Source organism: Siniperca chuatsi, linkage group LG2 (assembly GCF_020085105.1).
Source record: "Siniperca chuatsi isolate FFG_IHB_CAS linkage group LG2, ASM2008510v1, whole genome shotgun sequence".
Classification (NCBI taxonomy): Eukaryota; Metazoa; Chordata; class Actinopteri; order Centrarchiformes; family Sinipercidae; genus Siniperca; species Siniperca chuatsi.
Window position 1 is genome coordinate 35,099,127 of NC_058043.1, and position 72,089 is coordinate 35,171,215.

At 43.1% G+C, this 72,089-nt stretch overlaps 2 protein-coding genes across 4 annotated transcripts; one reads left to right on the forward strand and one right to left on the reverse strand.

The window, feature by feature from the left end:
- Positions 1 to 2,503: 2,503 nt before the first annotated feature.
- Positions 2,504 to 25,077, forward strand: etnk2 (ethanolamine kinase 2). 2 transcript variants are annotated; one of them, XM_044167220.1, is made up of 9 exons: positions 2,505 to 2,941; positions 8,166 to 8,303; positions 8,439 to 8,560; positions 12,090 to 12,230; positions 16,005 to 16,147; positions 17,086 to 17,169; positions 17,256 to 17,416; positions 17,540 to 17,613; positions 19,290 to 25,077. In XM_044167220.1, exons 1-9 carry the CDS (start codon positions 2,795 to 2,797, stop codon positions 19,360 to 19,362), a joined length of 1,083 nt encoding a protein of 360 aa, XP_044023155.1. In that variant the 5' UTR covers positions 2,505 to 2,794; the 3' UTR covers positions 19,363 to 25,077. The 2 variants fall into 2 exon arrangements, with proteins under 2 accessions (XP_044023145.1, XP_044023155.1); XM_044167210.1 differs by lacking the exon at positions 17,540 to 17,613 and having other exon boundaries at positions 2,504 to 2,941.
- Positions 25,078 to 28,656: 3,579 nt separating this feature from the next.
- Positions 28,657 to 57,490, reverse strand: LOC122863091 (transcription factor SOX-13-like). 2 transcript variants are annotated; one of them, XM_044169228.1, is made up of 14 exons: positions 57,376 to 57,490; positions 49,728 to 49,944; positions 49,461 to 49,563; positions 48,065 to 48,151; positions 46,501 to 46,673; positions 45,411 to 45,479; positions 45,144 to 45,259; positions 41,449 to 41,524; positions 40,661 to 40,826; positions 39,416 to 39,540; positions 36,982 to 37,087; positions 36,414 to 36,584; positions 34,237 to 34,453; positions 28,657 to 32,192 (listed from the first exon to the last, which is right to left on the reverse strand). In XM_044169228.1, the coding sequence occupies exons 1-14, from the start codon at positions 57,447 to 57,449 to the stop codon at positions 31,907 to 31,909; spliced, it is 1,986 nt and encodes a 661-aa protein (XP_044025163.1). In that variant the 5' UTR covers positions 57,450 to 57,490; the 3' UTR covers positions 28,657 to 31,906. The 2 variants fall into 2 exon arrangements, with proteins under 2 accessions (XP_044025163.1, XP_044025157.1); XM_044169222.1 differs by having other exon boundaries at positions 45,144 to 45,262.
- Positions 57,491 to 72,089: the final 14,599 nt, after the last annotated feature.

The following is a 72,089-nucleotide window of genomic DNA, read 5'->3' on the forward strand; positions in this document are numbered from 1 at the left end:
GAACCTGGACCATCTGTGATACATCCCTTTGACATGAAAGAGTTTGGAAACTGTTCTGAAATAAAAATGAGTCAGAGTGAAAAGCAAAAGACAGGCTGATAGAATCTGACAGCTCCAGTGTTCCTTCATGCTTCCACTCATCCTAACTAGGAGTAATCAGGGCAACCTGTCCCCCTGTCCCCATCACTTGGCAAAGGCATTTCTATTACTATACTGCCACCTTTTGGCCGAGAGTTGGTACTGCCACAGTGGCATACTGCCATTTGTGTGCTCACCTGTGCCTTTATCTTGTCTGCTTCACAAAATGCAGTTTTTAAATTAAGTCTTCATTTAGTTCTTCTTCAGCCGTTCAGAGGTGGACTTGCTGGTGAGTTTTGGATCGTTGTCCTGCTGCAGAACCCAAGTTCGCTTCAGCTTGAGGTCACGAACAGATGGCCGGACGTTCTCCTTCAGGAGTTTTTGGTAGACAGCAGAATTCAACTGCAATTTGTGTTTACTTGTGTTATCTTTGACTAATATTTAAATCAGGAAGGGGGCAAACACTTTTTCACAATTTTGAGATAGCCTATTGTAGAAGTTGCATTTGTTTATGCATTTGCTGGCTGTATTCTTTTGCTGATAAAGATTTCCATGCATACATTACCCAGTTAAACTATAAGCATTTGGACCAGCTACAATTTTTTATCTCTCTTGTTCAAAATGACTACATTTGCCTGAGGTTGGGTTTTTTACACATATACTATATCAATCCACATAAAGCACATTTAAATACTGGCCGAGGGTACTCTGTTGCATACTTTCTCAACCACTGGCTGAGGCCCATGAGTGGGTCTTTGCCAAGTTAATAGCATAAAATAAGCGTACTGTATTGCTTTTCAGCTATTAGGAGCCCAAATCCTTTGGCCAGTCCGGCAAACAATTATGTTATGTCGTTGCCGATCAATGATCGGCGTCGTTATATAGAAAATAATAAAGAAATAGGGGTTGATGAGTGTCCTTTCAGTGAAACGAACCAAGTGGACTAACCTGACATACCGTACTGAATCTCCAGGTAATGTATTTCTGACGTCTGTCACTTTCTATGTCGTTAAGACACTTTATTTTTTGCTATTTTGTCTGTCCAATGTGAAGTTACTGTAAACTAATTACATCACTGTGGTGAAACAACCGCTGTCTGTAGTGATGTGTCGGTCGCGAACGAGCTGGCTCCTTTAAGTGAACGATGGGAGCCGGCTCTGCTGGGACATTTCACTGCTTCTGTCACGTCCCTGCCCCTCTGACCAGGTCCACATCAAAAGCTTCAACCCCGCTTCAATTGCCGCTTGCGGATATATTTTTTGTTTCATATTATATCATACAAATTAAATTGAAGTATACTGTATGTGTCTGTGTAGAGGTGTGTAATTGTTTATTAACCATGTGATTTCATTAGCAGGGAGTTATTTTTGTTATGCAACTAGGATAGTTATTCTTCACACATCCCACTTTTTAACCATCAATATGACAGAATATTTCAGTTTTTTGCAGATGAAGAGTCTTGCGTGTTTATTTCTTGCAACAAGTGAGAAAGTAACTGACCAGCAGAGGTGGCACCAAACGAAGAGCCGGCTCTCTGAAAGGAACGGAGCCAGGAGATCCGGCTCCCTTCAGCGCGCCGTGATTCCCATCACTGCACACTGCCTCAACATTTATCTATCGTGTAGCTCTCCTAATGTTAAATTTTCTTTGCTCTGTTTTAAAAAAAAAAGTTTTTTATCTTGTTTGTATGTTGTATTTGTCTCTTGTGCTGCTGTATCACCTAATCTCCCCTTCAATCAGTTTGATCTTATCTAATCGTATCTGTAGTACACTTTGCTGCTTTCACGTCTAAACCTGAAGAAAACTACTTTGTTTTTGTAAAAAAAAATATGAAAACTTAGTAATCATTAGAGTAGTTTATGATAAATTAACATTTTGACGCTTGTAACCAAAAACCAAACCAGTGTGCGATAGGTTTGGTTGTGGTTTTCTTGCATAATGCTGTTTGGTGCATCCACAATGCACACACTGAAAAACAAATACACAGATATTCTATTACCTCTCCATCTCACACACTGACATAAACACACAACACACACACACACTCACAGTCCCACGTTACTGCCTCTCCATTACGCCAGGCCTTAGGCCTACAATCAGCTATAACAGGCTTACTTAAAAACAGGAAGATGTGCAAAGTAGAATAACAGACCAAGGTGTGCCAGTCCATAGTGTTATTAACCACTGACTACATGAACTATGTCTTTGTCATATGACAGCTGCTCATTCCGAAAGGTAGCCTCTCAGAAACACGTACAAGTACAGTTAGAGTCTAGTCGGCCAGACCTGCATTTCTCCATGGAGCCAGCAGCACGCAACACTTGGTATTCGGCTGAACCCGGGCTCCACTCGGACCACTCGGACACACTCGGACACACTCGGAAACAATGGGCGTGCTCGGCTGTGCTACGTCTCAACCGGCGGCACAATCGGATGATCCCGGGCGGGCGGAGCCAAGTAGGAGGAAATGGTACCGTGCGCTGACTGCTCTCAAGAAAACCGGCGACGAGCATCTGTGCCCGGCAGTTTGACATCTTCTCTGCTCCTAACGCATCACTACTGCAACTGCAAGCTAGCAAGAACAATCTCGCAAGCTAAACTTCAGTCATTCTCACAAACACATCCATTTATAAGCCAAGCAACGCCTGCATGCTGTAATTTGTACACATATCTGTGAAGGGCTCGGAGATTAACGGTACAAACACACGACTGCAGGATGGAGACGCAGATACATGTGCCCGTCGGGTCGCCGGTAATCAGAAAAATTCCCATTTTCGTGGACGAACACAACGTGACGGAGGGGGCGATGAAGCTCATTACAGAGCTGAGACCGGCGTGGGACACGAGCCATGTCAAGACCAAGGTAACGTTAGCCGCTAAGCTAGCTGTACAGAGTATGCTAGGCTAGGCTAGGCTAAGATTGGCAGCTGTGTAGCATCCCCGAGCACTAACGTGAGCAGCCAGCCAGGAGGAGAGGCTACCCGCTGGCCAGCTCCGTGTCCTGTAACGTGTCCTGTACACTCCGACCTGCTCGGGAACGGAGACGTCGGCTAATGTTTCATATTGTGTGGCCGTCCTGAGTTGAGCTAGTTAAGACGTCCTCAGACCCGAGCTCTGTTAACTAAGCTAGCAAACTAAAGTCAGCAACGCTAAGTTAGTTACCCCCAAAAGCCTGGACTCACACCTCCCATCTGTGTGTCACTGTACACAACACGTAGCGCCAAATGTGGCATGAAAGCCAAGGCGCCGTCATCTTGGTGTCAGCGGCCAGCTGGAGGTGACGTGATGGTCTGTGTGCTTGAGAAATATGGAGAGAGAGTGCAGACACACCTTGTGCTGACTGTTTTATAGCTGGTTGAATTGGTTACTGATATCCAGCCTTGCTTCTTTATTATGTCTCTCTGCTCTCGTCAGGTGGTTTTAAAACAGTGTGACTATATTTTTATTTATATATATATATAACTAATTCCCCAAAGTAAATGATGTGGTGAATGGTGTACTTTAGCATTTTACAAGGCAAAATGATATACAGAGATGGCATCAATACACATAAAGTCAACAGAGAGACTCAAACAGAAGGCAAACATACAGGTCAAATAACAAATGCACAGATCTGTGCCTGTTCTACAAATACAGGTGACGGTGTGTCTGCTAAAGTTTAAAACCTTCTAACTTATTATTATATTATCCATGAATTCTCAATGACAGGAGCAGAAAGGAGAGCGTCTAGAGGAAAATAATTGAACCTGGAGTTTCTGGTAAGTTCAGCAATCAGCCTTTCTGAGCTGTTGTCACAGCAAAATGCCTCAAAAGGTCATTTGGGGACTCATGTATTGCTTGCCTGGGGTTCAAAGACACACTGCAAAATGAGTCCTGCTGAACACAGCTCTGTGGGACGGAGCTTTGTCTTGGAGTCAGAGAGATCAGTGACAGTCTCAGCTCCCACCGCTCACATAGCAAAATACCATGCCACAGTATACCATTACGCCCCTTATGTCCATGATGAAAGTGTGTCAGACGGAGTTTGTAGTCTAATCTGTATCTGTTTGTGGTCACTGACAGAGAAAGTTTCGCTGCCGATAATAAAATGGGAAATGCACTGTACTTGTATTGCGCCTTTCTAGTCTTCCGACTACTCAGAGCGCGCCACACTACATGTCATTCACCCCATTCACGCACTGATGGCAGGTGCCAACTGCTCGTCAGTTGAAAGAAACTAACTTCGACATGTGTCATGTCATTTTCTAGTTTGCCAGGATCTGCTGCTGTTGTGATGTTAGCTGTAGCAGCAGCAGAGTTGTGAGCGTCGCTGTCTGGAGCTGCTGTGCTGGCTCTGGGAAACCGTCTCGTCCTCTCTGGCTGTTAGCTTCGCAGCAGCAGCTGTAGGGACAGGTTGCTAACACACGTCCTGCATCTCTGACGCGTTAAAATCCGAAAGGACGCCGTAAACTCACCCTATTTTTCCCCTGATAATGCTAAATTGTGAACAACAAATCTGTGTTGAAATCATAGAAATAAACAAAAGAAACCTCACTGAGAAAAAAACTGTGTCTTACCATCTGCGCATATATTATTATAATAATAATAATAATAATGAACTTTATTTATAGAGCACTTATCAAAACAAAGTACAAAGTGCTTCTCAGAGAGAGAAATAAAATACCACAGTGAATGATAAAATACTTTTTTTTAAAGCAATAAAATAAACAGCCAGTTCAGGTAAAATCAGGATCTGCTTTCAGATAAAAATGTGTTTTGAGACGAGACTTAAGCGAAGACTCTGACTCAGACGGCCTGATGTCTTCGGGCAGGTTGATCCAGAGCTTTGGGGCCCTGATGGCCAAAGCTCTGTCCCCCTTAGTTTCCATCCTGGACTCAGGATCAGACAGGAGACCCCTGCCCGAAGATTTCAGACTACGTGAAGGTTCATAAGGGATTACAAGGTCTAAAATATAGTCTGGGGCCATGAAGAGCCTTAAAAGTAATCAACAAGATCTTAAAATCAGTCCTGAAACCAACAGGGAGCCGATGTAAAGAGGCTGAACCAGGTGTGATGTGGTCGCACCTCTCGGTCCTGGTTTACAGCCGAGCAGCTGAGTCCTGTACAGTCTGCAGTCTGTCAGAGTTTTTAGATTAAGATGAGTGAACAGGCTGTTACATTAATCTATATATATATATATATATATATATATATATATCACTGAATTAGAAACTAACAGATGGAGTCTTTGTGCAATATGCTTTCACCACACCATCACTACAAACACCATACACGTGTGTTGTTGATAGGGCTGCATGATATGGTAAAAAAAAATCATATTGCGATTATTTTGACAGAAATTACGATTGTGATATGATTCACGATAAGTGGCAGTGATAATTTGTGCATCCCAATTTTCATTTTCACTGAAAGTGAAACTATTAAAATTAATGATGATGTGACATTTGTTGGTCTGCACCAAACAAACATGTTTTCTACCACCTGGACAGTACTTCATTGTAAAGCTGTTTTGTCACACATTTTACCGTCATCAAAAAATCGCAGCTTCTGCGATTTGGATAATGCACATGGCCATATTGCAATTTTTAACATATTTCGATTAATTGTGCAGCCCTAGTTGTTGAGCAGTCCATTTTAGATACTCGGCTTGTCAGGGAAAGGAAAATGCATAATTGAGTCCATGTAAAAGGATCAAGTGACTGATGTGTCAACGTCTTTGGATTAGCTCTGACAGTGGACACGATAAGGCCATTTACTGCTATTACTCTCCAGTGGCACAGTTTGAACACGGCTAAGGCAACCATGTGTTTACGTCCTGCTGGTTAATCCCCCCGGATCCGATACCCCACCCATTCACACACCTGCAGCTGAGAACGTGACACTGTTTACCACCACCCAAACAGGCTTTTTGTCCCACCGGGTGCTTAGGTCTGACAGACTTCAGAGGCAGTGGTACAGTTGCATGCCTGGCAATGTACTCGTGAACCAGGTCACAGCAGAAAGCGCAGGAGAGTGTGAGATGAATGTAAACAAAGTGTCATTTGGTTGAGTTGGGGAGGATGTTCTCGAGCAGCGGGACCACTGTTTTGATGGGAGCGGGAAGCGCTAAGTGTGGTGAAGAGCAGCAGGGCAGCACTGTTGACAGAAACACATGATTCGCCCCGCCAGCTGGACAGGAAGACTTTTACTGTAAATACACACTGTCCATTTCCAAACATCCCACACACATGCTGAGTTCCTGAAAACAGCAGTGTGTGCCAACAGCAACAGAGTCTCCTGTTACAACTTTCTCATGCTGAAGACAGAATGATACGACTCTGCCAAAGGGAGGCCGCCTCATATCGCCATCAGTCAGGCCACAGAACATACTCATTCAAGTAAAAAAATAAAACGTCAGGCAGTATATGGCTGAATGTTTACCTCTGTCTGGGTCCAAGCTTATCGCTGTCTGTCGATGTATTGATCGCCGGTGTTAGCAGTGTATTGTGTTGTGGGTAGAAGGGATCAGTCATGTGGTAGCAAAGGCATGTATGCTTGTGTATGTACGTCATAACAGGGATGCCTGGGCGCCCATCTTTGTGGTCAGCCACGTGTGGAATGCCAGATATGTGTGAGTGAGCGTCTGGGCCGGGGGAGATGCAGGCAGTGTGTATGTTGTTATTGTGTCCACTGCAGTGGGATGGACTGGCCCACTGGTTTCCGCTGGAGTGATGTTGTCACTCAGATATTTAAGGCCTAGCTTCAGACACAGAAGGCTTTTTGCTTACTCTTCATTTTAGAAGAGGTGTATGACTTAACTTGTTGACTCACTGATGCAACACCAACACCTCACTGTAGAAGAGTCATCAGGCCTCATGCTAGAGCCACTTGTAGGAACAGTCGTTTTGAAGCAGCAAGCACGAGGGATTTTAGTGAACTTGTCCCATTCACCAGTCGTCTTGTGTTTACAATTTTCTCTCAGTTTGAACAAAGTTCATGAGTGGTTTAGAAGTGCCGTACGAGTCATGTAGATAGTCTGCCAATCTCTACAGGAGGAAAAACAATTGTTTGACTTAATCGTAATGAGGCCCACTGAGGCATGGGCAGACACTTAGAAGAGAAGTTTTGATGTGTTTTATTTTTGTCAGACAGTTCATTTTCATATATGACGACAACAACATCCATGACCAACATCCTGTTTCAGGCTGCTATCATGATGGGACCCATAAGCACAAATGAACGTCACTTTCATCTGTACATTTTCTAATTAAAACCACCCAATTTTGCCTGTACTCGTTTGCCAATTGCCCAGTGTTGACCAATTCTAACCATGTTTGGAGTATGTAGTAATTTTACTCTGGAAACATGACAGTGTACGTAAAAATGCAAGTCACTCGTACTTGAGTGTAGTGTTGGACAAAAAAAATCACTGGACATACATGTTTGAAATAGTTCTTAAGGTGGAGCCTGATGACTTGCGCCATATCCAGGTCGTACAGAACAATACAGTACATCATCTTGTAACTGACGTAAATCTGTGGGCTGAAGGCACACGTGACAGTGATTTAGTTAACGTAATAGTTGCTCTATGATACATGTATCTCATGTAGGTCAGAGCTGCATGGTGTCTGCACTGTTGATCCTGACCTGAAGACAGCTGGTAGCTTTATAAAATTCAATTCAAGAGCAGATTCACATTGAGATTTAAAATAATAGTAATGGTATTGGTAATAATATTAATAATACAAAAACAGTAATAATAATGATTGATTATTATAATAATAATAATAATAAGACTAATAACAACAACTGTAGTAGCAGTTGTTGAGCAGGAACACGGGGGCAGCAGGTGGCCCACAACCACAGATCCAGACTCTGCAGCTCTGGAGGCAGAAATACCTGCTGAAAGCGACAGAAGGAGAGAGGAGAGAAACGAGAAAGCACAGAACTACGGGAGAGAGAAGATGTCGAGTTAGTAACATGACTAGAGAACACTCACATTCAAGATTTTGTTTGGGAACCAATACGGTGCCATACAGTCAGAGGTTGGAGGTATTTGTCTGTATCTCTGTGAGAGGTCATATGATTTCTTTTCTTGCTCTTCCAGCTTTTCACTGAAGGAACCACCAACAAGCTAGTGGGCTGCTACGTGGACGACAGTCCAGAGGACGTGGTCCTGGTCCGAGTATATGGGAACAAGACGGAGCTGATTGTGGACAGAGACAATGAGCTCAAAAGCTTTCAGGTAGTGTAAAAGCTAATGAGTCAAATTGGTCCTGTGAAAATCCTGTGAATTTACCCCAGTAAATCAAGAAGTGCTTCCGAATTGTTTCTCCCGCCTAATTCTTATGTGTTGTGTATTTTTGTGTCCCTCCTATAGGTGCTACATGCTAATGGTTGTGCCCCTCACCTCTACTGCACCTTTCAGAACGGCATCTGCTATGAGTTCGTGCAGGGGGATGCTCTTGGGACGCAGGATGTCAGAGATCCTTCCTTAATCAGGTCGGGACACAGAGTCATGGGGCTACTCAGGATTTTTACTGACTTCTCTCAGAAATGGTAGAATAATTAAATGAAATTAAATAAAGTTTATTTATAAAGCACATTTAAAAACAGCCAGAGTTGACCAAAGTGACTGGCCCACTGGTTTCCGCTGGAGTGATGTTGTCACTCAGATATTTAAGGCCTAGCTTCAGACACAGAAGGCTTTTTGCTTACTCTTCATTTTAGAAGAGGTGTATGACTTAACTTGTTGACTCACTGATGCAACACCAACACCTCACTGTAGAAGAGTCATCAGGCCTCATGCTAGAGCCACTTGTAGGAACAGTCGTTTTGAAGCAGCAAGCACGAGGGATTTTAGTGAACTTGTCAGGTCGGGACACAGAGTCATGGGGCTACTCAGGATTTTTACTGACTTCTCTCAGAAATGGTAGAATAATTAAATGAAATTAAATAAAGTTTATTTATAAAGCACATTTAAAAACAGCCAGAGTTGACCAAAGTGATGTACAATAAAATAACATAACATGGTATCCGCAAAAAAAAGCAGTAGAGATAACATAACAATACTATCCCATACACAACTAAATAAGTAAAGAAAAAGAACATTTAAAACACAGAGGAGTAAAAAGTGAAGCATAAAACCTTAAGGACACTCAAAGGCCTGAGAAAACCAGTGGGTCTTAAGTTTAGCCTTAAAGTGTCTACAGAGGGGGAACACTTATTTGAAAAAGGTAAACTGTTCCAAAGCCCTAGGTGATTAGCTAAACCCCCGATGGAGTTGGAGGGACCAAATAAGACCACTTCTGTCTTACTATCATTTAATTGAAGACAGTTTTTTGCCATCCAATATTTCACATCCTGAAGGCAGTCAAGGAGGGACCTAACTGTTGTTTTCACCAGGTTCTAATGGGAGGTGTAGGGAATTATGGTTTAAATGGCATCAATATTTATATTAAATAATAGAATAATAATAATTATTATTATTACTATTATTAATAATTAATAATAGAATTGAACTTGTGTTCACCTCGGGGCACCACTCTTAAAGAAGGGAAAATTGATAGCCAGTTAATTAATGTAGTTTCATAAAATATACTAAACTATCAATTTGATACTCTGATTAATATTAAATTAATAACTGCAACCAAAATGACCATCAATAGCTACTAGCATGTATATCCACAAGCATTTACTCAAGAGATAATTATAGTAAAAACACACAATATGAAATCTAACTGTAAATGCACTAAACTAAAGAACAAAAGGGTGTGTGAGAGTGCCTGAAAGATCTGCTTCTGTATGTTGAGCGTGCACAAAAGAAAGCACATGCAGCGGGAGCTTTAAAGTTCCTCTCCATCGTGTGTTGTTGTGTTTAAGGCCAAATTAAGGTGTATGTGTGTGAGCCGTGTCAGATAATGGTGCCAAGTTAAGAGTTAGTCAAGGAAGAAGTTGCTTTGGTGCTGCGTTGTTAGCTGGCAGTTCAGTTGTGGATGGACCAGGCGGGAAAAAGTTGGGGTTCCGATTGCAGTCCGATTTCCTGGGTGTATACGTGTATGTATAAATGTTAATAACTGTAGGATATATATATATATATATATATATATATATATATATATATATATCGACCGATTTAGCTACTACGTCCGCGAACTTAACATGTATTTTTAAGCTAGTAGCGCTGTGTCACCGACTCAGCGGATGGAGGATGCCAGAGTGGAACATCAAGGCTGAACAGTATCCATGTGATCCAAACATTTCCAATAACTCCAAAGCATCAAAAGTCAAAATTGATTAAAAAACAATAGATGTAATAATTTCCAAAATTCACAACATGTTATCTAACGAAATATTCTGCTTCAGTCCATGTTTGTTGGTGTTTAACCTTTCAAGAACAACATTTTCACAGCAGGTGTGCTGTCATGCTGATTTGAACACATTCTAAATGTCTAGTTGACTGACCAGTCAGACTGCTTGGTCGGAACTACTTGTTGTATAATGATAAATAAATTACCTTGTACCTTGACATCACGGGTCATAGGTCAGACTAACCAATGGTAGCTAAAAGCTGGGTCCATGGGCGGAGTTCGAACACAGTTGGAAGTCTGGAGGATTGTGGGAGACAGTTTAATAAAAAGTTCAGTGTAAGTCACACAAATGAATAAATCCATCTGTGGAGTCCCAGTGATACCAACAGAGGTATAGCTTAGTGTCGTCAGCGTAGCAATGGTATTAGATATTGTATTTGTGGAAGATCGAGTCTAAAGGGAGCATGTATAAGGCAAATAATATGGGCCCTAAAATGGAGGCTTGCGGTACTCCACAGGTGATGAGAGCAGATGAGGAGAAGAGGTTTCCAGTTTTGACAGAAAAAGATCTGTCTGTTAGGTAGGAGGCGAACCACTGGAAGGCGCTACCCTGGATACCGACCTGGCACTCAAGACAGTTCAGGAGAATAGAATGGTAAACTGTATTGAAGGCGGAGTATGTATTGAAATATGGCACATTTATCAGAGTCAAGAGACAACAGTAGATCGTTGGAGACTTTAAAGGGACATTTCACCCCAAAATCAAAACTACATATTTTCCCTCTTACCTGTAGCGCTATTTATCCATCTAGATTGTTTCCGAATTTTCAGTGTTCAAGTTTTGGAGAGATCAGCCGTAGAGATGTCTGCATTTTTTGAATATAGTGGGACTATATGGCACTCTGCTTGTGGGGCTCAAAGTGCCCCAAAATTTTTTTTTGAAAAACTTAACAGCAACGTCTCTTTCCAGAAATCATGACCCGGTTACTCAAGATAATCCACAGACCTTGTTGTGAGTAGTTTCATGAAGGAACTATTTTCTTTATGCACGAGACACAGGCTCAAACTTAAGACAGTAGAGCAAGGAGGGAAGACAGAGTAGGGAGGAGGTGAAAACGTGTAACAATTAATTTACTCAAAATAAATATCAAAAACGTCTCATTAATATTTCAAAATTTCATTTAAAAACAAATTTAACAAGAAACAAAGTATGTACTGCAGGGCATTATTCTGCAAATATATATATATATATATATATATATATATGAAAGAATACATTAACACAATACCCTTTCTAGTTATTTCTTATGTCACCATTTAAATTCTATTTAATTCTCCACCGTATACTCACAAACTACTTTAACTTTGGGTCACCAAATATACCTAGATGGCCGTTAATATACCTGGGCGGCCTGCCCAAGTAAAGTGTATGTGTGGGAAACACTGCTTTAGGTGATTGTGGATTAGGTTTTTTAGCTGCAGCTTGTTCTCCGGGGGAATCCATACTTCATTGTGACATGCTGACGCACGTTATGCAAATCGTTGTATTTCCGTAATCACTTACATCAGTGAATCGCCCCAGCCCTAATCTTAATCCTGCAGCAGGCCTGTCTGTCGCTGGAGACTAATACAGTATAGTCAATGATGTACCGATTTCATGTTTATATTTAGTCATGATGATAACTTTATTTTTCATTTTGTGTGTCCATGTGTCCTCTCAGACTGATAGCCAAGGAGATGGCTCGTATCCATGCCATCCATGCACACAATGGCTGCATCCCCAAACCCAACCTCTGGATCAAGATGAGAAAGTACTTCTCCCTCGTGGCCACAGAGTTCACCGACCAAGCGTCCAACATCAGGTGAAATCTGGCTTCTCAGTTGCTTCTCAGTATTTCTCGGTTGGTGCTCCTGCTCATGGCTCAGCACACACACAATGATAATGATGCAAATAGCTCATGAAGCGCAGCCTGATTTGCCTGTGACATTAGTTATGAGGACAGAGTCAATTTCCCCCGAGCCTGATATCATCTGAGAGCACTGAGTGAAGTAGTTTTATCAAACATTTTTGCACCATGATGTAACAAGTTAACCAGTTTAATTTTCTAGGTACCAGAGGTAGTTTATCTAAAACATGATGTGCACACAGAATAGATGTCCGGCTTACTGTGGAGTCAAGATTATTTCAAGAAGTGAGAGGATCCTGCATAGTTTAATATTACTAGCAGGTGGCCTCCCTTTTGCCAGAACAGACCACAAACTTTACAAACACCTGTACTCTTTAGTGATGGCGCGTTTTTAGCCACACTAGCATGGCTCTAGAGGTAACTATTAGATGGATTGCCATTATATTTTGTACAGACATTCATGGTCCCCAGATGGTGAATCCTACTGACTTTGGCGATCCTCTGACTTGTCATTTAGCGCCATCATCAAGTCAACTTTTTAATTTGTCCAATGTTTTGGTTTATAATACCTGCAATACCTGATCAAATACCAGCAATACTAGTAACATTCCCATCTGCTGTACATTGTGTTTAGTGCTGATTAGCAAATATTAGTATGCTAACTTGCTAAACTAAGCCGTAATATTTAAAACACAACTTGCGTCAACACTGGCGTTTCTGTCCACAGTGTCCACAAACACCTGAACAGTAGAAAAAAGGCTAAATCCCTTCTTTTTGCCCTGTTTTCAGTTGGCTGACCACCGTGTCACAATTTCAGAAAAGTTCTTGCACACCATAAAGTCTTAGTCACAGGTGCGTCACAAAACAAGGAATCCCGCACCCTGTCCATCACTTGTACTCACGTTATTAACGCCATTCTGGTAAGGAGTGAGACAGAAATGACCACATCATTATGTTATGGTTGCGATGTCATCTGACAAAATCAGCATAAATCCAGGTTAATGACAACAGCTGTGCTGTATCATTGGCTGTATGTTAAAATGAACCATCACAGAGAAAGTTAGGGACGACAGAGAGTTGTCTTTTTAAACTGTGACTGGCCAGCTACAGACACATCCGGTTACTCTGCCGAGTGTTAAACCTCGGCCCAGTCGCCTCCTGCTCTCTGTCATCACCTGTACTGTGTTTTAATGCAGCCCAGTTCACAAAATAGTTGTTCTCATTGACATATTTTCTGTTACTGTTGTGAGACGAGTATGAAATAGTGATTGAATCGCATGTCATAAACAGAACCTGTTAACCAATTCATTTCAGTTGTATTTATATAGCGCCAATTCATAACATTGCACTTTTCCTATAGAGCAGGTCTAGAGTGTACTCTTTATAATATTATTTACAGAGACCCAACAAATCCCACCATGAGCAAGCATTTGGCGACAGTGGCAAGGAAAAACTTCCTTTAAGAGGCAGAAACCTCGGACAGAACCAGACTCAATGGTGGGCGGCCATCCGCCGCTGCCGCTACCAGCAGTCATTCCCAAGCTGCTGCCCTGCGGTGATACAATCCTTATTTTGTAATCACGACATCATCAAAAGTCAACATAAATCCAGATAAAGGACAACAGCTCTGCTGTGTATTCGACTATATCGACATTTAAAATGATCGATCACAAGGAAATAAGAGGTGACCAAAGGTCGTCTTCTTTACTGGCACACAGCCCCTGACCCTCACTGGGCAGCATATGTCATCGTTTTGCAAAAGCTCCGGTTTCCCCATACACACTGAAACACTAAGACAGCGTTTTAAGATTTACACACTCTGGAAACGGTTTTTGAAAAGCTCCATATTGGGGGAGAAAAACACAGTTTTAGTCAGGAGGGAGGGCTGAAACAGAGAGATAAAGATGAGTTTACAAATTTAACTGTCCTTTTGTGGACGTACCCTTAGATGACCATGATAAACATCAGTTGGCATTGTCATTATGAGCATATTAGCATGCTAATGTTAGCATTTAGCTCAAGTACAGCCTCACAGAGCAGCTAGCATGACTGTAGACTCTTAGTCTGGTTTCTTAGATGTTAAGGTTTTCAGAGGTGGGATGAATATTAGAACTGATTATGTAGTTATGAAATATAACAGGCAAACTGATGCCTTGTTGAAATACTGTGGTTCATTATGGAAGGAAGGAACGTTTAAACAGCCAATGTGATATATAAATCAGACTGCTTCTGACCAAAGATACTGTAAAACCTGAGAGTTTATAACACCTAGAGCTTATCCAAATAACTTCTGACTGGGCTGACACACATAAGGTCGGTGCATTTGGTGTTGAGAAATGCATTTTATGAAATTGCATTTTCATGTCTGCGAAAGAGGAAGGAAAAACAGTTTCCAAGAGTTCAGGTTGAAGATGGTTCGGTTTGCATCTTGGCACTGGACCTGTGGAGCCGACCAAGGTAGACCGTTTCATAACCTGGCCAGCTGCCCAGTCACTGCTGATAACTTTGTTCTGATGGCTATTAGATTAAGTCCAGCATGTGGCTTATATAACTGTAACAATAATAGCCGACTGGATTAGGGAGTCTGAGGCATGCAGTGGGCCAGCAGATGTTTGCTTAGCTCGGTGTATCAGGTCACTTTACTCTCTTCCTTGGTTACACAGACAGCTAGAGTGTCCTGGTCCTGGACAGCAGACACTTGTTGCTCTGTGGTCTGAAGCAGACTGTATAGAAACCCAGATGTGATGTGTAATATTCCGGTGTGATACATAATTATTATTCCTGTAGAGATGACAAAAAATACTGGCCACCACCCATAGATCAGCAGTGTGATATCTTTGCTGTACACCAGGCAGGTGAGACTCAGGCTGCAGGTGAAGGAGAGGCAGCGAGCCAGGTAGAAATCTCCAAGGTGAGGTGTGTGTGTGTGTGTGTGTGTGTGTGTGTGTGTGTGTGTGTGTGTGTGTGTGTGTGAGATACAGCCTCTCTCATCTCCTGCTATCAGGCTGACTGTGGATTAAGCCCCATAAGCCCATTACAGTTAGCACAGGGGTCTTTGCTCAGCACACCAGTCTGGTTGGCTGAGGCACTAACTCAGCGACTTAACCCTTTCTCTACTAGCCAATAATAACACTTTCAGACTGACTCATGCCAATGATCTGAAGTGGTCGATGTGCGTCATATGACCGGGGAATGTTCAGTAGGCCTGTGTCATATGCACAGAAATGGCAAATATTTAAAGAAATGCAGCTGCGGGAGAGAAATGCATGAATGCCATTTTCATACAGTGATGGAATAAATCACAGATGTCTATAATCAGATCTGAAAACTCACGTCAAAGGGAGACATAGGAGTGTAACCATAGTGACTCAGGATGCTCTGCAGCACCACGAGTGTCCACTGAGAACTTGTTTCTCTGTAACTGCTCCCAGGAGCCAGCAGGCCCACTGAGCCTGTGTGCTGTCTGTGCATGTCGGTCTCAGTTGTTTTCACTTCACACATGTTCCCACTTTGTGATGATCCCAAAACAAGGAAAAGCTGTTTGTTTTTGGTCAATAACAAATAGTAAAACTATTTCTGTCACTTTGCTTTGCCATGCTCGTGGGTCCAGTGTTGTGTTTGCAGACACTCAGCATCGCTGTCCCAACAGTCCAAGAGAAGAAACTGGAGTGTGTGTGAAAACGCTGACCTTACCTCATCTCTGTCCCTGTCTCTGTGCTCCCTGTCCAGAATTCAGCAGGAGGTTCCCAGCAAGGCGGTGCTGGAGCAGGAGATTGTGTGGATGAAGGAGCATCTCTCCACACTGGGCTCCCCTGTGGTGCTCTGCCACAATGACCTGCTCTGCAAGAACATCATCCACAACAGCAAAGAGGGTAGGTACCTTTTACCTAAATGGTGCATTGCTAGTTTGATGGTCATCCTCTGCCACGCCCTCAATGATCAGTCTCATTTCGCTGGCTTTGCTCCCCACACTGCTGCCAAGAGTTACATCAGTCGCCCTCCCATCTTCCGTTACTTCAGTTTGGCTGACCTTTCAACCGGATGTCGTGACGTCCTTGGACAGAGGGTGAAGCAAGTCCTGTGGAGCTGATTGGTTAATGACCTAGCTGCATTCAAAAAAAGTTGATATCTTTCCCTCTCGGTGCGCCGCGGATGCGCCTCGACAGGTGTTCGGTTTTGAGCGCCATTGTCGCGTGTCTCCATTGAAAATAATGAATTTGTGCGCACAAAAGACGCGACACCTGAATGGCCCCTAACTCTACCCCTTCCTGCTTTCTCAAGCTGGCTATCAAACAACAACCACCTTCCTCAGCTCTAAGTAGAGCCCATACAGCAGCACTGCATTAAAAGACTCTGGAGGCAGTCCCCCTGCTCCGCCTAACTCATTTGCATATTAAGATCTGACTCCAGGCAGAATCAAGGAAATGACGATGCTTGCTTATTAATACCAGGTGTAAATGGGGTCTTTAGTATGTCAGATCGTCAAACAGTGTCTTAAACCAAATCTGCCCACACCTTTCCAACATTGTGGGAAGTGTCTGACAATTTTTGTAACTTTTCAAATCTGACACGCATGCCCATTTCACACAGCGATTAGCCAGGTGTGCCGAGATGAGAAAGTAGGCAGCTCTAAAGCCATCACTGTGCAAAACAGTGCAGCACCATGAGTTCCTCCAAGTGTGGCTGTTAGGAACAGGTACACACATAACAGCACAAGCTGCACACACCTTGGACTCAGAAGTCTTCTTCTGTGGCTGGAGGAGATAGAAAAACTGTTTGACACTGTATGTGTCCTCTTGTTGTCTCTCAGGTCACGTTCGCTTCATAGACTATGAATACTCCAGCTACAACTACCAGGCCTTCGACATTGGCAACCACTTCAATGAATTTGCAGGTTTGTTGAACCACAGTGTGATTTGTATGTTAGATTTCATGTTCTATCTATACACTTTGTGTTATTATACAACTGTGTGTGTTCAGGAATGGCGGAGCTGGACTATGGGCTGTACCCCAGTCGGGAGATGCAGATGGACTGGCTCAAAGAGTACCTGCATGCATACAAACTCTTCACCAAGAAAACAGAGGAGGTCAGCCCGCGAGAGCTGGAGACACTTTACGTACAGGTCAACAAGTTTGCTCTGGTGAGGAGGAATATGCTGGCAAAAACACACACACACACACACACACACACACACACCCCCACTATATCTCTTACACACTCACACCCACAGTGTCTCACATTACTTCGACTTGTCTCTCTCAAGGCTTCTCACTTCTTTTGGGGCTTCTGGGCGCTCATTCAGGCCAAATACTCTTCCATCGACTTTGACTTCCTCGGGTAAGTCGCTGTGTGTGTGAGTGTGTTAAAGGTTTCGAGCTGTGTGTGGCCACCCCCCGTGCTGGGTATAAGTGATAGATTCTTTTGAGACACCCAGTCTGACCTGTCAGTGTGGAGCATTATGAAAGACTGAGACCAAAAACCCATAAGCCAACGCGTCTCTCGTTTCTTTTGAGTTTCCACACAGCATCCAGTCGCTCCGGCCTCACTGACAGAAAGGCAGCGCTAGAGTGAATCTCTCTCCTTCTTTGCATGTTTGACTGTCAAAAAAAGACCTCTCTGCTACGTGACTGCTGCTGCATAGAAAGCTGATTTATTAAAATTGAGCTGAAAATTATTTTTTGCTAAGAAATGAGCATATATGTCCTTGCTGTTTGTTTTGACTTGTGCACTTATTTGGTTAAAATTGTAATTACCAAAAAGAAGAAATTTTATAGAGCTGAGATCTTACCTTCAATTCCGATTCTTGGTGTCACGATTCGATTCCGAATCGATTCTCAATTCAAAAGTGATTGTTAATTGAGTAAATGGAAAGGGGGCACTACTTTCAGGCTCTTACTCCCCTGAAATGCAACATGAAACCTAACTGGCACTTAAGCTAACTGGTCTTGTTGAAGGTCACTGTCTGACTCACAAGAGGAAACGCGGTCAGTCATGTGACCGCTCTGATTACCCGTGGCTTCCAGCTCCGCAGCTCCCCCTCCGGGTTTAAGCTGTTTTATTGACTTTAGCCTGATTCGAAGCTGCTACGTAGCTGCTGTTCACAGTCCGGAGTTCCAGAAGACGCCGCAGCACCGTCACATAGACAGGGACTTTTTATTTCTTTCCTGTGGCAGCAAACACAACACGCAGCCTTTCACTAACTGTTATACTGCGCCCTGAGCTCAGCTGCACACTTCATGGCTGACTGACCGGAAGGCCGTAACACAGGCGCAGTCAGGCTGTGGGTGAGCTAACCAGAGGTGGAGGAAGTATTCAGGTCCGTTACTTAGGCAAACGTACTAACACCAACCCCACTGTGAAAATGCTCCACTACAGGTAAAAGTTCTGCAAATACTCATTGTGTAGTTCCCTGTTTCCTGTTATATCTGATGTTTCTGGATTCATATTCCTGCTGCATTCATGTGTGTGTTGCATTTTACTGCTGCAGATGTTTCAGGTTGAGCTCATTTTAACTGCTTTATATACTGTTGGGTAGTTTCATCTGCAGCAATGCATCGTGGTCTATAAGACCATCACGTGTTTGCACTATTTGAGAAATTACTGTATGTTATTTTAGAAAATGTGTAAATCGAGATATATATCGTATATCATGGCATAACCTAGAAATGTGGAGATATGTATAAGCCGTATCGCCCGGCCCTACACCTGCCTTTGTACAATGTGGGACAAACACAGCGCTAACTGCATGAGCTGCTGATGACTCAGCGGGTGTTGAAAGAACATAGACGTAAAGGTGCCAACGTTAGCAAGCTACGCTTGCTAGCTTCCACTTTCCGAGTGAAATACAAATTTAACAGCGTGATGGGTCCTCCCAGATGTTGACTGTACAGTACATAACCAAACGGAGGACTACGCCTTGTATCAACATGTGAAGCTATCCGTTTGACATATTTTACCTTCTTACAGTTTCTATTCGCTCCTTCTGTGCCGTCACCGCCTCTTCTTTCTTGCAGGTACGCTGTGCTACGTTTCAACCAGTACTTCAAGACCAAACCTGCAGTGATGGCCCTGCAGATCCCAGAATGAGAGGGCACAGAGGAAGACAGGAGGGAGGGTGTGACAGGTTTTCTGCCGGGACTTCCTGTAGGGTGGGAACTCTCCTCTGTGAGCCAGCTGTTGATGGACCACTGCTTGGTCTGCCTGGCATCCTTTTCTGCAACAAGCGCAATTACTCTTTCATTCCTCCAACTTGGTTCCACGTCTGTCACATCTCTAGCTCAAGACTTACCAAACTTCCATGAGTTCTGTGTGTGAGTGTATGCTTGTGTACGCTTCATTTTGGGGTTGTTTTTATTTATTTATTTTGATAAACCCGACATCTTGCTTTCCCTCTTAGGGCAGCTGAACAAGGCATTGTGAGCACTGCAGTCTGAGTTTAGAGATCAGACTTAAAACCTGCTTTACTGTCTGGCACACTGGCGCCAAAATGCTCCACAATGCTGGTAATGAAGGTCAAAAGAGGGACAAGACTGTGGGTTTGATGCTGACATGGACAGACAGTTTGTCCTGTTCTCTGTGCGCTGTATCTATGGCTCAATGCCTTGGCCCCATCATAGTTAGAAACTGACTCCAGAGGCATTTTGCCTGTGGTGTGTACGCTGAGACCATTCCTCCTCCTGTCTGCAGATACTGTAACACTTTAAGTTCTAATCTGTGCGATCCTTCCTCTGTGTTCTCCGTCTTTGGTGCTACGTGTTGGTAGCTGCAGTATTTCTGCACTGCACTTCCCAGAGATCACCTGTGGGCTGTGTCGTCTCTTTCCTCAGATCTGTTCTGTTGTTGCAGTTTGAGCTTCTGGCAGTCCCTCTTCTAGTTATTCCAGGCAAAATGCTGCTGCGAGAAACGTAAAACAAACTTTTCTGTGTGCTAGTGGACTTTTCCCCCGGAAGGACCTACCAGACACTGAGTGTGTGGAACAGCTTTTCATGGACTGGCTGTAGCTTGAATCACTATTGTGTTATAGCAATCGGTGAGAGTAGCTCTATGTGCATTAATTTATTTCTGTGAAGACATTGTGGATTATTTAACATCTCAGGTGAAACAGCTCTTCAGTTTGGGTTGCTTCAGTAAGTGTTGCTTTGTGTTGACTTGAGTGATACTGCAGGAGGAGAGGAGGTAGATGGTTAAAAAGACGGGACCTGTGTAAATGTCACTCTGAACTCTGTGTGCATTTCGGTCCTCAGACCGTTTTTCCACCTTCTTGACTTTTATGGTTACAGCGAATCGCTCTGTTAAACTTTCCATTTAAACTGTCCAGACCTCTTGGAAAATCACAACCTCCATCACCCCACCGCCAACCCTCCTCCCTCCTTTATGCCCCCCCCCCCGTGTCTGCTCCCTCCTTACCTTACCGTCTTTCATCTCCTCCCACCCCAGTTTTGTTTCATATCTCCCTTCTTCTGCTGAGATTGAGGCAGTAGCACTGTTGCTCAGGCCATCTTAACATCAGAGAGCGCTCTCAGCCCCACAGTGTAATCCACTCCCGTTCACATCCCACATTCGGAGCCAAATTCTGTTACATAATCAGACATTGCATAAGTCGTATCTGGGGCCAAATCAAGTGTAGCTTTCAAAAAGAGGCAGGAATGGGTTATCTCGGGCTGTGCTGCTGTGCTGCTGTCAGGAGATCACTTATTACTTGGATGGGAAGAGGATGGCATCTGACACTCCAGAAACGTAGTCTTTTCCAGAAGGAAACACAGAGTATCTGATGCTAGAACTCCACCGACTTTACACATCAGTGTTTCCAGGTGCTGGGGAGTTCTACTGCATATGTGGAAAAGTTGTATTAAACCTTTTGTGGTCCCCAGTTTGCAATGGAAAGGTTTCTCTTGTAAATATGTAGTTTCCAAGCCCAAGCAAGTGATGTCACTTAAGTCTAGGGCTGCAACTATTGATTATTTTATCGAGTAATCAGCAGATCATTTTTTCAATTCATTGTTTTATCTATGAAATGTCCAAAAAATAGTGAAAGCAAAACATCCCAGAGCCCAAAATGACCTCTTTAAATTTCATTTTTTGTCCGACCAACTGTCCAAAACCCCAAAATATTGAGTTTACAAGTTATATTTATAAGTAAGAAAAGCAGCAAATCCTCACTTTTAACAAGCTGCAATTTAACACAACTCTTGACCTCTACTTGAGTCGTTTTTCTTAAACGGTCCTGTATTTGGCTTTTTGAAAGCGGCAGATACCTTGACACTGACCAGTCTCTTAGGAAAACCTCACCGAGCACTGGCTTCTGTCACAGTGAAGCTGAGCACAGGATTCACTCCGCCTCCCCGCCATCGACGCAGCCACTGATCTGATTAGACTGCGTTCATGAATGAATCTGAGCTTCAGCATGTGTCTTCAGAAGATGTTCATACATGCCGGGCTCCAGAAGGGGATGCGTCCTCTCCCACACCCACACGCGCTTCAGGATATGTAACCCCTCATAGGCCCAGCAGGGGGGGACACTGAGCTCTGACCTTTGTCCTCCACTGCAGGTCTCAAGTTACTGACAGGCTTAATAATTTACCCAGTGAGCAGCAGCCCTTCATCTCGGACAGAGACTAACCGATGTTCGTGGTTTTCAGTCAGGACAGTTAACCTGAGAAATGACACGATGGAATCTGAAATGTGTCAGTGGTTGTTATCCTCAGAAGTGATGATCAGAGCCACAGCCTTAGGGCCGTGTGAGGCTAAATGGCTTTTAGAGTTACTCAGTGAAATATGTACTCATATGACGGCACATATTTGGGAGCAGGAAGCTACCAGAGAAATAGTCTTGAAAAAGCTCAAATCACCCACGTCAGTTGTGCATTTTTAATTTGAGAATAATCGAGAGGCCCTTACTTTAGGGAACTAACAGTGGCGTAATCTGCTTAGTAGATTAGCAGACAAAGACCAAATTAGTGAGCTTGCTGCTTGAATGCACAGTCCTGAAACCCTGGTAGGAATTCAGCCTGGATAAAAGGGGCATTTGCACTCCCTGAGCACTGAATGAATTTCTCCATTCACTTAATAGAGGACACTGACACCGAGAGGACCTCATCTGTTGACACAGTTTGGGATTTTGAAAGAGAAAAGTTTTTCTTTTCTCGCAGGTTTATTTAGTTTCCTCTGAAATTATATCCAACACTCTAGCAGTCACTGATGTCAAAGACTAGAGCTATACATGTAGTGTTGAACTGAAAACACATTCCAAGGTTGTCCTAAAAACTTTGCACTTATTCAGGAGTGTGCTAATATTTTAGCAGCCATTTGGCCCGTTGGTCTCCTTACCCACTGTGTTTTGTGGCATTAAAAAGTTCAGCACCGAATCATCTTCACACACTGCATTCCCAAACCACTGAAGGGCCCGGATCCTTGCCCTTTCTTAGGGAAAGTCGTCCTCCTCTGAGAAACACTCGTAACCATACAGTACGTTAAAGGCACAATCCACGATCACATCAACATCGAACACAAGTTTGGAACCTACTATTACTCTCAAAATGACTGATGGGGCCTTAAAGACCAGGCTGAAAAGCGGTGTTTTTAACTGCCTTATTCGGTTGAAAGTTTCAAGTCCGCTGCATCTGTAACCATAGCCAACAGTGATGTCACGGTGTACCAACGCACACTGGAGAACACGTCTACGTCACTGCAGCAAGGTGAGGAGTTAAACCAATAGAAGTGGACCACAACTAAATCTTAAGGTACTGATTCGAGACAGAACAATTTCAACTCAAGGTTCACTTACTTGCTTTTTCAGGAGCTTTGCACTGCATCGCTCGGTCAACAGATGGAGTTTGCTCAGTTGTCATGGAGATGGATCTGTTGACATCTGTAAAAAGCTAGACACCGGGTTAGTGTCGCTTTGTCAAACTACTCTTTCCGAAGTCTTGAATTATGAATTATTTCTCATGTCGTTAAAGGTCCAGTGTGTAACATTTCGGAGGAGTTACTGGCAGAAATGGAATATAATATTTAAGTATGTAGAGCTGGGCGATATATATCGAATATATTCGAATATTAATTAATGCGTGATATCGGAGATGACATATCGTATTCGAGCTTTCAGTGTTTGCGCTGGTCGCCGCTGAGGAGTAGTTACGTTACTGTAGTCAGCCATAGTGTCCCGATAAGCTCAGGTTGCAGTATATTAGTTACTGAAAGGCTAGTTAGCAGCTAACTTTATTACAACAAGAGGAAACGCGGTCAGTCATGTGACCGCTCTGATTACCCGTGGCTTCCAGCTCCGCAGCTCCCCCTCCGGGTTTAAGCTGTTTTATTGACTTTAGCCTGATTCGAAGCTGCTACGTAGCTGCTGTTCACAGTCCGGAGTTCCAGAAGACGCCGCAGCACCGTCACATAGACAGGGACTTTTTATTTCTTTCCTGTGGCAGCAAACACAACACGCAGCCTTTCACTAACTGTTATACTGCGCCCTGAGCTCAGCTGCACACTTCATGGCTGACTGACCGGAAGGCCGTAACACAGGCGCAGTCAGGCTGTGGGTGAGCTAACCAGAGGTGGAGGAAGTATTCAGGTCCGTTACTTAGGCAAACATACTAACACCAACCCTACACCGTTAAAACGCTCCTGTCAGTGTTTTATTATATCTGATGTTTCTGGATTCATATTCCTGCTGCATTCATGTGTGTGTTGCATTTTACTGCTGCAGATGTTTCAGGCTGAGCTCATTTTAACTGCTTTATATACTGTTGGGTAGTTTCATCTGCAGCAATGCATCATGGTCAGAGAGAGCACTTAGTCCGATACACTGGACCTTTAAATGGTTTTTCTTTTACATCAGTAATGTAAGATGTGTTTTTTTTTCTTAATCTACAAATGCTTAAGTTAATATTCTATTGTTGAAAAATGTACTGATGGGCCTTTATGTATTCATAGGCAAATGATCTTAAGTGAGAAAATGAGACCTGATCTCTCCTGCTCTACGTCTTAGCTGTAACTTATTTTGTTTACCAGAAAGTTAGCTCGAGGTTTGCACTGTTGACTGCACTGACGATGAAGTTTGACATTTTTTGTTTCAGAAGTTGTGGATCTACAGACCATAGAATGAAAACAATGCCAAGTATAAATGCAGAGTATCATTTTCACGCTTTGAATAATAAAACCTTCTTAGCATTACTGGACACAAAGACGACTTTGCTGACAATTTTCTCATGACATTACACACTGGGTAAGGTGAAAATAAGCCAAACAACAAGTGTGTTCCCTGTTTAAAGACCGTTTTTGTAGCGGCCTGGCTGTTCCACACTGGCCGTCAACGATTTCACTCTTTGTTCGCTTTAAAGCAGTTTTAAACGGAGTCAATCTAACATTGTATTTCACACCTTTTTGTTGTTTTCTAATCATACCAAAATGGTTAGCATCAGAGGGTTTGCATTGCAGTTCATTTGAGATTAACTATTTTTGTGTATGAATGTACTAACTTCATTTTAAGAAACACTGTACAGATAAGAGATTTTTTTCCCACTGTATGCGGATAGAAACTTTTTGTCCACGCTTTGAGCGCTGTGTACGGGGACCCAGCGCTTGGCTTGCAGATGTGACTTTGTAAATGTACTCACCCACTGCTAAAGGAGGTGCTGCTTCAATGTGTGCGGCCAGCGGAGATGGAGGATGTAAATACTGTAAGAAATACTGTGAAAAAGCTTACTGTACAGTGATCCTTCACACCTCTGTAGGAGTGGCAAGAAGAATTATTTAACAGTCGTCAGGAAATATTTCCATTAAAATGTATAAAATAATAAATTCTGTGTGCTTGTGATTTGTCTGGTTTCAGAAGTTTGGGAAATACATGAAACTACCAATATATGACTTTCCTTCTTTTGACACTCCAGTTCCCTCCTGTTGGTGTGTGCCAGCTGACCCGGTGCCTTGGCCCCAACAGGAGGAAGGAAGGAGGAAGCTTGTGCTGTGGGACATCCTGCCCACACACACACACACACACACACACAGAGTTGATGACTCCCAACATCCTTGGCGTGGAGCTGTTCGTGTCTCTGACTCCATCTGCCTTCTCCTCACTCTCACATCGTCACGTTATTGTATCTAATTGACTCCAATCAAAACTGAGTTAGCTGCCATTAAAGATGAAGATATATGGATTCATCCATGGGTAGGATGTGGCATAAAGCATTCAAATCCCGGCACTCAAGTAGAGGAAAAAGGTTATAATACCCGTAGGTTTTATAAGGTTACAAGTAAAAAAATACACCGTTGGCCTTCCTCACAGTCATCCACCTGAGTGGCTCAAATTAACATGAACTTTAATAGTTGCTTATTCAGTCATAAATAGCCTATTTAAACTTATAGAAGAAGTAATCATTTTTCGCTTTAATTTTAAGAACTGGAGAGATAATATTCTGTAGTAAGTAACAGAATATGCGCGTGTAAAAGTATTAGTTGCAATATAAGAAGTGAAACAAGTCATTCATCCCTTACAGGGGATGCTCGCAGTAATCTGACTGCCTATCCACGATCATACGATCCAAATGTTTTTAAAAAACGTTTTGGTTGTTCCCCCTTTACTACAGATGCATTCTCTAGTTTTGAGGCTTCTATGTTTGAAATTTTCCATTGCCCCATTCCACTGGGGGCTGCACACCACTGCCCAAAGGTTGACGCCCAGAAACGTCCCGAACACAGCAAACTAAGAAAAGACTAAGGAAATCCAGGCAGAGGGCCGCGTCTCTGCAGAGACAGACACCGCCACACACTTCTAGTGGTGATCGAGAGGGATTCTTTTTGCATGAGTCTACACATTGTTGTTTTTTTGGAAAATCTTACTTACCCTGCCTTTAAATGTTGACAGTTATTACTGCAGGTGATTTTAATATCCACATTGATGGTTCAACCAATGATTTTGCAACTGAATTTTTAAATATCACAGAGTCATTTAATCTAGTCCAGGATCTGTCTGATCCAACTCCGAACCGTGGCCACACATGGCCTGAGTATCAGTTCTATGGTCTTGGAAAATGTTTTTGTCTCTGTTTGACTCCATGCTGCCCCGAAACACCTTAGCAGTATTATACGTTCCCCTATCCTAAATGAACATAGTGCTTCAAAATTTCAGCTATTTTTTTAGGCCTACTTAACTGCTCTCCATCTGAACTATCTCAAGCTAATGATTTCCTCAATAGCTTTAACAATCTCTGTCGGACTACCTTAGATGCCAAAGTTACCTGTAAAAACCGCTCCTTTACAGTCTTGTCAGATTGGGCAGAAGAGCAGAAAAGAGGTGGAAAAAGACTAAATTGCATGTCCGCCATTTGAATATGATGGACCTGACTTCTGACAACAAACAAATGAAAGACGCAAGAGCCAACTACTTCTGTAACGTAATAAGCAGTAACCAGCATAATCCTAGATTCCTATTTAAAACCATTAATAGACTTAGTTGACTTTGTTCCCGTACTTCCGGCTGCATCCCTAATTATTTTGACCAAGCCAGCATTCAGCCTTTATTAAAAGCCTAACCTTGACTAAATCCTCGGCCCGCTTCTAAACCCCCTTTCATATCCAAAGTTCTTGAAAAGGTGGTGCTAACTCAACTCTTAGCTTTGTTAGATGATAAGAACGTTTTTGATAAGTTCCAGTCTGGGTTTCTCAAAGGACACAGTACCGAAACCGCCCTCATTAGGGTTACAAACGATTTACTGACGTGCGCTGATGCTGGGGAATGCGCTACCTCAGTGCTGCGTTTGACACTATCGATCATAACATTATCAATAGACTAAATCAGTGTGTAGGTATATCTGGAACTGCTCTAAAATGGTTTGAGTCATATCTCTCACATAGAGAATTTTCTGTTTCCATCTGTAATTATGTATCATCTTCAGCTCCACTGATGTGCGTGGGGCCACAGGGATCTATTCTTGGTCCCATTTAGTTTCCCCTTTATTTGTTTCCATTAGGAAACATTATCAGTCATTTTAATGGGGTCTACTATCACAGCGATGCTGACGATACACAAATCTGCTTGTCCTTTGAGATGGATACCGTTAGCTGTCTGGGCACTTTAATGGAGGGCTGCTATTGAGAAATGGATGACTTGTAACTTTCTGCAGCTAAACTCAGACAAGACAGAAGTAATAATCGTTGGCCCTGATCACCTAGCAAGCAAATTACTGCCGTTTATTGGTCCACTGGCAACCAATATAAAATCTGGTGTCACATCGCACTGTTTACATACCTTAGTCAATCCTCAGTGGCTCGGCTTCAGCTAGTGCAGAATGCTGCTGCTCGAATTTGAACTAGGCCCAATTGTAAGTCCCATATCACCCCAACTCTTGCCTCCCTTCATTGGTTGCCAGTTACATTCAGCATCGATTTTAAGATTCTTTTAATAACTTTTAAGGCCCAACATGGCCTGGCCCTCAGTTATATTAGGGAGCTTTTGGCTCCCTATGCTCCAAGTCGTAACCCTAGATCCTCTGGATCAAGTCTGGTGACTAAGGCTGACCGGGCTTTTGCCGCCAGGACCCTCGAAATCTCTGCCTGAGCAGTACATTACCTGTTCTGAAATCATTGCTTAAAACACATCTTTATAAGAAAGCTTTTTTCTTTTGATGCCTGAAATGTAACTTTGGTGTTGTTTTCTTTTATCTTTGTTTATTCTCATGTATTTTGTGAAGCACTTTGTAACCTTGTTTAGATAAGTGCTATACAAAAAAGTTATTTATATATATATATGTATTTAATGCAGCAGGTAGCAGGTCATGATGTGCACGAGGTCACTCATCCCTTCACAGTTTGACATTATGGCATGGGAAAACCACACCAGTAGCAGCAATCCCTTGCTACAGGCTACAGAATTTTCGACTCTCATATTGATCTGTTCGTGGTCTAAATGTTTTTCCTTTTCCTTCAGAGCACAATAAAACTAGCATCTCAGGAAAGGTGTCCACAGCAGCAATGACAGCATCACAGTCCCTTCAACCAGTTTTAAAACAGGCAGGCAGTTGTTTTGTCCCAGTAGGAAGACGTCTGATTGGAGTGCAGCTGTAATTATTGTGCTGTGTTTGACAAGTTCAAAAGTCCACAGTCTCCCGTTAAGAGTAAAGGGAAAATATTACATTTTGATTTACTAAGACTTTTCCAACGTGATTAATCAGTTTACATGAGATGCTAATTTGCAATGTTTTATAGCAGCTAATGTGTAAATGCAGGGATGAGCTGAGGTGGGGTGTTTCCCTGGGAACGCCCTGTGGGACACCTGAACTATGGAGCAAGTAATTACTGAACCAACCAGGGCCTGTGGGGAGAGAGTCACACAACCCTGTCTCAAGCACACACGCACATACTTACCAAAAAAATGAAACACAATTAACACAACCAATTTATTGTCTTTCAAGAAAAAAAACAACAACACAAAACTCTGAAAACGTAGAGAAACGTACACCTTTAAATTACACAGGCTCTTATAAACAAAATAAAGTCTCTTTCTATATTTACATCAGCAGGGGTAACGACAAGTGACTCCTCAGCATGTCTCCACTAAAATAAGATAAACATTTTCCTCTGATATCCATCTCTGTGCACAAAAGCCAGCATCTTTACTCTACACAGCCCTGACCATGATTGTACAGGATGAGCCCCAACCCTGAGGTCTGACGTTTGTCTTTTCCCGCCATTTTGATTTGTCAACCTTGCAGTTAGCTAAAGCTGGACTGACCGCAGTGTTATTTAGGTACACTAAGTTTTCGTAAAATTGTCCTATTGGTCAATATGGTCATTGGGTGATGAGAACAAAGACACCAAAACTATCCATGTGCTCAGATGTGAGCAACATGCTATTAGCTAAGCATACTGAGGAGGACGTATAGCAGGTTTATCTGATGCAGCAACACATTCGTCCGCGGAGCAGCGATTCTGGGATGCACGCAGTCTCCAAAACTCCTCCACCACCTTCACTTGGAATGGAAAGAGGTAAAGCAGTAGCTAGCTAGTTATTAACACTTTTTTTGTCTTCCACTTTGTTTGAACTGTACCAATTTATTACATAAAACTACAAATGAAGCTAGTCACTTAAGATCACTCTGCATTTGACTTTCAAGCTTAATAAAATACATTTTGGAAACTACAGTCACACTTAAGACTGTGTAGGCCTGTGCTAAACTGTAGCATCATTAGCATGGAGCTTACCATGTTTTATTATTGGAACTATGGATTTCCTATTTCCAACAAGGTAAAACCAAAGTAAAGTCAATCTTAAGTCAGAGTTCTTCCTCGGGAAGTCAGGTGAGTTTTCATATACACAGTACGCGGCAGGATGTCACCATGTCTGTCCGCACAGCTAACAGCACGCAAACATTACTTTTACAAGCAAGTATATCTTTAAAACGCAAGTTTTCAGCATACATCTAAAACAACCAGCATGGCAATACAGTAACTCCAACCATCAGTGAAGACAGCCTTACTATCAGAAAACATAGTGTAGGCCTATGCTAAGCTAAATTGTTAGCATGGAGCACCATAGCCAATGATGTACCGAGGACTCGTGGATGATTTTGGTGTATGCGTCCTCATGAAGTTGACCAGTGGTTCAGTCACCCAAAACTTTAGTATATTTCTTTCACATTGGCACTTTAACACTGTCAACAGCTCATGACCGTTATTGACCTTTTCTCTATTTCTGACATCCACCATTACAGAGAACATCCTGCCAATGAGCAACAGCTTCTGCTCCCATGTCAGATGTGATTTGGGACTGATTTGCCTAAATGTTAGATGTCCGTGGAACAGGAAAATTAAAGATGAGATAAGAAGACAGATGGAACTTCACCCTAAGTCTAACATGAGGCCGATTGATCTGTCACTGCAAAAATGCCATTTAGTTTCACTTTCAGTCTTCAAATCTGAAACTAATTCCAGTGCAACTTCAGGAAGCGTCAGAATGTGAATATTGTGGAACAAGGCTCATTTTCTTGGTACCAGTGTACCAAGAAAATGACAATTCCTGAAAAATACTGAAAGTAATTCCTCAAGATTAAAACCATATATATATTTGTGGATATTTTCTGCAGTACTGCGGGAGGCTGCATCTCAAAAGCAGCAAAAAAAACATTTGGATACACAGATAGGAGGTGCTCAACACGACAATCAATTAACACTCAAAGAAGCAAACACAGAGGTATAAAAAAAATAGGCAAGGCTGAGGTCAACCCACCGCGCTATGGAGAGGGAAGTGACAGACACAAATACAGCATATACAGCACGGCTCAACTGAACAGTGTGATGTGGGAGGACGAGGAAGAGGAGGGTTTACTGTATGTTATCTGAGATGCAACTTCTTAAAAATCATTTTCTTGGCTGTCTGATTGTAAACCATTGGGTGCAGTGAGACATCCCTTAACTAAAACATTCACTTCACTGATGGTGACAAACACAATGCTGTTACAAACAAGTCCCTTGAAGATAGTAATAATCTCCCTTGGATCCACTACATTAATGTGGAGCAATGGCTTACAGCTGCCAGGATGGTTTTTTCAGTGAGACAGACTTAAAGATATACTGTATCAGCTTGTTCCTGAATGCTGCTGTGAGGTGACGCCAATTTGATTTCATTTATTCAAGGAGCAACATCAAGTTCTCCTGGAGGGGTCGCTCCCAAAGGCTGAAAAAATAACCCTGATGATGTCATCAGGGTTGTCTCAGCTTTATAACAGAAAGCCTCCATTACTAACTGGAGGCGTGGAGTTTGAAACCTAGTGGTCTTTCACCAGGAAGGGAGGGTCTAATGAAAGACATTATCAAGTTGCATTATGGGAAGTGTAGGATCCAGTGTTTGTGGAGCTTGAACCATACTAGGGACTACAAGTCAGAATATCAGCCTCTGCTGCTTCAAGTTGTTTTTTCAAACTGACACCTTTATGGAAGTACAGCACTAAACCGCTGGCATACACTCCTTTTTTCAACACGACATCTGACATGGAGTGATATCACTCACCAAATTCTGCTTGGGTGGCAGACAATCTGAACCACGAGTTAGGTGGGTGGCTCCTGGAGCGCTGCTCTTTTGGGTGTCCTTACTTAGTAATAACCAGCCTTTACCAGCAGGGGGCAGTACTGACTTACTGATAGCACGGCGTCATCACAGGCCTGTTGCTCCAGACACACAGAAGTTACTCAGCTGCTCTGAGGTCCCTCGGACGCCTAACAGGTGGAAACAGGGTTTCTATTGAACTCGTATGGTTTCTTTTACACTTTCCTCCAATGAATCTAATCCCTGTGGGGCTTTTTGTTTGCCAAAAGTCAACGCAGCAGGAAAACATGAAGCATAAGGGATTAAACGATAAACCTCCTACATTATAACGTCACTATACCTTCAGGATTCTAAAACAAAGCAGCTGATGACATGTCTATGAAGGGAAAAGAGCTTGCCTTATGTGTGTGTGTGTGTGTGTGTGTGTGTGTGTAGGGCAGGGTTTCACTGAAAACAAGTAATGTACAAGGGAGTGAGTTTGACGTTTTCTCACCATATCTCTTCACCTTTGCCTCACTGAAGTGCGATTTTCTCATTCAGTAACAACTCAGTCCCTCCCTGTATGCCCTGTTCAGCCCCCCCCCCATCCCTTCAGTCTGTCAGGAGCACCAGTTCCCCCTCACTCCTCTCTCCCACGTCGCTTTCCTCCCCTTCACTGTACGGAGGCCGCTCCCTCTCTCGCTCCCTCTCTCTCTCTCTGGACAGGGAAGTGGGCGTGGCCTGGCCCTCCGCTCGGTGCGCCGCAGCCGGGACCTGCGGCAGGTAATGCTCCAGTAACGCAGGGTGAAAGGGCATGGTTGCCACCGAGACTGAGCCAGCGCCGCCCGGGTACTGGCCATCGCTGTGGGAGTAGTGGACCTGCTGTGGTTCTGTTTGACTGAAAGGACAGGAAGTGACACGTGTACAATGAGACTGTAGCATGAATCAGCTTAAATTTGTTTCTATTGATACATTAGCGGCATTTAGCTTTTATATGATGGAGGTGATAAGGTTTGAGTAATGTACAGTACACATTGAACCGTTAATACAATACAGTTTCATCAGATTTTAAACAAGTATTCATGCATATGTTTGATTATTATCTTGGTTTTCAGTTTAAAGTTTAAAGTCTGAAACTGAAATTTGAATTCTCACTTTTTCTGCAAGGAAATATAAACTATAATGATATTGCAGCTATTGTGCATATGTTTACATTTTTTAAAAGAGGAGAAAAACATTTTTAGACACAGCATCTGAGATTCTGGGTGGGCGTTTCCCATGGCAGTAACTGAATGGCGAAGTGGGAGGAGCTAAGTCCCATTCCCTGTCCCATAGACGATGTTAGGTGAAACACTTCTACGGCTTGGATGGACATGAAGCTCTCCCGGTTGAATCATCAGTACAAAAGGTACAAGCTTGTGTACATAATAACACGAGGGGAAAAGGTGCATTTCAGCAAGAAACGTCCAATCACTGAGCTCACAGGTGTGCTAGTAATGACGGGTGGAAGCTAAAGATCACGGTGTTGAGGAAACGACACAAACACAGTCTGCAGCTTAAACCAATTTTCTTTTGGATGAATTCAGTAACCACGGCACCATGTTTTGTTCACAAATTCAGCGTTTTGAATTCGCATCACCGACTGGCTTCCTCTCCATAGCAACGGTAGCCGAGACTCATGGGTAATGTCGTATTCACACGACCTATGCCAAACTGAAGGACAAAACATGAATCTTCAGAGACAAAGTTGAAATAGTTCAAACTGGTTGCATTATCTGAGTCCCAAGCTTCTCTACGTTAAGTAACGCAGAGGCGATCGTGCTGTGCAGTTTCGTAAGCCTAGCTTGCCAACGGTCGCAGCCCTGTAAAGCCTCCGAACGTTGATACAAGACATTTTTTCCCCCTTTTTCAACAAGCACATAGCGTTGGCTGTCATCTGTTAGTGATTTGAGCCGTCTGCCCTTCGTGCTTTTAAGTTTGTATTTCACTCGGAGAGTGGAAGCTAGTTAGCGTAGCTTGCCAGCGTTAGCGCTGATTCCCGCCACGCGTTCTTTTCCCGTCATCTTGGGTGATGGGCAGCTCCTGCAGACTCAGTGCTGTGTTTGTCCCACATTATACCAAGGAGGGGGTCTAGTCAACATCAGCTCTCTACCATGGGTCCAGTTGTGGTGACGGCAAATGACCAGACTGTGAAAACTCACGACAACGGACAGTCATGTGACCTCAACACTGTGTTACAAATCATGGAGTAACGTAGGGAGCGCTCAAATCAGATGGGGCAAGCAACGGCTAACAACTATGGCCACCCGGCTGGTTAATTCCCTGTGAGGTTGGATTAAAACTGATTTTTCCCCCTCTGACTATAAGAAAACATCAACTCATCAGTGGCTCCAGTTCAAAAGCGACACGTCAGGCTGAACCTACAAGCAACTAGAAATGAGAAGTAGAAAATGGAACGGCCTTTAAAATATCCCAGTAACTCTAAAACAAAATCAGGTGTGAATAAAGTCATCAGAATTTAAATCTAAGGCCATTGTGACATTCTTTTATTTCTCAAGAGTCTAAAAGAGAAAAGCATATCTGTGAGACAAAGAAAAACAACACGGAAGCAGAAAAACACTCAAAACCAACCACAGTTCTAACCTCCAACTCCTCCACCTTAACTAGTTGGAGGAGTTAGAGGGAACAATGGCGAGGGATGATATTCATCGCCAAGGACAGACTGAAAAACAGCCTAGCTCAATACTTCACTTTTGTTTATGTCTTGAAGAATTCAAAAAGAGCTTTGGGAGCTGCGGGCATTGTCCACAGTGTGTGGAGGTGCACAGCAAACTCTCGTCAATGGAGTGAATTGTCAGCGTTGTCTGCCAGGGACAAACTCTCTCGCATTATCTCAACGTTGTGTGAAGCATGTTGGTCCTTGTATCTGCGTTGGTTTCTACCTGTGCGTGTAGGTCGCTCTCTGCTCCTGCCGGCGGCTCTTCATCATGGCCTTGTACTCGCCCACCCTCAGCCTGCGCCCCTCCACGATGCAGGTCCGTTTGGGCCGGGGTTTGTACTTGTAGTCAGGATAGCGCTCCAGATGCTGCCTGCTCAGCCTCGCCTGCTCTTCATAGTAAGGCTGCTTCTCCTGGTTGGACATGCCCTTCCACCTGGAGCCTAAAGACAAAGACACATTGGCACAAGGAGGATGAGGGAAAGAGCAAATGCGCAATGGAGATGAGTTTTAAGTTTTCTAGCAGCAAATCAGGTTGGGAAGAGAGCATGCTTAAAATGTTTCTTTACGTAGCTTCGAGGTTCAGTGTTAGTTTTGCCTGGGATTTTTTTTTTAGCATTCACAGATTTTGTACATTTTAGTAAAGTCATCATGTAATTAGTTTCAATTCAAATGTACCTTTCATAAACTAAAGTTTGTCTTTCAATGAGATTTTTAAAATTAAGTCCTTTCAAGGGGTGTCGAGTCCATCCGGGAACCTTTGCTGCATGCTATGCCCCTCTTTCTCCCCGGGTTTCCTGTCTGGTTAATCTTTAAAAGAAATCAGTTATTACAGGATAATGCATATCCCTTAATTTTCCAAATTTCTCTTGACAAGACGTGATAATTACGTAACTGTGGACTGGAACCACAAGCAGTTAAAGACAAACACGTCTCATTACAAAGGTAGTTCGGACTTGGCAACTTTGAACTCGAGAGACCAAACTCTCAAGAACTGAAAGAAAATGTATGTTCAGTTTGCAACTGCAACAATTGCAATTTTTTTAAAACTTTATTGGGCAGTTAACATGATACAAAAGAGCTGCTACGTTAACTGTCCAATAAAAACATCAGCCTTACCTTTACCTTCAGCCAAACCACCTTGGTCGCTACAAATATGCCATTTTGAGTCAGAGACCTAAGTTTAACTTCCAAAAGGAATCATATTTTAGGTTTAAGGGAAGACCACACTGACCAGCTGCTCCTGTCAGGAGCTGAGGCCTGCTAGCTCGAGCTAGCTAGCCAGGCAGACATATCTTCGAAAATGTTGGGAGCAAAAAAATGTATTATAAATTGACCTTTCCAAATCTAAACTGTTATCTTCCAGTCTAAAACATTTCAAAACTAAATTTGGTGATACAGTTTTAGTATGAAAATTACAACCCCAAGTTCACACAGGTCACCTCACAAACCATCCTTAATAAAATGGGCAGAGTAAGAACACTTCTGGGCATTGAGGCCATTCTTGTCTAAATACAGACTTTGAACTGGGTCAGTGCGTGGGCCATGACTGATGATGATGATCACAGGTACAGGGAAGAACACAGACTGAGAGAGCCTCGGCGTAGCTTAACTTCTGTGACAGGGCCATTGCAACGTAAATCCTTTACAGGCTACAACGTAGTGTAAAAGCAGAACAAGTACGTCAGTTACACAGCAACATTGGGTTTGCTAACGTTAGCCACCATAAGCTGCTGGTCATACTAGACCAAGTAAGACTGTAGCAGCAAAACGCTGAGTGGACTGAACTGAGCAAGAATGTGTTTCATTACTTTTGAATTCAACTTTGAATTTGTAAAAGGAAGACTGTGTTATTCTTCTTTCAGAAGTTACATAGTCTTGCTTTAAGTTGGTCAAATTCCCCCTTAAAATAGATTTAGAAATATATATATTTTTATTTTTAATGATCACTACATTTTCATTAATGTTACATCATCATGGTCTACTCATCAATTAAGAGTTGTCATTATGATTGTGGCACATGAGAATGCAGATTCTTTTATTACTTTATAAAAGTTGACTTTATTTACTTTTGTTAGACCAAAGATGATTTGATTGGTTTAGTTCCTTCTCTGTGGGTGAAGGCGTGGTTAACACATCTTCAGGCAGAGCGGGGTGAGATTAGCTGGTGCAGGGACATACACATGATCCCACCACTGTAGAGTGTGTTGATTGAGATGAGGTATTTAAGTAGTGTTTTTAAGTAGATGAATGGTTTTTACGCTGTGCATAATTTGCATGCATGTGTGTATTCACGTCTGCATGTCTGTGTGTGTGTGTGTGTGTGTGTGTGTGTGTGTGCCAGGCAGCGTCTCAGAATAGAGACACAGAGTGAAGCCCACCCCTACCCAGTGCTAGGCTCACCCAGGATCTTGCTGATGGAGGAGTTGTGCATGTCGGGGAAGGCCTGCAGGATCCTCCTGCGCTCGTCCTTGGCCCACACCATGAAGGCATTCATGGGTCTCTTAATGTGGCCTGATGAGGGAGGGGGCCGGGCCTCAGCGTAGCTGCCTGGGACCGAGACGGGCAGGGCACCTACAGTCAGAGGACCACACCATACTGCTCATTAACTCCTTCTGTTACCTCACCTGGTTATTAACCTTAACTCGTTGAAGGAAAAGTTTCTCTTCACCCACAAACATCATCCCCACCCACATTCTCCATCCCGAGGTCTGTACCAGAAACTGTTTTTCATTAAAGCTAGCACACTTCAAGAAGATGAGGATGGATTTTGATACAGCCGAATCTGGAGGTGGAAGTTATTTTTGGATATTATCTGATTTTCTGAGGGGGCAATGACAAGATATGCTTCGATGACAACTAGTATAGTATACTGCCTTTGAAATGAGTCATGACTGGGAAAATACACATTTGTTAGCATCGATGAAGATGAGGCCATCATTATTAAACAGGCTCCTCCAGGGACGCCTACCTTCAGAGTCACTGCTGAGGTGGTCCTCAGTGGACGGCAGGCCGTGTCTGTCTTCACCCCGCTCGGAGTGAGAGAGTTTCTCTCTGCGGGGAGAATCTTTATACTCCTGAAGACACAAAAAAAAGACAAAGACAGATGAAGTCACACAAATATTCACATTGAGACGATTTGAATGTCGACTGCAGTAAAACGATGACCCGACGTTCAAGGGCTGTGTTCGAGGCACGCATGTGTTCCACAGAGTGCTATTTACGGTAGAGAAACTGCACGCTCACCATATCAGCTGCTCTTTAAATGCAGAGCTGTAAATGCAAAGAAAGGAAAACGCTATGGAGGCGGAAGAATGGTGTTTATTGTCTGAGAGAGGAAAGGTGAAGGAGAAAAGGCAGAGTTGGGAATGTAACATCTCTGAATTTGCAAAACTATCACACCATCAGCGTATGGATCATCCATTCCCGGGCTGTAAAACATTATTTATCCCCATGCGGTGGAGTGTAATACCAAAATAGGTCAGTCATCGGTATTGGTGTTAAAGCAGCAGCAGAGGTGAGATGGAGCAGGATAATGGAGGAGAGGAGGAGGAGGAGAGTACAGTATTACTGTGGACAAAGAGGGAGGGCAGGTGGCTCAGTGAATGCCACACTGAGGCCTTTGTGGTATTGTGAGGCTGCAACAGCTGTTGCTCCAGGACGACGCGGAGACCAAAGCTTCAGCCACCTCAAAGAATCAAAACCAAGACCAGGACAGAGGACACTTTTTACAGGAACCAAAGCAAAAACAACAACCAGGGTTTTTAAAGTCAGGCTCCACACGAAATATGTCGTGTTGAGATGCTTTAACAGCACTTAAAAACAATTCAGTCTACACAGATGCAAGAGAAGGTTTGTCGTGTGGAATTAAAACAACATCTGAGACTGTGTGCTCATCTCTCTGCACTTTGTCAGGGGTCCTGAATGCGCAGCCTCTTTTCTATTACTAATAATAAAAACAACAGACATAACGTCTGTGTGGTTACACTACAGCTGGGATATTCTTCAGTCGGTTAGGATTCCCTGTAACCCTAAACCTGCCTCTGACCCTCGATCACTCGAAGAGAGACAGACTAACAGTGTTCCCTCACATCCAGTTTGTTCAGTGAGAGGGAATTTGCATTACAAACTCCAGCTATTTACATTAAGGGTTGACAGATTTCTTTGTTGATATACTTGTCAAATTAAAATTGAATTATTCTGAATTTCAGTGGTGAAATGATGCAGTTTCACAGGCTTTCAGTTCTGTGAGTGGTTACAAGTAGGAATTTCAGACATGAAATACGTAGCAGTGCTGGCTTCACCTATCTGTTGAAGTAATGGCTTCCTGTAAGTCAGACACAGGTGTCCGTTAAGTAAACTTATACCATGGCCCCTGAGAATTCTTAATTCTGATTGGCTGACAGGTATGGATTAACTTTAAAGCGGCTATAAGTCGAGACTTTTATAATGACAATGTATCAAATGACACTGTGACAGTGTGTTGGTGTCTCTGGTAGTGATGAACCCACAGAGAACCATCAGCTGAACCTGCAGCTCCGCTCGGCCTCGCGGAGCTTCATAGAGAACAGCAACATAGCGGAGCATCTAGCTGCTGAAGAGCCAGATGTTTCCCTCAGCAGCTGCTGGAGACCAAACACAGAGCTGACAGAGAGAAGACCGGACTGACGTCCATCAGGAGACACAGGCACGCCTCCTGATGAAGCGTCATGTGACTCAGTAGCTGCTGCAGGTGCAGATAAGCAGCGGTGTGCTGACAAGTTCAACAGGTCAACTTAAAAGCTGATGTTAATGTTTACAGATTGTTTCCGCTGCCCCCAAGCAGCCAAAAATATCAGTTATTACAGGTTCAAGTAAACAAGTCAGCAGAGCTATGACGCGGGTGTCTGTCTGCAGTTCTAAATAAATGCGCTAGCATTAAACTCTCGGTAAAGACAGCTACAGTGAGCCTTAGCTAAAGAGCTTTGGAGTTAGGATTATTTGTGTAACCGTTAAATCATAAATCATGTTCTCAGTGACAACCACACAAGCTGAAGTTCCAACGTGTTTTGTGTGAATCCGGACGTCCGTTTCAGCTCATCCTAGGTGCAGAAATGGAAATGAGCTACGTCAGCTGTGGTGAAGGTGGAAGCCCGTGGCACTAAGGGACAGCTGCAGAGACAAGGAGACAGGGATTCTGGCTAAAACCACACAGAAAAAGAAGAAGTCTCAGGTAAGAGTGTGAGAGGGAAAAAGAGACAGCGTGCATTTACTTTCCCTCTGTGCATGTTTTATCTTGCGCCGCCGTAGCCTTTAAGCTAACCGTACGGCCGTGTTAGAAGTGTTCCTGCAGTGTTACGGCCGGTAGTAAGACGCACTGACGTAACGAGGGGCGGGGCTCCTGTGTGGTTTGGACATTAGCTCACCATCTTTCCACCGCCGTCTCTCTCCCTCTCCCTCTCCCTCTCTCGCCCTCCGCTGCTGTGGATCCTCAGGAGCTGCTGGGCATCATGGATGGCCTGGGTGACCACATCGCCGTCTCCAAGGAAACCTGAAGACAAACACACAGGAAGAGGAAGAGGAGAAGAACAAAATTGAAGAACAGGGTGATAATGATGAAGAAAAAGAGCATGAGACTGAGGAAGGTAAAGCACTGGTCAACACTCCCCCCTCGCCTACAGATGATAGTTTCAGATCCTGCTGCTGGAAATGAGAGAAGTTAACTCAGACAAATGGACGACTTTTTGATATTAAAAACAATGCTTTTCCATGTTTTTTCACATTTAGTATATATCTGTGTTTTAGTTCATGAACTTCTTGTGAAAGCCAACGTCAATGTGCTTTTCACATATACAAAATAGAGATTCAGACGTCTGTATGTTAAGTCTCTTTCATCGTATAAAGAATAACGAAGAATTAAAGACACGTGACAAAAACATATCCAGTATTCTGTAAAGTGACAGAGATGCTCAGTTTTTCATTTGTACACAAAGGTCCAAACAGGCTCTGTAAAGCGATAACCCAGTTTAACTACTGTACATGTTTGTTGCCAAGTGATCGTTACTGTGTGTGCAGAGATCACCTGTCAATCAAAATCTGTGGGTGGTGCTAGGGCGTTTGGGGTTCTGCAGGCTGCACTCTCTTATTTGTCGACTAATTCACATTGGCTATTGGCTGTTCCCTGTTGTTCGTCTGTTTATAGAGTTACACACAAGAAGAAATGTAAAATGCATCGCTTCCTTTGCAAAGGACGAAAGAGCTACGAGCCACAAGTGTAAAAGCTTTGCGATGAGTCAGTGATGAAGAACAACGGATAAAGTGACATTTATCTGTATGACAATGTCACTCCTTTAAAATTTAAAGCCACTATGTGTAGAATTTTTTTACTTTTGCGGTGCCGCATGCCAGTGGTAATAAAATAAAAGCTTAAAAACACTGCATAGCGCTACTAGTGGTAACAAACTCCACAGGTCAGAAAGTTTGATGGGCATGAAGGGGGCCTCTCGTGGCCCAAAAGGAGACAGTTCAGACCCTGTTACTGTGACAAACCAGAAACACAGCTTTGATTCAAGCATCTTAGAGGAGCTGTGAGGATGCAACACCGTTTCCCCCTTTTGGGATCACAAATTCACACTTTCTCTCGCAGCAGTGTAACTGTCAGCGTAACTCACTGAGGGCAGATCGTGACGGGCTGTGGGACACTTCTCTGTGGAGATCTCGGGGCCTGTAGGCCCCCTGCAGTGCCAGCGGTCCCATCTCCAGGCTCTGCGGACTGGGTGTTTTCCCCAGCTCCAGCCCCTTCGGCTTGGAGGTCAGGTTCAAGGGCTGACTGGCTTCCTAAACACACAGTGAGAGCAGATGAGCAGGGGTGGGGCCACTCACACAGGCTTAACCGCAAAGGGCGAGGTGTGTATGTATTCCGGTTATGCATGGCAGATTTGGCATGTTGGAGCGCATCTGTCACACCTTTGTGGCTTCTCTGGTCTTTTGTCTTTATGTTCATCTCATCCTCTTAAACAGCCGTGCAAATACAGTTCACGCAACACACACACACACACACACACACACACACACACACACATTAAACCTTTGAACAGAGGGTGTGGTGTAAAAGTACATTACCTGTTTAATCAGGAGGGTGTCACTTTCTTTAATGTATCTTAAACCACACACACACACACACACACAGTATGCAGTATATAGTACATACACACACTGTACAGTTTACAAACACACTGCCATAGTTCGCTGTTTTCGCAGTAATGTTTGCATTTTGGAGATCTAATCTCTATAAGGTAGGTGTATTTAAAGGCCTCGGGAAATGAGTTTGAGATGAACATTTAAACGGCTGACACACAATACATATATATATATATATATATATATATATATATATATATATATATATATATATATATATATATATATATATATCACATATACTGCAGTGATCCTGTACCTGTCGGAAGGAACCACTGCTCCTCTTCACAGGGGTGGGGTGGTGGTTCTGCAGCAGCTGCATGGGATAGTCACGCCTGTGGAAGGGGTAACATTTTCTTTTTTTATGAATATTACCAATTATCATTGACTGAAGCTCAGACTTGATTCAAATGTACTGAATGAAGACTCAAATAGCAGTGTGGTTACTCTGCACATCAGTAGTATCACAGAGAACGTGGTTCAAAAGATTTGCTATGGAACACACAGTTGACTATTAGCATAAGCTAGCTAACTGTGATGGTAGCACCCAGCTGAGTGAAATGTCAGTGACCCTCCTGCACTCACACCTTCGCTTCTCTATAGTTCCACTCTGTAGCGTGCTTTAGCTTTTCCTTTAGCTTTGTTTGACCTGACATACAACTCAATAACAATACGCACACATTAGCATGTTTGCCTTTTGTTTCTTACAGCATACTCACAGTTTATTTAGCATTCTGACAGCACACATTTAGTTCACATACCTTTGTACAGTCACCACTGCTAGTTTAGTACGTTTGTCTGAAGTTGCTCTCATTTGTTTTAGTTATCAGTGCCTCAGAATCAGACTGTACCAAGCGCCCCCCACAACACGGGGGGGATTGTAACTGTGGAGTCCCAAAGTGGTAAAAATCTAAATAAATAAACAAGATGTTATCAAATAAAAAATCATAAATGATATAACAATGAAATTGTAAAATAATCAAATACATTTTTAAAACTCGGCTCAATATTATATTATATTTACGCATGTCAGTCCAGCAGCTTTTTAAAATGTCTGTTTTTATTTAAGGACAGTTTTATTTCATAATGCCACTTTTCAAACCAACGTCTTTATCTGTCAGTCAAGACTAACAAGGCAGAGCCAGTTCTGTGATTGGCTGTCTGCTCATTCAGACCAAAGTATCAGCCAATCACTGAACTGGCTCTGCCCTGTTTGTCTTTAATGGCAGATAAAGATGGTTATGAAATATAGAAATATTGAGACGTTGCATCTCAAGAGGCTATCCTTACAACAACTTCTAACAAGTTCTACTAGATTAGAGTTTTTTTATTTCTTTAGTACTTCTGTATTGGTTAATTGTTCATTTATCTTTTGAGTGAATCAGTGAATTAAATACCTCAGAAATTCTTCATCACTGATGCAAAAGAACCTGCGAATCCAATATTACCAAATAGCATATTAAAGGGATAGCTACCACGATATAAACAGTACGGCAAAATCTCTTTGCACAAAACGGAGGAAGCTAGCGAGCCATGCTGAACACCAAACCCCCTGAAAGTAAAGCGTGGAAGCATTTCAGATTCAACAGCGTGGATAAAGGTAAGGTGGTTTTCGGACTTTGTAAAATGTAACTGCCTGACAGTAACGTCAGAGCAACAACAAAGGAGTCTCGTGTTAGCTTGTCACCCAGATTCAGAATCAGAAACACTTTCTTGATCCCCGAGGGGAAACTCTCTCGTTACAGCGGCTCACTGTCACGTCAGTCACACAGGGACAGAAGGAAGTTAAGTACCAGGTGGGTATAAGTATAAAAGCTAAAATAAGTGTAAAGTACAAAGTGGGTTTACCGGTTGATGATAAGGATGTACGGTCTAATAATACGATAGGTAACGTCGTCAGTTCTACAGTGTAGTTTAGGAGTGGGCTTGGATTGTGTTAAGAAAATTTAAACAAATGACGTATTCTCCTTCATTTGAACTTGATTTTTTCTTAATTGACAGCCATGAAGCCCGTTCTGAAAAAGGGAACGCTTTATCATAGCGTTAGCGATAGCATTCACAGAATTCACAGCATGGCCAAAGAATGAGGGGATTTAGTTTGGACTTCCAGGAAAGCTCCCCACCTCTTCCACACAACCCAACAGTCTTTCTACAATTTTTTACATTCGTCCGTCATCTGTCATACTGAAGCACTCTCACACACACATTTCTTGAAATAGAGAAAGCAAATGAATGGTTATCCTTAAATTCCGCCTACAATGTTTTAAACACTGGCCTTGTGTCTTTTAGGTTTGAAAGGCTAGAGAAGACAAGGTCAACCACGAACACAGCTTTTAAGACTTATGAAAGCAAGACTGCACAGAGCTGTGCCCTCTATAGTTTGCTAACTGTACAAGCATTAGTTTGTGAAAGGTACTATCAACCACATTGTTCAAGTCTAAATTTGTGTCTCACTGTCGCCTTTCCAGTTTCTATAAAGACGGCCTTGAGTTGAAGTGTGTAAGAAGATGTTCCAACATAGATGGCAACTCACGGAGCTGTATTGATGGCCACAACTTTTCAGCACAAAGCTTCGGGCCTTCAAAGCACACAGTCATTGACAGATAAGTTGAGTTTTCATTCTTCCTTCCCAACAGGGAATGTAAGAATAGGCTATGAGAGAGCTGACAAAACCCCAATGTTCGCAGCGCTAAAGGCCTGGTGGAGAGAAACCTTGGAGGATTATCAAAAGATCACAATGATAACTAAAGACGGACTTAACAGATTACAGAACACTGCTGAGCCCGTCGGAAGTGCTTACAGATGGACAGTTAGAGAAGTGGTTTATGCTGTACAGTACTTTTGATATTTTGTGAACTAAAATAAGCTTGTGTTCAGATAGACAACTGCCTGAAAAATAGCCCCCTCATTCATTTCAATGAGGCCACTGCGTCTGACCCAGAGGGCTCCAGCAAAAAAAACACAAGTTGTCCAACAACAAAGCAGAACCTGGCTCAGCACAACGCCACGTCGGTCAATCAAATATGCGCAACATTCCTGGTAGATTACTTTGTAATGAGAATGGAGTAATTGTACTGTTTTCTCGCGTAGGTCGCAATGAAAGATAAAATAATTGTTGCCGTGATAACTTTCCAGGGCTGTGAAATCTTGTGTGATAAAATTACAAAGCGCTGTGCTGTGTTTGTGCCCCATACGCCCTACAAAAAAACAATCAAGGATCTGTTACTCAAACCGGCCTTCCTGAATCATATTTGATTCTGAAACTAACAGAAATGTCATATTTCCATCATGTTTTCCATCGTTTCCATCTTGTTGTGTCCTCTTCCTCTGCGATGGTTTAATGGAACCCGACTGGAGATATACCTCCCCCTGCTGTTTATCTTGATGTGCCCAACTACTAATATTCATGTAACAGCAGCGGATGGAAACCCGCATTAATTAATTGAGCTTAACTGCCAGTTGCGCTTCATAGTGCAACTTAATGGACTAAAGACGAGCGGATGGGCACACAGTGCACTGGAGTAAGAGCCTGAAGCCAAGAATCAGATTCCAATCAGTTCAAACCATGAGATTCCCAAAGATTCCCACCCCTACTGGCTTTGTGTTAATGCTGTGCTGCTGTCAGCCTGTACGCCCGGTAAGAGTGTCACCTACAGACACTGATCCAAAAATACAAATCTTAATACAAGATTTTAGAAATCTCTTTGATCTTCTGGCAAAAGAAGGCAAAAGAAAATGCACAATTCAAAATGTGTGTAGCCTTCTGATAGTCAATGTATGTTGTGTGTGTGTATTGTATATGTTGCATGTAATATTTGCGTAATAAATGTGACTTCAAATTTACATTTATTTAATTTAAATTTTGCCATTCCAACAATGGATTTCTGGTTTAATGGGAGCCAGTTTGTCCCAACCCGACTCTTCCCAAGGCTGAAACCTCTCTAGCGTGATGACTGACCTGGCTTGCATGGGATTGGTTGCAGTGGCAAGGTCATTTGCGGGTCAGAGGTGACCTGGAGGGGCTGGGTGTTGGGGTGGAAAGCCGGGATCATCACGTAGGGCATGTTCACCTGCTGGGACAAGGCGGGACAAACACACCTTACATGGATGCTCTTGCCTCATTTGTCTGAAACACGGGTTTCTGATCTGTAATTATTCTCCCATGCCACTGCTGCTGGCTGTGCTACGGGAAGACATGTGAAGGCCTTGAGAGGAGCTGACCTGGATCTGCTGCTGAAGCAGGTTGATCTTGTGCTGCTGCTGGATCAGCTGCTGCTGCTGCTTGGCAATCTGAGACACAAGACATGCTCATTCTCACAGGCATCGTGTACGTATGAGGCAGACAGACTCAGCCTCAACCAAATGTCATTTGCTGCAGAACATATCAATCTTATTCTACGTCTCAATTTCACACTGTGAACAGAAATTCTTATAATTAATATTTAGTACATTCATACTGAAAAAATGACGATTGAAATATACTGAGAAATGCCTGCCTGTATTACTACATGTTGTATATTTGATATATATATATTTAGATGATTAAGCCCCCTTAGTTAAATAATATTCAATAACATGAAACTGGTTACGCTGAAAACCATTGCAATGAACCAGAACTGCACCACACATACATTAAGAAAAACTCACAAATTCCCAATTGGCCTAAAGTCAGGAACAGGTACATATTATGTGTATAGTAAAGTGTTAGAAACATAAACAGCATTGTTGAACTGCTGAGCTAAAAATCTGATATGTGATATGAGCTCTCTAAGGTTGAAACATACTGTATGTGTCAAGCTGTGACTGATCATTAAAAACCATTAGCATTCTAAGTGAACCCAGTTTTGACCTTTACGACCACAGGAACTTTTGCTGGGGCTCTTTTGGAGGTGACTTTGTCGATGGCCCAGGATCTTACCCAGGGTAACGTTTCAAAGGGATTTCACACGCCAGCGTGTGGTTCCAACACGTCAAACAAAGATCGCTTTTTATTTCAACTGTCTAATTTGCCTAGTCTTCATGCTTCTTCATATGCAGTCAAAACACAAACACCAATGCACACAGGGGACCTTTAGTTCCTGATTTAGTTCCTGGGATTCCTTAGTTTCCAGGTCTATTTGGTCAGAAAGGCCCATTATAGTTTTCATCATCACTGTCTATTCAATTCAATTTGAACTGAATGCAATCTGAATAGTGACAGTGCAGACACAGAAATGAGTTTCCAAGCTACGCCATGTTTGCATAGTTTGATGAGAATGACGGTAAATGAATGGATTCTGGTGTTCAGTGATTGGACACCTCTGAGTGGTACCTGTTCCTGCTGTTGTCGAGCCAGCTCCATCTGCTGCTGCTGTTTCTCCAGCAGCAGGGCGGCCATGTTCCTCTGCTCAGAGTGGGCTCCCAGTAGCTGCTCCCTCAGACCGCTCAGCTGGTTGATCATCATCAACAACTGGAGCTCCTTCTCTGCCAGAGACTCTGGGGTACCTGGAGGGGGTCAGAGGGTCAGGTTTCTCTAAAAACTGCTTGAGCACTTATATTTCATGACAAACAGTGTAACAAATTACAATTTTAAAGTGGCTATAGTACTTTTTTAATAACAGTGTATGATATAACAATGTGAAAATACAATTGTGAGGTAGAGAATCATCAGCTGAATCTGCAGCTCCGCTCGGCTTTACGGAGCTCTATAGAGACTTTCAGCTCGTTGTTTATCTGTCTGGCTGCAAATTTACTGTTCTGGTTTCCTCTCAGAGAGTCTCAGAGCGTCGTTTTCAGAGAAAACACTGTAAAAAGCCTCTGAACACGAGCCGCTCAGCAGCAGACAGCAGCCAGACGCAGCCAGAGAGCAGCTGCTGAACATAGCGGAGCATCTAGCTGCTGAAGAGCCAGATGTTTCCCTCAGCAGCTGCTGGAGACCAAACACAGAGCTGACAGAGAGAAGACCGGACTGACGTCCATCAGGAGACACAGACACGCCTCCTGATGAAGCGTCATGTGACTCTGTGGCTGCTGAAGGTGGAAATAAGCAGCTGTTTGATCACAAGTTCAACATGTCAACTTAAAAGGTGACGACATGTCAATGTTGTGTTCACAATTGGTTTCCGCTGCCCCCGAGTGGCCAATATATGACAAACTGTACTATATACTGGTTACATTTACCAAAAATGATGTACTGTACTTATCATCATCTTATTATAGACATGGTACATAGGGTTCTCTGGGTTGAAACATTCCTCCTTGGTTTTATATTCACTAAAACAACAAGGACATTGGACAATTTGGTTTCTTGCTCATTCTAGCAAGAGGAAACTATCTTTCTTATACTATTATTATGTATTTTTCATCACTTGCCAAAACTACAAGCAAGGACAACTAAAGAGAGTGAAATAATAGAGATAAATAAATACTGAGATACAAAGCAAAACCACATATAAGACCAAAATGTGGTTACGACAGCGGGACAGGGACAATGACAATGGAGGCCGGGTCCCTCTGAACATCAGCTTGTGAACGTCTGCCGCCTGGTGATAATATATATAATTTGGCTAGGCAAGTCTTTCCTCCTGCTTCTGTCTCTCCAGATGTGTCTTTTTGTTCCAACTTACACTGATTTTAGAAGGAAAACACGATGAAACCAACAATTTTGACAGCAACATTTTCCAAAAAGTGGTTTTCCAAATTACTGCACACAGCCAGGTATTGCTTTTGAAATGTGTAACAAGTCACAAGTGTTATATAACATTTTTCAATTAATACAGCAGATGATGGTCATGGCAAATATAAAGCAGATATATCTAACAGTAATGTGTTGGAAATAATGGTATATAAGTGGTATATAAACAGTATAAACGTGTTGGTAGTGTCTGACAGCTGACCTTTCAGTTGTCCTGCCCCCACTGTGCTTTTATCCAGAAGTTTCTCCTTCCAGTCAGCATTCAGCAGCTTCTCAATGGTAGGCATTACTGTTAACAGGACACAACAGGTACTCAGCAGAACCACACTGGGCTGCACTAGATGGCGTAAAAAATATTTTCTGTCAAATAAAATCCATCTGACACCAAACTACTTTCTCAGCCTCTCCTCTGCCTTCCGAATGGCACTGATTGAAGAGGACATTTGAGGTGCCGAAGGGCAGAGGTTGTTTGTGCGTCTGGGAGAAGTTTTGAGTGTTTGAGTGGATCAATATTTGGACAGAGAACAATCCAAGGTCAGCCAGTGAGAACTTGAGAAAAATTTAAGGCGAAGAGTGCAGGCTGGTGAAAGACTTGAAGGCAGGGAGAGTCTCGGGAGCGGCTCACAGAGCAGCCTTTTACGCCGCATGTGAGGGATTCAACAAAATCAGACAAAAAAAAGCACCCGAACCCATTCAGGAACCAAAACAACACCCTCGCTTCGCTAGACAAACCGTCACTTCTACGCATTGATTTTCAGCAGACTGCATTGTTTAATGCTGAATAGCAGCAGAATGCAGTGCACTTAAACACATAATATATGGAGTCGTCAAAGTCTGGTTGGTGGGAAAATTGTATGGACGTGTGTGTATGTGTGAGTAAGAGAAAAAGACTCCCATAGAAGGAAATAAAACAGGTGCAGAAAGGCGACAGACTGTTGAGCTGCACCGATAGAAATGTTTCAAAATTATTGAGGTGAATGGTGAGTGCTTGTTGAGGTGAATTGAGTGCAAGGCAGTTTACAGTTTCTCATGCTACTGTAGAAACAATATGTTGTAAAACATTAATAGGTGCACGCCGCAAGTGTGTCTAAAAACAATTATAATTATTATGGCCATAATTATCCTTTAGTATTTAAAAAACATGTATCATTATTATGAATCATAAATTAATAGGCTAGATGAAAATACTTTTTTAACTCTGACTTGGTTCACTGACGGATGTTCAAAAAAAGTATATTCAACACAGCTCTTTGGAAAAAGCTAGTAAGACCCCTTGGGTTAAGATTATTTTGTCAAAATATTCAAAACAGCTTAACAGATAAAACAGTGTGGTAGATTAGGCCCAATAAAACCAATGAACACTCAGCCCACACAGCCATGGTTCTTCTTCTAAATAACAGGAGCTATGCCTTCAACTCCACAAAGAGGAGATATTCAGTTATATTGCGCCACAGTGCATGTCATTAAATGATCAATACTAGGACAGGTTCTTTTGCCAATCTGAGTACAATTACCTGGCAGCTCTATCAACACTAGTCCTGACACTGCAGAGCAGAAAGTGAATGAGAGACCTTTAGAGCTTAAGAGTTTAGACAAACCTTGCTTGAAGCTGGATTGTCCTTCTGGTCTATCACGTGTCCTGGCCTCCTTCAGTCCCACAGGGCTTTGTCTGTGAGGTAGTTCCTTACCTGGAGAGCCCTCCTGTCAAGACACAGAAAGACACCATCAACTGACAAAGCATCAGAGCTGGATAAGGAAAAGTACATGTTTTACTTTGACATATCAATCCGTGACATTTCCTACATTTCCTAAAATGCCTGTCGACAGCCTTTCTCACTCTGTCATGCCTTTTGTAATATCCTTACCGAAGGGGAGCAGGAGAGCGGTGGGGTCAATTGGCGGGCCTCCAGTGGATGATTTCCTGGCCAATCACGTGAAGGAGACGTCTTAAGAGGTTCAGCATTGGTAATGACTCCCCCGCCTCTGCAGGACTCCTCCTGCTCTACTTTGACACCAACACCTGTCATGCTGACATCCCCCCCGGAGAGGAGGTGCAGCGCTGGAGGGCTGGGCTCAACCATTCTGTTGAAAGACAAACACAGCCCACAAAACTAGGTGTCATTTCGGTGTGGTGAGGTCTGGGCACTTGCTATGCCAATTATGATTTGGTAGTTGATATCACTACAGCAAAGAGCTGAGATCAAGATAACAACAGGAAGGCTCTAAGAATCAGCACATACATTTTACATCAGGTAACCCTCTGGAGCACTTTTTTCTAATAATTTATCACACTGACAAAATGATAATGCAGGTGCTCACCTCCATATCTGTGCGTTTCATTTCTACCTACTCTGCGTGAAATGAGGACCTCTGCAAGATGAACAAGTTAAAACAGCTTTGGAAAAGAGCTGGTTAACTCTGTGGGCCTGACGAAATGGTGCTGTGGGTGAAAGGTAACAAGAGTCTACAGCCACGCTAGCAGCTCTGTGAGGCTGTACTTAGGCACAGTGGTGCTTTGAGCTAAATGCTAACAGAAGAAGAAAAGCTGAGAGCAGCAGAGCGGTGAGCTTACCTGACTATTAGAATAGTGATGGATTTAGTACTATGGAGATATACATTATGCTGAATTTATGAAGACAACTAGTATACTGTATATAGAGGAATTTTGAGTCTGCATCAACAGCAAATCAACCAGACAGGGAGCTTCCTTACTAAAATATGATCAAATATATTTATAAATCAGAAGAAATTTGAATTATCTTTAATATGAGTTTGTTTCAAATAAAGGCCTGGTTCTCTCTGCAGTTTAATATTTGGCCACTATTGAAGAATTTACTGTAGTTAAATTTCACTTTTCTGTAATTTAGTGCTGCAAATTACTTTAATCATCCCAATTACAGAAGGTATAAGGACTCCAATGATGGATTTCACTGCCACCACTGTCTTCCCCTCACAGTGGACCCTCTTGTTAAGGCGATGCAGATCAATTTATGAAAACATCATCCAAAATCTCTTCACATGGGCCGTCATTGGTGTCTGATGTGTGTCTTTCACGATCTGTTTCATGACAGCAATTGAGAACTGCTGTTTTAGGTCACTGTTAAAGTCAAGGTCAAGGGTTAGATGGTGGTTGTGTTACCACCACCTAAAGTCACAGCCAAGCTTACTGTCTAAGTGTGTGTGTGTGTGTGTGTGTGTGTGTGTGAGCGTGTGTGTGTATGTAAGTGAGACAGTGACTAATAGGAGGTTATAGGGGAGGGAGACAGACAACACCACAGTGAGGGAGAAAGGGAAAGAAATGAAGAAAGGACAGGTTGAGTGAGAGAGGTTTGAACCGCAGTGAACTTCAGGCTTGTGTGTGTGTGTGTGTGTGTGTGTGTGTGTGTGTGTGTGTGTGTGTGTGTGTGTGTGTGTGTGCGTGTGTGTGTTATTTCCCAGCTCTGCAGCAGGAGGAAAGAAAAACACAGCAGACAGCAGAACAAAACAAACAGAACACACAAGGGCAAAAAGTGCACATATATATTAAGAGGCAGAAAAAAAGCCATTGTTGGAGCCGGGGAACAAAGGAAGCCGGGACAATGGGGGAGAGGCTGACAAAAGCCGCCGGCCGCAGGAAACAGGCCGGATAACAATGCCAGCGGAATGTGCCGACCAACTCGGGAACACGGCAAAAAAATGCGGAGCGCCACCGTTCTGTGGAAAGCATAATAATGATTAGAGCCCCCCTCCACTTCACCCAGCTCTCCCAGCCTGCATACTGTGGTTCTGAACAAAGCCACCTGTCTGCCAGGGTCCAAGGCTCCAAACCTCAGTGATGTATATACATGTGCGTGTGTGTGTGTGTGTGTGTGTGTGTGTGTGTGTGTGTGTGTGTGTGTTTAGAGCTGTACCAATAAAATACAAAGTGAGACCACCTCCTCTTCTACAAACCGAGATGCATTGAATTCGACTTCTGTGGTCGTGCGGTCACTGCTGGAAATCTTCTCCACACGGGAAGTGATGAATCAATGAATCAAGTAGTGCAACACAAAAGTGTCTTCAAAACAAGAGTGACAAGAGCTCTGGCAGAGAAATGTGGACTGAATCACCAGTCACACAAAGTTAATGCACTCTGATTGACTGTATTTCTGGGTGACAGCTCAACACAATCAACCTATTGTTCTTCTGCACTGAAAACCTTCATAGAATTAAAGGTGCAGGGTTGTCTTGTAAGTAAACAGTCATGTTTACATTCTTTGTTTCTCACCAAACCACACTGTGTGTGTCCTCGAGCCATAAGAAACATGTTCAATCCATTTCCTCCCTCAAATGCAAAGCTGTTTGTTTATGCTGTTTGAAACCTGCATTGTTTATTTACTCATTGTTTACATCTACCAACTGTCAATCAGCGAAATAGGATGACACCGTTGGCAGGAATCACATCACCCGCGTGATGACCCCCCCGCCATGCTCATGCGTGTACATGTCATCCTTGTGTGCTTGCTAACAGAGCACAAGATACAAACAAAACAGGGACCCACTCATCACACCATTGCTCCATAGCGCTACTAGTGGTCAAAAACTCCTCAGGGTACCTTCAACTTCTACTGTAACGTTGCCTCCTAAGTAAACTCCCTCAACTACTACATGAACTGCTACTGCAACTACAACTACATCAGGCACTTCAAGTATTTCAGTTATTAGTATTACTATATATGTATGTATCTTTTTTTCAGACGAATAAAGGTCTGTTGGAAAAGCCAGACAAAATTCAGGCTAAACGGGACAAAGTTTCTACATACCCTTGCCATGGATTTCAATATATAAAACGACATATGACTAACAACTAAGACTCACACATTCGAGCATTTCAATTTAAATTGCAGTACAGAATTCTAGCCACAAAACAAACAGACCTCTAGTGGTCGTGGTAATTATGACGGGAGCAAACCAGGAAGTCAGGTGAGGTAGTATAAAGATGTCAGTATACATTAAAGGTATGCAATTCTAATCCGGTACACGTCTTTTTGTCAAATTGAGTGAATCTCTCCTCTCGGACCGCTAGCTGTCCGTTCAGTGTGAGCCCCCGGTGTTCGTACTCAGCCCCGGCTCAGTGCACGGGAAACACACAGAGAGGCTCGGACCGAGCCGCACAGCACTGTTCCAGCCATGATCTGTGTCAGGTGACGTTAAACGACTTGCCCACGGACATTCAGCTTACATTCTAGTTTGCCAGGATCTGCTGCTGTTGTGATGTTAGCTGTAGCAGCAGCAGAGTTGTGAGCGTCGCTGTCTGGAGCTGCTGTGCTGGCTCTGGGAAACCGTCTCGTCCTCTCTGGCTGTTAGCTTCGCAGCAGCAGCTGTAGGGACAGGTTGCTAACCAGCAACCTAGCTAACGTTAGTTCCATTACTTGCTGTGCCAATATCATGGTGTTTGTCATGGTATTGGATTTCTCCAGAATCACAAACCCCATATTTAATACTAAATTGTCACCCAGTAGAAAATTCTAACTGACCATCAGGATGAAGCTGATCCACTTGAATTTTTTAACCAATGCACCTTTCACTGCTTGTTACTTCCTGCCCAGAAACCAGGTGTGCACCTTCACCAATAAGGAGAGCCACATTAATTGAACAGCTTCACAGAGTTTGCATGGTGCTCCCCTACAACCAGGCAACATGAAAAAAAAACTGCATTTCAACACAAAGCCACCTGCCTGCCAAAGCTCTAAACCTGCGTGAATTGTGTGTGAATGTGTGCATATTTATACCTGTGTGTGTGTGTGTGTGTGAGTGTGTGTGTTCAAACTCTGAATCATAATAAAACCATTTCACACAGCTGATGGTAACTAAAAAGCCCTGTAGCACATTAAATACAGCTGCAAGCAGGGGGAACAACGGCACTCAAACGCATTTGATGCCACCTGCTTGACTACTGTTGACTTTGAACATAATATCACACTCAGTTATTTGTGGTTGTGTGTGTGTGTGTGTGTGTAGGTGTGTACTTGTACTTGCTACATAGTGAGGACTGAAACGTTTTTTAACTACAGAGTGAGGACATTTTGGCTGATCCTCACGACTTCAAAGGGCTGATTAAGACCTGGTTTTCAGGCTTAGGTTAGAATTAGGTTAAGATTAGGGTTAGGACAAGGGTTAGGGTTAGACATTCAGCTGCGATGGTTATGGTTAGGGTAAGGGTCTAGGGAATACATTATGTCAATGACGGTCCTCACAAAGTTAGAAGTACAAGCATGTATGTGTGTGTGTGTTTGGGCCAAAGTCTTGTTTTCAGGTCCAACACTGAAATCAAATTGAAACCAAAAAAATCTGTTTTCGTGTCCCGTGATCTGAACGCTGTTTCCAACACACTGACACTTGTCATCTGTGGAAACCTTTGGAATAAAACGTGGATCAGTATCAGCCTAATCCTGTCTGACTGCTATTTTCAGGTGTGGTGTGTGGTTTTGTGGAGCGTTAGGAAGGAATGAGGATGGAGGGATGAAGACAGAGAGGTGGGAAACTGTTTAGCCAACACCGCAGCAGCCGCTGGGTTCATTGTATGATGGGGGGGTGGGGGGGTCTGGCAGCAGTAACACACAGAGTTTTGTCCCACACTGGAAGTTATTCCTGGGTCTCCCCTCCACGTTCCACAGAGGCTGGACTGCAGAGCTGCCACAGGTGGCTTTCACACGCCTCTGCACAGACCGAGTGTGTCACCCAATGCAGAGGTATGCACTGAATCTGAGCCGCAGAGCTGTTGACAGCGAGGAAGGCGTCAAGGTGTGTGTGTGTTTTACGAGCACAAAGGGTGTTTTTTCAAACAATGCCTTCAGCGTCTTAGCTAGAACAATGCAGACCAGTCAAGATTATAGCTTCCCTCCACATCAGTCTCATCTGCTTAAACACACACTTAGCTTATCTTACCAACTGCACCCATGTGAAACCGTACCTTGTGTATGCATGTACGTAGTGTGTGTGTGTGTGAGTGTGTGTGCTGCATGATTTGAATAGCATTGCCTTCCTACGAGGTTATCTGATTGAGGCCTGTTTTCCAACCACCTACAGTGTTGTTCAACTTTTATGGGCGCTCACCACATGCCACTAAGAAATCACAATAAAACAGACCTCAGAGCAGCTGTAAGCTAAACAAAGAAGAACAAAGTGACCACAAAACTACTGTTAGAAACTTCTGCAACTATTTTCTCACATTAAAAATATATACAGCTGAGTAAATTACTGACTGTAGTGGTGAGTTCAGCTCAAACAGCACATAAACCGCACAAGCAGGTGAGACTATTTTATGCTTCCAATGCAAATCAATTTGTTTTAGTAATCAAGCATCGTTTGTTTTACAAAAGGCGCGTGATGAACATTAGTCAGCCATGAACATACTGACGCCTGTTTCTAGGAAATTCCTAAAAGACAAGTGAAAGTGCACTGGAAACAAACGCTGGCTAAATGTACAGTCAGTTGCTGAACTGCACTTAAAGCTGCACTAACCAGTATTTTTTAGATTAGCAATGGATCGAATGACTGTGCGTAATGTCAAAGGGGTTGCGTGTAGTGACAAACCCACAGAGAATTATCTTAATTAAGTTCCAGTGAGCCTTTTAGCCACTTTTAACTTGTTGGTGTGGTTTTCAGGCCCACAAACTCCGCCTTTAGAGAATAAGTAGAGCCGTAGACCAACGCAGCTAAAAGGAGTGAATATTAGCCTCACGTTCAGCTGGTGGTGAGAAACACAACTCCAAATGGAAGATAGTGTTGCTGTCTGTCTGTTAGATGTATATATAGGCAACTGTTTGCTAACATGTTAGCCTTAACAATTTTACAAGCTGATAATAGTGTTCTAGGCTTGTTCTGTTGCCAAGTGGCCAAAAATCTAATTTACTGCAGCTTTAAAAAGTAAAACCTGAACTGATTGATTTGATTCAAGAACCAAGCATCATTTGTTTGATAGCACAATATCAAACAAATGATGGTCCGAGGACCGAAACGTTGTTAATAAATACGTACAAGTACGAGTGATTCTTCGTCTTTTTCACTGTCAGAAGTTTTTGATACTACGCGTCTGCTAATGAGACTTTCTGGTGCACAAGAGCTTTGTGCTAATTGTTATCAGCTGGGAAATCTTATGAAAAATCCCCGACCCAAATTTGGAGAATAAAACCCGAAACTATACGCATGGCTAGATAGCACTAGAGTAAGACGTTTCTTTTGTGATTTGGGTGAGCCGAGCCTTTAAAAGAAGCCCATTGTGGCTCACGGTAATGGTCGTGCTGTTACAGGACTCCACTTGTCCCGTCCCCCTGTGTGAACTGAATGCTCCTGTCGCAGCGGAGAGGGAGGCCATGGAAGAGGACGGCGGACGGAGGGAACATGCCTCTGTCTTCAGATAAAAATCAGCTCCTCTCCGACAAAACTGAAACCATACACTTCCCACGACACAGGAATCACTTCACACAAAACCTTCAGTTACCCAACAAGTTGTAACAGGTAAAACCTAACATCCCCCCCAGGGGATTGGCGATGGAAATCCCTTCTGTTGTTCTCCCTTTCTTTTCCTTTCCTTTCTTTTCTTTTCTTTCTTTGTTTGCTTATTCTTTCTCTCAGTGCTTTTTATCGTCCTCGTCGGTTTCCAGCTAGAGCCTGAAGCAGAACAGCAGAGTGCAGAGAGCAGAGAGAGAGTGCCGGGAGCCAGCCTCAGCAGAAGAGAGCAGCAGGATAAAGTGTTAGACATCTAAAGAGGTTCACTTGGTGATAAACAAATAAAGACATTCTCACTGTCAACCCTGAGAGTGACAGCTGTAATGGCAGAAGGTTCCCCGCAGGAACGTACCAAAGACAGAAAATCACAACACGCCTCAGTCAGCTGGCTCAAGCAACAGTCTACCAAACAAAAAGACAAGAAGCAAATGTAAAGTATCTCGCACCCAGATCTTTGCGTATTTCCACAGCCTGTCCCATCACACTTTGCCCCCGAGTGAGAAACATTTGCAATGAAATTTCTCACAGATTGTTCAGTTAGTCAGCATTTTGTGACAGAGCTCTTATAGTAAGTTTCCAACCTGCTGAGCAGTCGTGTTAAGACAAGTGTCAACTGATGCATAAACAAATGTTTGGGAAATGTTTCACAGTTAGCAGTATTTGCTTAGGGATGATAAAACAATCCAGCGTTCCACGCCAGCTAGTACCTGTCTGCCCACAGGGCCTGGCTGGGGCTGATCACGGCAACAGCCTCCAGCAAACTGAAACATCATCTCCGATCTTTTTTAAAAATCTGCCCGTGACTCATCTGGGTTCTCTTAACCTGCATCTCCTCCTTTGATTTGAAATCAGTGAGGATGTCGCTTTGCTTGGATTCAGCTCGTCAGGGAAAAGTAAGCAGAACAGCTGCCAAAACACGTCAGTTCAGGAAAAACAGAAAGAAAGAAATACAAAGTAAAGCGTTTCAATGTCTAAAAAACACATTTCAAAGGACATCCTTAGTACTCTCATGCCTCCATCTGCTCTGTAGTTTGCTGTACTGACCTGGTAGGGAGGAGTGGACGTGAGGAGATCCAACAGCGCTCCCTGACTGGACCAGAGCTGCTGACACAAGCCATAGTGACTGGCTCTCCCTCACCAGTGACGCCTGTCTTTTCTACTCTTACCTCTGACCCAGCCAACCCCTCCCACCCCCCTTCTCCTACCCCCATCGCTCCTCTCAAGAGGGGAAGTACAAAGAGCCTCTTCAAATCCCACCGTACAGGGGCTTCATTTGCATAATTAGCATGCTGTTGCAGGTAACCGTCGCTGCAGCCCCGATGTGCGTGATACCGATTGAACATCAACCCACCAACAGGTGTTACAGCAGTCATCGGCTTCAGACACTTTCTAGCAAATTGGCTTCATCCTCGATTATGATTTCCTGGACATGTGACTGAAACTGGGGAAAGCAAGAGAGAGAGAGAGAGAGAGAGCAACACAAAGATAACGAAGTGAGACAGACAGACTCCATTGTTACTGCTGTTTAATATCATATCAACTGAGAAGTGAAGAACCTGTCAAATTTCAACCCAGCTGTTGTCACAATACGCCGATTATTAAATCAGAAATGCACTTAATTTTATTATCATTAATGCCGTTTCTGGTTCTTCTACTTGTTTTTACTTGACTCGGACTCAGTTGCACTAGCTGCTTCTGTGGCAGATGACTATGACTGGGTACATGACAAATGCTACGTTCTCATTTTAAGCTGCAGGAAATGCTTTATCATGTCTGACAAACTTTATCTTTGTATGAATGATTCTGGTCCAGCGATTACATTTTGCTGTATTACTCCTGTCGTCTGTGAAGCCTGGCTACAGCTCTACCTGCAGTCCGTCAGTTTTCACGCTACTCATTTAGTCTATTAAGACTCTATGACTCTATAATTCCTGCTTCTTCCGGCTTCAAGAAAAGAAAAACACACAAACGCTCTACGTTGCGCAAGCTATGTGTGCTTGTGCTTTATGGGTGAAAGTCCTGTGAAGCTCCAGTCCACAGTCCATCTTTCCCCGTCCGCAGAGCCGCGAGGGTCATCGTCAGTGTTCAGTCTATGTACTGTACATAAACCAGCAAACTTCTTCTCTCATCACACTGACAGCGCTCAAAATTAAGGATGTCCCGTCGTCCCAGGGACAATAAAAATAGCACCTGGGACACAAAGATATGGTGTCCGGGACGATTCTGGGACAACAGGGAAACGTATCATTACCAATGACATTTTTACATTTGTGCGTCATGGAATATATATCATTTTAATTTCTAGGTGTTCAAATTCGAAAAATGTGAGGTGGCACGGCACAAGCTCTACGCTACGTCACACACACGCTTACACATACAAAACAAGTCATAGACAGAGAGCAGAGTGGCCAACGCGGCGACTTTCTGGCGAGATTTAGAGACTTTTCAGACCCTCTTTGTGAAGTCTGAAAAGCTTCTCTCTCACTCTTTCACCTCGGATGTCTGCATTAGGGTGTTCTGCAGCTTGTAAATATGTGAATTGTTTTTTTACTTCGAATGTACGACGTCCCTGTAGTGAGTTTGTGATTATTTGGCTAAATAATAATAATGTTCGGAGTGTGTGTATGTAAATTTCCCTCGCCATATTTGCACTACAGTTAGCAGTGATGCATTTATTGATCAAACAGTTAGAAATAAACAGGAAACAGTAACTCAACCAATGACTAAAAGAGTAATGAAAACTGACTGTGGCCAAACACCTCGGTGATTTCATTTTTTTATTCACATATAAGTGCAGGGAACTCTTGTGGAACTTCCATGGCGGACCAGAGGGAGTCAGTGAAGAGACGCGAGTTCCTGAAACAAAGTTTATATTTAATAACTATATTTATTATGTAGAATGAAAAAAAGACAGCTTCAATTTGGGGCGATGGTCGTTAAGTCTGGGACAGTTGAAAGTAGAATTCGGGACAGCTGCGGGACACTGAGAAAAGAAGTTGGTTTCGAGCCCTGCACTCTGAACAACCGAGATCCGGCATAAAAAACGGCAGTCGCCTCTGTGATGTGCTTCCAGTCTGTACTGCGACACGAGATGGGACAGACATCTCTCCAGAAGAGCCGATGTTAAGGTCCTTACGCCGACCAACTGAAAGTAATCACTTATTGGTTCTTCCAGTCGTAAACAACTAACCCTGACATGAGGTGTTAAAGATGTTAAAAACTTGGCTGAACTACTGCAGGTCCAACATTTTGTCCAGAGCTTAGCAACTGCAAATTCAGAGCAGTTTCTGATAACAACCAGAGACGTCAGTGAGTCCCCAAATTCCAGCTGACGAAGAGCCTCCTCTGGCAAGTCACCACCAAAACTAGAAACCCTCACAATCCCGACTCCTGAACTTCAGACATACACAGACTTGTACTTGGTCGACACACCTTTTCATACTGTTTTCCAACAGTTTACCTCGCTTTTATTTACCACTCCCTGACTGACTTTTAGCTTTTCAGGGAAATTTCAAGGCCTTCCAACAGAACACTTGAAGTGAATCCTCTTAAGATCACACTGACAGATGAAGTCTCAAAGAATTGTGTGTGTGTGTGTGTGTGTGTGTGTGTGTGTGTGTGTGTGTGTGTGTGTTTGGGGTCTAGAATTGTTTTTTTTATTGGTAAGGTCAGTAAGACGTCCGCACACACACACACACACACACACACACACACACACACACACACACACAGTTGTGGAACAAAGCTCCCTTGCGTTGCTGACTGGGCCTCATTACAGAATGAGCTCTGAGGACTGGAGACACAAAAGCCTTGCCCTCTTCTCCTTTCCTTCCCCTCTCTTCCTCTGTTCTCTTGGCCTTTTGATGTCAAGGGTACTGAACCATATAGTGCATATCCGAAGAATAAGCTCATCAAGAATACGCACTCAGTTTCCTCATTTTTTGTTTTTTATCTTGCGCTGAGTGTGTGTGTGTGCTGAGAAGCCCTGATAAGGTGCTGTTGTTCTGTGGTCGCTGCTCAGTTCATCACACAAAGAGCAGTGTTGGGAGCTCCTGCGCTGCGAATGAGTGTGATAGAGACATCACAAAGACTACATTTTACTCCTCTTTTCCTCTTGGAGTTCAGGGGCTGCCCCATAGAGGCCCGCCCACTGCACACACACACACACACACACACACACAGCTCTAACACATGTCTATCTCACACTTCCAATTTCCCCGTACCCAGTGATGCCAGAAATATTAGATTAATACCAGAAGAGGTCGAAGTTACATAAAGAAATGGCCCAACGTGGAATGAAGAAATAGAAAGTGCGATACTGATTCATTAACAGCGAGCGGCAAATTCATTGATACGGACGTGGAATATTTTTGTCGTATGACAGAGTTTCTGTTTCTGATGAAAATTTTATAGAAAATGGCAGCTGTAGTAAATTTGAGCAAGTAATTTAAAAAAAAAGTCATACATCAGGGGAAGTTCCTAATCGGAGCTACGTGTTTGGGATGAATAAGAGCACATCCACCCAACAGCACTGCAGAGCACGCAGACACAAAAGGGTTTGACGTGTCAGGGAGACAAGGGCGAGGATGGCAACGCAGTCTAGTTAAAGTGAATAATAATATTCATAATAATCAGCTTTATTTGTATAGCGCCTTTCACACAAGAAATGCAGCGCAAAGTGCTTTACAACAAAGAAATGACATGAGACAGAATGAACATAGAAACAGGGCTAAAATTTAAATAAAGATAAAAATAGAAAGCATAACATCAGATGGAAAATAATAATAATAAAGTTAAAAAATGAACAAACTTCTTTCCGTGCAGAGTGGTAGCAGGAAGGTCACGGCTAATTAAAGGCTGAAGTGAAGAGAGAAGTTTTCAGCCGGCTTTTTAAAAATATTCACTGATTTCCCTGATCATAGGTAGTGTGTTCCATAGCTTTGGGGCGTAATTGACAATAATAATAACAATAATAACTTTATTTGTATAGTATATCTCATGCTTCACAAGACACATCATATCAATAAACAACAAAGGCAACAGAAGGAAGAAAGAACATGAATAAATAAACAGTTTGATAAGTGATACCAGCAGCGTCAAGCCAAATTAAAAGCCAAGTGATTTCTTTTTAAAAATGCCAAGGGAGTTTGCTGTCCTGAGGTCTGGGGGGGTCCACCGTTTAGAAAAACAGGAAGCAGCCTCGCCACATTTCTTGTGGGACACTTTGGGAACTTCTAAAAGAAAGGCGGTGAACGATCTGAGAGGTCTTGTTGCGTCAAACGTTTAATCCCCCCCCCAGCGTGGTTTGATTGTATTTGGGTGGTGTTAAACGTCAGTTTCACTGGCTTGGACTTGGGTTTGGGCGGGGTTAAACAACACCAGTCTGTTCATAAAAGGAAAAGGACCTACCGAGATACGTTACTTAGCTAACAAAGTCACGAGGGCAACAGTTTGACTGAGATAAAGTTCTCTGGAGGAATGAGTCAAGCTTTGTTTTAAGCTCTCAGCATGTTTTTTATCAAATATGAACATCACTTACGATCAGCCAAAGAAAAATCGCTTCGAATTTTCAAGGCAAAGGAGTGTGGGTGTTGGTGGGGGGGTCTGAGTCATCCCACCTTGACTTGCTGCGAGCACGACTGCACTTTCCTCTGTGTTCTATTGCCTGACAAAGTTGTGGTTCACCTCTGCGTAGCTTTACGTAGAGTCAGCTTTGGTTTCACTTTTGACGTTACCTTAGCATCGACAGCAGTAGACACAACTCCAGCCCGCAGCAGTGAGCATGTAACCATGCACCTCACAGTGCTGAGGTGTACAGTTTAAACTGTGTATCCACATCACACGAAGCTACGCACTTAGCTGTGGGACATGTTTTACAAAGTAGCATGATTTTGATGTTCAAGTTTTCTTTTCTCATCTTTGTCTCAAAGTAAAAGGGGATGAAGCCCGTCAGATGGAGCAGCATGTGCAAAGCAGAAGGATGAACACATTTGTATGAACACTAACTGGAACTGAGGGCCCTATTCTTTATATTTTCACGCACTCGTCCAATACGAGCGCCACGACTACTTGTGCGGGTTTTCCACGCACAGAAAAAAACAAGGTGGAAGACTCGAGGGTTCCCAGCCTCTCCAGAAGCAGTGGACTGCAGCTGCTGTGCCGCTTTAATGCAGTGAAACAGGACAAGTGTTCCTGGTTACATGGACACGGACCAGTTTTTTGTTATTATGTCTGTCTCTATAGCCGCAGGAACGGGTTTTGAGCTTGAACATCACACATCAAACACACGACTATAATATCAGACAAACTTAGAGCAAAATATATAGTAAGGCAAAAACTATCAATATGAAAACAGCATACCATACTCATAACCACGACGACAGTGGCCCAGCACAGTGTGCTGCTGCTGGTTATGAACTGCGTTTCAAGTATTTTGTTCATGCTGGAGATACAGAGAGGCCGTCTAAATCCTGACACAACAGATCAACACAGACAGCAAACTAAATACTCAGTTCAGTTTTATTTATACAGCGCCAATTCATAACAGAAGTTATCTCACTGCACTTTTCCCCTGGATGTAAACTCTTTACTCCAGTACTCCCTACTACTACTATAGACCAACTGTAAGCAAAGTGTGCATGGTAAGGGGCACTCTGTAGGAAAAATGAAACAAAAATAGAATGAAAATAAATACTGAATCTGGGAAAAAATGAAACAACAATAGTAATAACTGAAATCCTGAAACAGAGCTTGTGCGTCTTCGTGCATGTACACAATACAAACCGAAGGCGAAGCCATTCGTAACGCCGCTCCACAGGTTGCTCTGAGTGCAGCTTGACCTACTTGTACCTTACATTCTTTGCCACTTTGTATTTCTTCTCCACTGCTTTTTTTGACAGCTACACTTACTAGTTACTCTTTTTTGATTCAAAACAAATGATCATCTAGTAAAATAGAACTGGCTCCATGTTGACCAAATACACCAGTAAACTACAGGTTATTGAATTAGTAATTATAACTCAGTAGTATAATATATACATAGCATTTTGTTAATCTGCATTATGAGTACTTTTACTCTTGATACTTCTGATTCAGTACAGTTTGCTGATAATACATCTGTACTTTTACTAAAGTACCATTTGAATGCACTGCTTTTACTTGAAAGAGATTATTCATAGTATGGTGCTGATACTTTTACTGAATTAAAGGATCTGAATACATCTTCCACTAATGCCGTCCTCTATGAAAAAGCACAATAAGTCACTGATAGTTGATCATTTTGCATTGCAGAATTAAATAATTTCAAAGCACAGTTCTGACTTTATATTTTGGTTGCATTAATATCAATCACTCACACTTTATTTATATAGCAGCTTTCAGACAAATCGAATGCAATTCAGGGTGCTTTACAAGGGGTTGACTAAATTTAGGACATAAAGAAATGGATTTAGAGACTAATGCACACTAAAACAATCAAAAACTAAAAGTTCAATGAATAAGACAACAATGAATGAGATGTATAGTTAAGATAGTAAAAAATAAATAAATCAATAATAAAAGCAAAATATTAATAAAATAAAATAATTAGATGATAATGATAAAATATATATAAATAATAAAACCATATAATTATAAAAATACTACGTAAAAGCCAGACTAAATAGACTAATTAGTTTACGTTTAAAAGCGTAACGAGCGTCGTGGCTGAACTGTTCTGCTTTGTGGAACCGGAGGATCTGCGGGGCCTTCCTGGCTCGTAAACTAAAAGCAGTTCTGAGAGGTAGTCTGGTGCAAGGCCATGCAGTGCCTTATAAACGAATAAAAGAATTTTAAAATCAATACGAAAACTAACTAGCTAACTAACTAGCACCCCGCACATGAGCCTTGAAACTGAAATCAGAGTTAAAAATCACTCGTAGGTTTCTTGCTTCTCGGCTTGTGTTGAGTCCTGGTGTGTTTAGTTTGGAGGCCAGTTTCTCTCTCTGAGCCTTTGAACCAATGATCAGTACTTCTGTTTTATCCTGGCCGAGCTGTAAAACATTTGGTGACCTCCAGGCCTTTATGTGTAAAATACAGTTAAAAAGTGAGTCATCAGGGGACACGGCCACATAGAGCTGAGTGTCATCAGCATAGCTGTGGAAAGCGATGCCGTGCCTCCTGATGACACTGCCCGAGGGGTAGCATGTACAAATGAAAAAGTCACGGTCCTAAAACTGATGCTTGTGGTACCCCACAGGTAAGCTCGTAGTGCTCGGAGGAGTGGTAGATACAATACATTTACTTCTGTAAAGATAAGAGGTAAACCAGTTATAGTGATCACAGTTACATGTTGCACATGTCTGCTGTGTTTCCATCCTGCTCCAGTCCACTTCATAAGTCTGTCTCTCTCTCTGACCGCTCTCTTTCTGTCAAAGGCTTTCTAAATAAGATGTATAAATAGGCTGATGACACAACTGCGCCCTTCACAAAGACACCGAGGAGAGAGAAAAGAGAGGAGAACAGGAGTCTGGCTTTAGTCACGGACGCTTTATTCTCCTGCTTTTCAGAAGCACAGGTTAAAAGGCAGCCATTTTTCTTTTCATGCCTCCTCCCTCTCATCCCTCTTTCTCTCCCTCTCGTTCTCTGAAACAGGTCGTCTATTGTGGCAGCTAGCGAAAGGCTACTGTGGCATTTATCAGAGAGGAGGGGGGGGGGGACAAAACACACTCCCAATAAAGAGATAGAACAAGAGAAAGGGAAGAAAAGATGTGTATGAAGGCCACTTTTTTTCTTCCTTCACAAACCCCCCACCCCCACTCCCTTTCCACCCCCTGCTCCTTCAGGCTAGCTCAGACAAAGGAGGCCCGACTCTCACAATGTGCTCTCTCCTTTAGCCCGGCACACTTTATATCCTCACTCCATTCACTGCTGCTTCTTGAGAGCACCCACGTGTGTGTGTGTGTGTGTGTGTGTGTGTGTGTGTGTGTGTGTGTGTGTGTGTGTGTGTGTGTGTGCGTGCGTGTGCGTGTGCGTGTGTGTTTTATGGAGTTTGTAATGGTGGTGGTGGGGGTCTATGTTTGCTGAGGGTCTTATAGACCAAGGGGCCAGGGCTCTGAGGTGTTACTATGGAAACGCCTTTGAGCAGTAGGGAGCACAACAGGTGATTCTGATGAGGGCCTGTTCGTCTCAGCATTGAGAAACCGCAGGAGGTCTTTGCTGTGTGTGTGTGTGGCTGTGTGTACATGTGTGCATGTGTATCACAAGTATAGCTGCTTATGCTACAAACAACTTAGTGCCATAGGTCTTAACCAGCTCCAATAAGCTGGAGAGCATGTCTGAAGTTGCTGGCTGAGCGACCGCCGTAATGACATGCTGCCTGGCTTCGCACACAGGCCCGGCCCACAGGCCTGGCTACGCAGCAGATATATCTGGATAGTGCCTGAAAATAGGAAAACACAGGAGGAACACTGGTGGAAAAATCTTTTTTAATCCATTGACTTGACATTGACTCTTTTGTCAGTGCTCTATAAGCACTGACAAAAGAGTCAATGTCAAGTCAATTCAAATAGAAATGACATTAAAAGAAAAAGAAGAGAAAGATGAGCGCAGGGCCGTGAACAGGAAAAAAGAACAGTAACGGGCACCATGAATTATTTAGGGAATAAGAGAAAATATATATTTAAGGCGGATATGATGGATATTTTAGAATAACAATGTATCAAATAAACGTGTAACGTGGAAGGGGTTGCTCGCAGTGATCAGCCTGTCCGGCCCACGACTTCAGCGCTCTCATGTGTTCACCGCTGCTGAACCAAGCTAAGAGCCAGATACTTCCCTCAGGAAAAAGCAGCTGTTGGATCACAAGTTCAATATATCAACCTAAAAGTGAGTGAGAAAGTGTAGAAAATGTGTCAGCGTTGTGTTCACAACCGTTGCTCCCAAGTAGTTTATTCTGACTCCGTCCCACACACACCGTCCTGCTGCCCCAAACGCTCACTACAGCACCACACGTGGATTCATCCGCCGCTGGAAATAGTCCCCAACAGATGCACCGTTTCCTCCTGCTGGAGTAACGTTTGCTAAACACTACAGTGAGCAGCTGTTTTAGGAAATTCCTTTTTTTTAATGAAACTAAATATTTGTGACCCGTTTTTAGAGATTTGCATCTTCAGTAGGAACCACTGGGCTCGCAGCGGAGTGCTGCAGACAGGGCAGAGATGTCTGTTATTTGCTCTGCTCAGCAGTACGTTTAAAAACTAAGCAAAGCAAAGTGGTAGGAAAGCACTGGCAGTCTAGGTGACAGTAATGTTCAACTACAGGAGCGTATACGCTCGTACAGCCGTCATCTATGGCTTCACCACCGCCACAATATCTACCATCCAGCTCAGCTTTGTTTCTTTCTTCTTCCGACACAGTGAGATATACAATACGTCATGCAATTTCTATTTACTTCCCTGGTGACTTTACAGGTCGGAGACTGCGGTGCTGAGAATGGCGGGGGACACATCGGCACAGAGATATCTCACTGACTCTCTGTACGGCGAGTGAGCGCGTGACTTTTAGGACGTTATCATGTTCAGATGCGGTGAGCAGGAGATGAAACCCGTTTTACTTCACTGAAAGAATGACGTGTAGAAAAATGAAAGATTTTAAAGACACCGGCTCCTTTCCTTTACTGGGTCCAGAAAGAGATATCAAATGCCTAAACGCACCATGAATGATAAGCCATGGTCAAATTATAGTTCAAAGAAGTGTTGGAGCAGACTTGTTTTATATGCTGCATGTACACCACAAATGTTAGAGTCAAACAAGCAACCAACTTATACAAAGCAGGCACATAATGGCCTACTGTCGCTTTAGATTTCACAGATTTTTGAAAGGAAATGCAAATCATGCCACTGGACTGCTGTGGGGCAAACAAACGGTCTCTGGTCATTTGCAAATGACCACACTCGTGTGTGTGCACACAACGCACACACACATAAACAGGCATAGAGTGGGAGTCTTCAAAAGAAATCTACTTAAGGTTTCACAGGACAACAGAGCGGTGTTGTCTGAGGCCAGGGGAAAGTCATGTAAATGAACCAGGAAACTGCCCTGTTTTTATTTGTGTGTGCAGAGCTCACGTATCAATAGAGTGTTTGTGAATTCTCATGATCGGCGCAGAAATAAACAAATCGGCTGGAAAAAGGATGGAAACAAGCCGATCATTCCTTCACCTTTAGTCACGGCAAACAAAACAACATCTGTTTGTGCGCTCTTCTCTGGTGGCAATGCAAATCTGTCGGTTAACGCTGGAAAATTAGTAAAAAGGAGCTGAAACATCAAAAGGCAAACGTCAGGCCTTTCTGTCACTGTGGTAGTGTAAAATGCCGCACTGTGTCTAAGTTTGATCAATTCATGTATTAATCCTGCTTATGTATGTCATAATCACATCTTTAATAGGTCTCCATCTAACATTTATCATGATCATAGCAACAAAACATCCTCTCAAGCGACGCATCCTCTTTTCAGATTTGAACCTGCTGCTTCACGTCTCTAAACAATCCGGGCCGTTATGTGTCGAGCATAATGGGAACAGCGAGACAAAAGAGACCTGTAGTTATGGTGCTTTGACAAACATCAGAACTTAAAAAAACACACACACAATTCCCAACAGCTTCCCTCTAAACTCTATATTTAATGAAACACACCTTAGTCCTGTAGGAGCTTGTACTTTTGACATTGCGTGCTGAATGAACACACGTGCATTTACCACAGGCGTGCACACTCAGAAAACTCATGTGTTTTAAATCTTTTTTTTAACATTTCTTCAGGGATTAGAAAGTGTTCAGAACTGCAGGGCAGCGTTCAACAATGCTTCCGTTCTTTCTTCTTCAAAACTGATTTACAGCTGTTGATAAATAGCCTGCCATGGCTGAAAGCGCGGGCTTTGCTCCTGCATTATTAGCACATTATTATGAGCTTATGACAACATTCATGGACGAGTGAGTGCACATTCAAAGCACAGCTGGCGGAGTGCACCTTCCAACGGCATGTGCAGGACAGAATGAAATCCCTGCTTAATCTTCAGCTTTTTACAATAGAAACCTAAACATGTGAATACTTCATTACTGCTTTCACACACACACACACACACACACAGAGAGACAAAAAAGGCCTACAAGAGATTTAACCCTGCACAAGTCTCACTCATGCTACTGGTGTGTTGAAGAGTGCTGCGCGTAAAGCAGGAATCTTACCTTGAAGGTGTGTGTGAAGATGCTTACAGGGTTGTGTGTGTGCGGCTGCTGTCTCTGAGAATGGCCCTTCACCAGTATAAGACTTGCACTTTATCACCCGCCCAGCGTGAGCCACAGTGTGTGTGTGTGTGCGTGTGCGCGCAGAAGTGTGTGTTTCCTATGAAGTTCCTACAGTCGCCTTTTTTTCTTCCTCTACCAAGGCAACAGGTGGAACGTGTCTGTGAAACGTCTGGTGAAGAACGGGAGGAGGCAGCTCAAAGAGCCGCTCCACCTTTGTGTTTCCTTCACAAAGAGACGGACTCTAAGAGCTTCTCCTGACATGTTTAACATCTCTGCCTATAACCGCTGCTTTTTCTCGCCCCGTTTGCAACAAAGAGGAAAGAAATGAAGACGAGGTGCGCCTTGACAAGGAAGACCGAGAAGTTCTCAGCACTTACACTAAATGTACTGGATTTTGTCTTTGTGATATTGATGTACAGAATCATTAAATACTACATGTTCATGGGTCGGAAGGGCTCAACATGAGCAGAACAGGCTGTTACACAAAGCAAAAGACATCACGCTCGTATCAAGGATGTAATGAGGCATTAACCCGAATAATCTCCCAACAGAGGAGAAACTCCTTCGCCACCTATGACGCTGAATAGAAACATGAATTTATAGAGTATCAATTCATAACTGAGTCATCAATAAGTTGCATCAAACTGGCGTCGCCACCTCCGCAGCATCTCTAAGCAAAAGACCATCCCGGCTTTAAAATACGGCTGCACCTGCCAGTTGATCAGAGGACAGTGAGAAACGGACTGCTGGCCACACGGAACAAGTCATTTCAATGTAAGACAAAGAAAAGACGGAAATCCTCACAGTGGAGGAGACGGATGAATGAATTAATCGTTTCAGCTCTGAAAAAACAACAACTTCCATAATGTCAATTTTTCATTTACCACTTAGTCAGCAGAAAAGTAACCCCATGTGACCATGATGACTGAACTATCGCCCAGCCCTACACTCAGTCCCTGGATGTGTTTTGGTAGCCTACTCTTTAAGCAGTGCAGAGAATAAAATGGCTGTGAGCGCTGACGCTGAGCAGTCTGGCGCTTCAGTCGGCCGAGCGTTTCAGCCTTCAGTTGTTGTGATTCTTCCCAAGGAGACAATGCAGCCACAGCGTTTTATTTAAAGGGATCATAAGGCTTCCCCGAACCCAGCATTGTTCTGTGTGATTGGCTTGGCCTCACACTGCGCTACAGGAGAGGCTGAGGAGCACGCACACACACACACACACACACACACACACACACACACACACACACACACACACACACACCATTCTTCTCCATTGCGGTGTTCCTCTGTGGACTCCTGGTTCAATAGGATTCAGAGAACAATGTCCAGAGGATATAGGGGGTCAGGAGGAGAGAGGGGAAAAACTTTTGTCTGCTCTGCTGCCCTTATGGAGACGTCTGATGTCACATAGTGCACGCACACACACACACACACACACACACACACACACACTTCAACACTCACACGAACAAACACAGTGCAACATATTCAGAAGTCTGATGAAGTATGAAAAAAGTGTTGCACGACTGGGTGTCCTGATATCAGATGGAGTCCGTTATGTACACCGGAACACCGTGCAGGCTTTGTAGCCTTCAGAGCTCGGCTGCGCGTGGGTTAGCTTGTTACAGCCCGCTCACCGATACTGGATTCAATATTTGGGAGTTAACGATATATACAGGAACACATAACATAATCAAACTTGATATGAATACATTCCACAGTGTAGAAATCATCCTGTCAGTGCTCTCTGGTGGACAAACTATGTAACGGTGGCACAGTTTCTATGTTGCTTCGACTTAGATATACCGACACGATATATCTGCCATGAGCTGATATCGGCCGATATATCGGCCTGGTTGATTTATCCGTTTAGCTCTAGCTACCATTACTTTCCTAAAAATAGATACCTGACGTTTAACAACACTTCCTGCTGTTCTGAAGGTATTTCCAGAATCCTCAAAGACTCTAATAACCATCTGGATGAAAAAACATTCCCTCGTTTCTTTCTAAAATTTTTGATTTTTTAATGAAAAAGTTATTCAGCACAGACGAGTCATTTGTGGCTTCCTGGATAGGAACATTTAGGAAGGATCGGCCTTCCGGCTTCTTCAAAGGTCGCTGGATTTTTGTCTTTTAGGAAGATCGGACGCTCTGCGACTCGAGAGGAATGGCGACACGCGAGAGCCACAAGCTGGGGCCACGTCTGTTACTGAGTTCACTGGTACAGTGGTATGAAGCGTAAGCACTGTTGCCATGGTTACCTGGAGTTCAATATAACTTAATCCTGGATTAAAACGATGGTGGACTAGTTTGAGGTGTCCTGATATATGGGTTTAACGCACACCTGCCAGCCAATCAGAAACTAGTATGTGCTAGTACTAGTAACTGTTGCACTCTAAGACGTGAAACGTGGACTCGTGCCGGTTACAAAATTATTTACGGTGAAACTGAATAATTGCAATTTTGACAATTAAAACAAGAGAGTTCCTTGCATTAATGTAATAATAAAACGTTTTGGGATTACATCATTGTGCTGAATTGAAACTATGTAATCAAGCTATTTAAAACGCCCTGCAGGCGTTAAACTGAATAAAGACTGACTTTCTCGCTCACGCGCAGTACAGCCGAGGACGATCCGCCATTTTCTGGAGCTCTGCAACCGCCGATGAAAGCCTTCTCCTCTATGCGCTGCCATCCTTCAGTTCTTTTGGTAAGTACATGAATTATTAAACGACATTATGTGCTACATCAGACGATGAGCACTTTTGACTTTGCTGCGCCCTTTTTCACGTTCCTCCTGAAAGCGTAACAAAGAAGCTCATTTCAAGCTTTATCTGCAGGAGTTTTAGTAGCTCTGTAGTTGGTGATTTTAGCTTGATTTGGCTTTAATTGGTCATTTTAGCTTACATTAACCCACATGGCCAAAAGTCAGTGGACACCTGAGGTTTCGGAACCTGGCTGCAGAGGCAGGCTTGTCCAGTCAAGTACTGTATTTAAGAAGTCATTCGAAGTTCTTGTAACATTACTTCACTTGAATGTTTCTTTTTAATTTATTGTTTTTTACTTCTACTCCACTGCATTTCAGAGGCAAATATTGTACTTTTTACTCCACTACATTTATATATCAAGTCAATTTTCTTACTAGTTACCTTTCAGATTACACTTATTCGTACACTTCCTGTCCAGTGAAAGCCATGTAGCCTAGTGAAAATTAAGGATTCCCCTTTTTGCACCACGTGTGGCGCTGTGTATAGCACTGCTTTTAAGCTTGAAATTGAATTCAGTATCACTCTCAGTGTGTTTCAGGTAAATCTGTTTCGCTGCTGTCCACAGTCATGTCCCAACTGGATCACTAGTGGAACCAGTTAATGACGGGGGGGACAGCAGGACACACAATAAGCCTGATCGTGGCAGCCATGGACGAGGCAGAGTTCTATTAAATGGTGACACCATCTTTATCACTCTTTCTATCAT

Excerpts from the sequence above, each read along its gene's own strand:
- LOC122863091 (XM_044169222.1), bottom strand. The coding sequence starts at position 57,449 with ATGGCTTGTGTCAGCAGCTCTGGTCCAGTCAGGGAGCGCTGTTGGATC. Across the intron at positions 46,674-48,064 it reads GGGGGCAGGACAACTGAAAG|GTACCCCAGAGTCTCTGGCA; the intron begins GTCAGCTGTCAG and ends GACCCCCTCCAG. Across the intron at positions 37,088-39,415 it reads GAGACGGCGGTGGAAAGATG|GAGTATAAAGATTCTCCCCG; the intron begins GTGAGCTAATGT and ends TTGTGTCTTCAG.
- etnk2 (XM_044167210.1), top strand. The coding sequence starts at position 2,795 with ATGGAGACGCAGATACATGTGCCCGTCGGGTCGCCGGTAATCAGAAAA. Across the intron at positions 12,231-16,004 it reads GACCAAGCGTCCAACATCAG|AATTCAGCAGGAGGTTCCCA; the intron begins GTGAAATCTGGC and ends CTCCCTGTCCAG. Across the intron at positions 17,417-19,289 it reads AGGTCAACAAGTTTGCTCTG|GTACGCTGTGCTACGTTTCA; the intron begins GTGAGGAGGAAT and ends TCTTTCTTGCAG.